The sequence below is a fragment of the Jatropha curcas genome, chromosome 3 (genome assembly GCF_041381405.1).
Source record: "Jatropha curcas cultivar XTBG-Jc1 chromosome 3, XTBG_Jcur_1.0, whole genome shotgun sequence".
In the NCBI taxonomy this organism is placed as follows: domain Eukaryota; kingdom Viridiplantae; phylum Streptophyta; class Magnoliopsida; order Malpighiales; family Euphorbiaceae; genus Jatropha; species Jatropha curcas.
In genome coordinates this window covers 15,238,578-15,310,666 of record NC_143153.1, presented here as the reverse complement: position 1 = coordinate 15,310,666, position 72,089 = coordinate 15,238,578, and the positions used below count along the sequence as shown (strand labels likewise).

The 72,089-nt window shown below is 39.7% G+C and overlaps 2 non-coding genes and 1 pseudogene across 2 annotated transcripts; 2 read left to right on the top strand and 1 right to left on the bottom strand.

Moving 5' to 3' along the window:
- Positions 1–12,856: 12,856 nt before the first annotated feature.
- On the top strand, positions 12,857–12,963 carry LOC149497613 (small nucleolar RNA R71). The gene has a single exon (XR_016320299.1). It is a non-coding gene; the product is annotated as a small nucleolar RNA R71 (small nucleolar RNA).
- Positions 12,964–37,064: 24,101 nt separating this feature from the next.
- Positions 37,065–69,142, top strand: LOC149497612 (uncharacterized; annotated as a pseudogene).
- On the bottom strand, positions 37,623–37,729 carry LOC119370284 (small nucleolar RNA R71). The gene has a single exon (XR_005177840.1). It is a non-coding gene; the product is annotated as a small nucleolar RNA R71 (small nucleolar RNA).
- Positions 69,143–72,089: the final 2,947 nt, after the last annotated feature.

Sequence of the window (72,089 nt, the reverse complement as noted above, 5' to 3'; positions counted from 1 at the left end):
TGTGTATATACCTCAAAGCAGGACTTTTCAGTTTGGAGGCCTTAGAGGTCCTAGGGTTATAACTGCTTTTGTTGACGCGTGTTTTTTTTTAAGCCCCGCCTGATCCGATGAGGACACGAGGATAGGGATTGTCTTAATCTTATCTAGAAGTCTTTTTTAATCCAAGGATTTAAATGACAAAAAAAAATATAATAATATAATAAACCAAAAAAAAAAAAAACTTTTCACAATTTTAGAACCCTAAAAACACTTTCTCTGCGGTCATATTTTTCTTCAAACACTCTTGTGAGTTGATTTGAAGAAAAATTGTCATTAAACATCAATTTTAGGTAGATCAAATCATAAAAAGAGAGAAAATAATAAAAAATAAAAAAAATAAAAAAGAGCAATTAAATCCTTGGAAATAAGCTTCTGGAGATCTTAATTATCATTTGTTAAGATATTGATCCATTCACAATTCTCAAATCTGAGGATTAGGTAATTTCTTTGACATTTTTGTATTTTTACATATTTTTGTGTTTTTTACATATTTTGTGGTTTTATTAATTTAATCTTCTTTAAATTGTGTTCTGTTCATATTTGATTGTGTTATATGCCCTTAAATCACATTTAAATGAGAAATGATGTAAACAAATAACTTAAAATTGAAATCTGGGTTGAAATTGAGTGACGCATTACTGTTCTTGGAAGAACAGTTGCGTCACGCAGCTGTCCAGCACGCAGCTGTTCATCGATGAACAGTACTGTTCATCCAATAATTTTTTCAGAAAATTAAAAAAAAAATAAATTTTGTATAAAAATAAAATCTAACTTCTTCAATAAATCTGAGAATGCCCAAATATGAATAAATTACAGTTGAATTATGTGTTTATTTATTTTATGTGTTTATTTATTTGAACTTTACAATTTATGTTTAAATAAAAAATGAAATTAAATCTGTAGATTCATTAATAATTTGCATATTCAGAAAATAAAAATAATTATAATGCTTAGAGTTAAGTTTGCAAATTTATTTATGTTTAAGATTAATTTACATGTTTATTAATAATAATTTGCATGTTTAGAGTTAAATAATAATTATGCGTGATTTTGATTTTTAATTTTTGTATTTAATTTTGAATCGATTTATATAATTTTTGGATTCGGTTTGTCGCCCGCCTTGAACCATAAGGCAAGAGCGGGTCTTTTATTTATTTGATTTATTCTTCAGTTTGTCGCCCGCCTTGAACCATAAGGCAAGAGCGGGTCATTTATTTATTTTATTTTTATATTCTTGACTCGGTTTGTCGCCCGCCTTGAACCATAAGGCAAGAGCGGGTCTTTTTTATTTATTTGGTTTAATTGCTTTAATTTGAATAATTGTTATGTGATAACTAGATTTGTTTGGGACGATTAAATAATTTTCCAAATAGGAACTCGGTCCGATTTATTTGGATTGGGTTTAAGTAAATAAATAATTTGGCTTTTCTAACTAAAATAAATTAGAAATCGTAGGTTAATAGAGGCCGGTTTTTCCGGGCGTCGGCTACCAACGGGCCGGCGTACCCAATTCCCTTACCCAGAATCGCATTGGTGCGCCTAACCAATCTTTTAAAATAATTTGGGCCTTAAAACAAAATTGGGTTTAAAATGGAGTCATTTTTATAAATACGGTCCCATTGCCTAAATAATGGGTGGCGAATATAAGACCGATTTATCGGCCTCGTATCCAAAATAAAAACATTTTATCAAAAAACCACAAAAATGATGTTTTCGGGTCCTCCGGGGGGATTTCGGCGAAAACAGATTGGCGACTCTGCTGGGGATACATAACCACTAGTCCCCGATTATTTTTAATTAGATGGTTGTGATTAGGAATTAACTCTAAAAACCTATGTTTTCTAAAAAATTAGGAAATAAAATTGGTTAGAAAGCCGTTGGAAAATTATTTAATCGTCCATATATGTTTAATTGCTTTCCTTTTCTTTTATAGGATTTTTGCATTCATTCGCATTTCTCTCTTCTCACCTCATTCTACCCATGCTACCCTTCGGTACTGGTGTTAAGTTTGACTGTGGATCTAGCCTAAACCATGCGATTTAGGTGCATCCATCCGAGAATTAACATTACTACCAACTGCAAGCCTAGTACCTTAAAGGTGCGTCAAAAGGAGTAGGCCCAACAAAGCCCGAATCCTGTTTGCGGAACCCAGACTTTGTTAAGCCCAATAAGACTGAAGCCCATGCATGTAGTTAAAAAACCTTAGATACTTCCCCTAAGGTTCACCTGATTCTGTTTGCTGTTGTTATGCCGCATTCATTTCTGAGAGCTTATATCGTCAATCTCAAAACCCCCTGTTGGTTGTCGAGATTAGACCAATTCCTAGGAAACAGATGTCGGAATTTATACCAATGGAATCCGTGTGTGGGAGAAATAAGGTTGGAAGGCACGCATTTCCCAACTCCCGTTCCCTATGTGTTATAAATTGTACATATGTTGTGACATTCATGCACCATGTAACATTTTTCTTTTCAGCCATGCATAATAAGAGCTAATGTTCGGTATGGACATTTGACCTTGATCTTGAGACTGGACCTCAAATTCATTTTGAATAATATAATGTGATCACTTATAAGTGAATCAATACCCAAAAGAAAAGGGAGTTATAAGGGGGTTGCGATCCCTTTGTATTGTTACATTTCTTGCATTATCTGAAAATAAGTGAGAGATTCTAAAATTTTGTAAACAAAATAGAATGACATCCTGCTTGGGACCTTATGTTCCAAGGCAAAAAGTAAGGACGCAAAAACAAAAAAATATAATAAAAAAGTGTTCCGCTTGGAAATTCTTTCACTCCAAGGCAAAAATTAGGAACTTGAGAGAAAATAGCCGACTTAAAATCCAAAAGGGACAGTCGACGACAGATAATTCCAGAAATGTGTAAGTATAGAATAAGTTATTGCCATATTATTCATACCGAATTTTGGGTCCAGTCGTTGAAATCAAGATCTTATTTCCATACTGATCATTAGCACATTAGAACTGCATTCCTCATTCTACGTGCTCACATTTTCTCATGCATACATACAAAACCCCCCTTTTAACTCAGGTCTTTTTTCAGTCAGAATTGATCCACCTCGAGAAATTGCTTCGAGAGTTTGGCACCGACGCCCTGGTCAACGTTTGGTCAGAGTATCCCCAATCCCCGAGCCTACTCCAGTCGGTTCTATGAATTATTCAAGTTCAGATCTAGCGAAAATGGGTGACAACACTCCGAATGAGATTGGGTTTTCTGAAGCTCAGATAAGAACTATTGCACAGATTGTAGCCGCTGCTCTTGCCCAAGATAGGGCCCAAAATCAAACTCCTCCCGCTTCAAGCAGTCAACCAGCGGTTGAAGAAAGACAAGTTCCAGAACCTGTGTCAGACAATCAGGCTACTGTAGGAAACACTGTCCCTATTGAAAATGATGTAATCAAGCAACTTGCAGAATTAAAAGACAAAATTGAAAAAATGTCTGTAATAAAAGAAAAGGATCCGGTCACCAATTTTCACATAACTGAGTATGTTTTGCACCCAACCAGCTCCACTTCATTTAAAACATTAAAACATACCATATTTGAAGGAGACAACGATCCCCGTTCTCATCTATCGAAATTCCTCCGAGTTTCTCAGATGAACCGGTACAATGAGGAAGACGTTTTGTGAGCATTCCCGCAACATTACATAAAGATTATTGGAGGTGGTACGATGGTCTGGATGAGGAGATTCAGAAGAATTGAATCAAACTACAGACTGCTTTTCTTAAGCATTTCAAGACTGATGAGAGTGATGAATTTGGTTTGCGTGATTTGGAGAGCCTAAGACAAGGGAAAGATGAAAGCTTTTCTGATTATTATAGGAGTTGGAGAACCAAGCTATATAGGGTCCAAACAAGGCCGGAGGACTAAGAGCTAATCAGAATCTTCAGTAGGAGCTTGTTACCCTTCTTTAAAGAGAGAATGCTGACCCAACCCCTTAATGATTTTGCTCTAGTTTAAAGGGCAGGATTGAACATAGAGGAATTATATAAGGAAGAAAAGAAGAAGAACAGAGGGTTTGGCAACTATCGAACCTCCTATAATGACAGAAATGTCAGAAGCAACAACCAGAATCAGTCAGGGGACAGCAACACGGTGGGGGCCGTTAGTGAGAGGACGAGAAGAGAATTCACTGATTTGGGCAAGCCCTTAAGCACAGTCATGAGATCCTGCATCAGGAATGGCGTATTGTCTAAGCTACCAATTAATCCGTCTAAACCTATTCGGGGTAGGTTTATGGATCAAAACTGTGAATACCATCAGTGCAAAGGCCATTCTACTAATAATTGCTTCCAGCTCAGGGTCGCTATACAAGATTTGATAGATAGTGGGAAGATCACTAAGCCTAATGAGCGTAATAAGCCGAGCACATGGAATAATCCTCTACCGCAGTATCAATATAACTATCCACCTCATGAGTCTTTAACAGGTGGATCAATTAATGCAGTTGGAAGCAATTTGCCTGAGGAGCTGATACTGGCAGAGGCGGGGTTGGAAGAGAGGATGTGTGCTAAGCGTTCGGGATGACTGAAATGGAAGATGTAGAGGAAGCTGAGAGGAAGATGCTGAAGATGTCAACGCACAAAGGTGAAAGAAAAAGCTGCTCCAGAGACCGAGGATGCTCCCGGTACCCACAAAGTAGCTATATTGAACAAGCTCTTAACCTTATTTTGTTTGTTTTTCTGAGTGTTGCTTTGGGAACAATTTGGATGAATTTCATTTACCATTTTAATCAATGAAAGTGCATTTTGATTACTTATTTTCTTGTTTCTCCTGATTGTTATGTTCATGGCATTGATTATACCACACGCATAATTGGCATAAATGCATTGCATCATTTTTCATTTAACCCAAGCACCATCGAAGATCTCAAAATAATTGAAATCGGATCAGACTTTAAACTTGAGTTTAGAAACGATCTCCAAGAATGTCGTAAGCGGAATTCAGAAGTCTTCGTCTATAGTTATGCTGATATACCGGGGGTCAATAAGCCAATTACAGAGCATGTCATCCCTACTAATCCAAATATGCAGCCAATGAAGCGGAAAAGAAGACCGGTCAGACAAAAGTGGCAAGACAAGATCAAGATTAAAAGTTCAGAAGTAGCCAGATGCAAGTTTCTTGAAGGTGGTGCATTACCCTGAGTGGTTAGTAAACATAGTCCCTATGCTCAAGAAAGATGGGAGACTAACAGCCTGTGTCTACTACAACCTCGCCCAAAGACGGCTTCCCTCTTCCATATATAGATGTTCTGATCAACAGTGCTACAAGAATGGGATGTTATTCCTTTACAGACAAAAAAAAAAGAACAAAAAAAAAAAAACAAAAGTGAGTTTTTCAAAAAAAAAGGGGGGGCCAAAGGCGAGTCTTCCATTTTATTCACTGACTGCCAAATAGGGGGCTAGATTTATTAAGCAGAACATTTTCTGTCACTATGGTGCTCCTCACCACACAGTTACAGACAATGGTCTTCACATCCAAGCAGACGTCATCCTGGAGGGAAATTCAGACCCAACTGGCATGGACGGTTCAGAATTCAGAAACTGTTGGATGAGGGTGCTGCTGAATCGGCCATTACAGAAGCAAAGCCTTTTAATCGGATCGTTAATCAAGACCAGATGAAAAAGTTCTATATCTGAGATGATGATTTCGAAAAAAAAAAAAAAAAGAGGTGGCTAGGTTGAAAACCCGGAAGGGCGACCTAGGCAAGAAATGCACTCGCTAGGTTGAAAACCCATAATGGGCGGCTTAGGCAAAAGTTAGAGTAAAAAAAAAAAAAAGAAAAAATATAAAAATATAAAAAAAAGAAAGAAATTTTGAGATTAACGCATGGTGCTTAGTTTAAATGCGAAATCTATGCCATGCATTCGTGAGATACTTGCGACCGGTTGCTCAACGCCATCAACCTGACTAAAAGGAGAATAGGCGAATGAGTAGTTAGAATGAACAACCATTGTATTAAAGTAGTTTCCCTCTACTTCTGTACGATGTTGAAAGAAGTAAGAGCAACAAAAAGCTTGTTTTTCAGATTTAGAGCAACAAAGAGCTTGTTTTTCAGATTTCTCTTCCCTTTTTGTTTCTGGGGCATGATCGTTGATTACGAGACCTTCCTCTCTGCCTATATGGTCAGCATTTGCTCATTTGTTCCGAAGATGTTTGGCTGTTGGTCCTGCCTAAGTGATTGGATTCTTTTAGACGGCGATCAGGAGGTCAAATGCTATTTTCTCGGTGATTTCCTTAGAAGGATCAATAAAAAAAAAAAAAACCCTAACACTTAAATAGGTTCATGCATACATGAGAGAATTGCATATTTTGTTTTGAATATGGCAGGTGATAACCCACTTAAATAACCCACTTTGATGTGCTTTCATTTTTTATCCAAGGGCAGGAGACCCAAATGCTAATCCAGCAAATAATTTCGAAAGAAAAGACTTGTTGTTGCCTTTTGTTGTCTTTAAGTGCAGGAAACAGGAACCAATAAAGAGAGAACTGCCGGAACTATTCAAAAAAAAAAAAAAATCAATTTGGGGTTGGTGTGCGGCTCGCCACACAAGGGGCAAAATCACCAAATCTATCAAATTACCCTCTAGCAAGTAAGTTTTCTTTCAACACCGCATCAGGAAAGGTATACCTGAAAATTTGCTAAAATTTCAAAAATTTTGCAATGAATGAAATCATTGAACCATAAGGCAAGAGCGAGTCTTTTTTATTTATTTGGTTTAATTGCTTTAATTTGAATAATTGTTATGTGATAACTAGATTTGTTTGGGACGATTAAATAATTTTCCAAATAGGAACTCGGTCCGATTTATTTGGGTTAGGTTTAAGTAAATAAATAATTTGGCTTTTCTAACTAAAATAAATTAGAAATCGTAGGTTAATGAGGTCGATTTTTCTGGGCGTCGGCTTTCAACGGGCCGGCGTACCCAATTCCCTTACCCAGAATCGCATTGGTGTGCCTGACCAGTCTTTTAAAATAATTTGGGCCTTAAAACAAAATTGGGTTTAAAATGGAGTCATGTTTATAAATATGGTCCCATTGCCTAAATAATGGGTGGCGACTCAAAATTGTTTATAAGACCAATTTATCGGCCTCGCATCCAAAATAAAAACATTTTATCAAAAAACCACAAAAATGATGTTTTCGGGTCCTCCGGGGGGATTTCGGCGAAAACAGCTTTCTCTCGTCAATTCATGCCACCTATCTGAATCAAAAGAATCTGTAGGGAGTTGTGTAACTGCAATCTCAGTGGGAAAGCAAAAAATGTGACTAAGTTCATCTATTAATAGTTCAAAATCTTTCCCAAGCAATCGAAATTGAATAAAATTCCGAACACATCCAACTGGTAATCTAATAATTGAGGCATATGAACTTAAAAATTCCAATGTCAAGGGAGCATACACAGGATCTTTCATGGCAATAAAATTTTCCCACCCCACTTACCGAAGTGGCTCTATTACAGTATCCCTAAGGTATCCTCATCTATAAATTTATTTGGCAAAATAGGGCGTGATGAGAGTTTGTGATACCTGTCTAGTTGCTCAAGAGAGCTCGTCTCGAATGGAGGCAATGGTGGACTGTCAGAGGGTGGAGATGCAGTGGAGGATCGAGAAGAGCGGCGTCCAGCTGCTACAAATGAAGCAGGTCTGCTACATTTGTACCTGGGAGGCATGATTATGAAAAATATTGAAGAAAATCAGAGAGAAATGAGAGAAAATGAAGGAAAATGAGAGAAAATGAGAGAAAATGAGAGGGAAGGGCTGCTGGCGGCTAGGGTGTGCAACTGGAAATGAAACAGAGCTAGGGCATGCTTTTTAAATAGAATAGCGCGCATGGCCGTGCGGTTCAGCACGGTCTAAATCGTGCTCTCCCCTGGAAGTCTATTTGATAGCGCGCACGAGCGTGCGGATGACACGGGCTGGGGCGTGCGGATGACACGGACTGGGGCGTGCAAGCCTCTAGAAGTCTAAGTGCATGCGGGCACGGGCGTGCGCGCGTCCCTCCTGCAGGTTAAAACCTGACTTACTTGGCACGGGCATACGGCGCAACACGGCTGAGGGTGTGCAAGCCTCTGGAAGTCCAGGTGACAGCAGGCACGGCCGTGTTGGATGGCACGGTCCAGGGCGTGCTACCCTCTGTTTCTCTTTTTTTTTTATATGGTCGTGCTTAATTGACATACCTAGGGCATGCTGCCTTTTGAATTCTTTGTTATTCCTGTAATTTGGATAAAACACACAACAAACACATAAAACAAAATAATAAAAATGGGTTGTCTCCCATAAGCACTTTTGTTTAATGTCATTAAGTTCGACGTATTGAACCTGATTCAAGCTAATCAAGACTGATAGCAGTTTTAACGGGATCGAAATTTCCACCTTGGTAAACCTTTAAACGGTGAGCATTAACCTTGAAACGTCGGTCACCATCCATTATCTCAACTACTCCATGCGGGAAAATTTCCTTAATTGTGAATGGGCTAGACCCTCTTGAGCGCAGTTTTCTAAGAAAAAGGCGGAGTCTAGAGTTGTAGAGTAGTACCTATTGGCCTACCCTTAGATTCCACAGAATGATACGCTTATCATGCCACTATTTTGTGCGATCTTTATAGATTTTGGCATTTTCATAAGCATGGAGCCTCATTTCATCCATCATGTTTAATTGAAGCAACCTCTTTTGACAAGCTTCCTTAGTATCAAAGTTAAGGAATTGGATTGCCCAATATGCCTTATGCTCTAACTCGACAGGGAGGTGACAAGCCTTACCGTATACCATTCGATATGGGGACATGCCAATTGGTGTTTTGAATGCAGTTCTGTAGGCCCAAAGAGCATCATCGAGCTTCTTGGACCAGTCCCTCCTTGATTGGCCAACTGTTGTCTCTAAAATCTTTTTAATTTCCCGGTTCATGACTTCTACTTGCCCACTCGTTTGAGGGTGATATGGGGTACCTACACGGTGAGTAACACCATATCTGGAAAGTAGAGAGTCAAGGTACTTATTGCAGAAGTGCTTACCTCCATCTGTGATTATCGCTCTCGGAGTACCATGTCGTGTGAAGATATATTTCTTGATGAAGCTCATCACACTTTTGGCATCATTATTGGGAAGGGCAACAGCTTCTGCCCATTTTGACACATAGTCCACCGCCACTAGGATGTATTAGTTTGAGTATGATGATGGAAAAGGTCCCATGAAGTCCAGACCCCAAACATCGAAGATTTCGACTTCAAGAATGCTATTCAAGGGCATCTCATGTCTCTTCGAAATGTTATCTAACCTTTGACAACGACCACAAAGCCGAACATAGTTAAAAACATCTTTAAATAGATTAGGCCAATACAAACCACTTTTCAATATACGCATTGCTGTCTTGTTTGCTCCAAAATGCCCTCCACATTCCATTGAATGGCAAAATTTAAGGACACTTTCCATTTCACTTTCCGGTATACACTGTCGGAATAGTTGATCACTACAATATTTGAACAAAAAGGGCTCCTCCCAATAGTAGTATTTGATATCATGAAAGAACTTTTTCTTTTGTTGATAAGAAAAGTTGGGAGGAGGGATTTTGCAAACAAGATAGTTAACTATGTCAGCATACCAGGGGGCTTGAGTATTTGTCATCATCAAAAGTTTCTCATGGGGAAAGCTTTCATTGATTTGTAGCTTGGTTGTATCCTCTTCCCCCAACTCTAGCCTGGAAAGGTGGTCAGCTACAAGATTCTCGGTTCCCTTTTTGTCGCGAATTTCTAGATCAAATTCCTGCAATAAGAGAACCCAACGAATTAGTCTCGGTTTTTCATCTTTCTTTTCTAGCAAATATTTGATAGCTGAGTGGTCTGTGTAGACTATTGTTTTGGCTCCAATTAAATAGGCCCTAAATTTGTCAAAAGCAAAAACAATAGCTAACAATTCTTTTTCAGTAGTTGCATAATTCAATTGTGCATCATTCAATGTACGAGTAGCATAATAGATAACATGCAACTTCTTATCCTTTCTTTGCCCAAGAACGGCTCTAACAGCATGATCACTAGCATCACACATAAGTTCAAAAGGAAGAGTCCAGTCTGATGTAGTGATGATAGGTGCTGAGATCAACTCCTTCTTTAACTTGTTAAAAGCATCTAAACACTCTTTGTCAAAATGAAAAGGAACATCTTTAACTAATAAATTACAAAGAGGTTTTGTAATTTTCGAGAAGTCTTTGATAAACCTTCTGTAGAATCCTGCATGACCAAGAAAACTCCTTATCCCTTTCACTAAGTTAGGAGGAGGTAGTTTTTCAATTACCTAGATTTTGGCTTTGTCTACTTCAATTCCCTTTTGAGAGATCTTATGCCCTAAGACAATACCTTCACTAACCATAAAGTGACATTTTTCCCAATTCAACACAAGGTTAGTATCTTCACATCGTTGCATTACTAAGGATAAATTATGAAGACATGCATCGAAAGAAGAACCAAATACAGAGAAGTCATCCATAAATATCTCAATAGATTTCTCAACCTTATTAGAAAATATGGACATCATGCATCTTTGGAAGGTTACAGGGGCATTGCATAGTCCAAAAGGCATTCTCCTATAGGCAAAAGTGCCATAAGGACAAGTGAAAGTAGTTTTCTCTTGATCCTCAGGGGCAATAGGTATTTGAAAGTATCCTGAATAGCCATCTAAGAAACAATAAAAGGGATAACCTGCAAGTCTTTCAAGCATTTGATCAATGAAGGGTAAGGAAAAGTGGTCCTTACGTGTTGCTTTGTTCAATTTTCTATAGTCTCTGCACACACGCCAACCTGTGACTGTTCTAGTGGGAATTAATTCATTGTTTTCATTAAAGATAACAGTCATACCTCCCTTCTTTGGCACAACTTGGACAGGACTCACCCAACTACTATCTGAAATTGGATAGATGATTCCGGCGTCCAGAAGTTTTATGATTTCAGCCTTGACTACCTCCTTCATGTTTGGATTCAATCGTCTTTTATGCTTGATTGAGGGTTTGTAGTTTTCTTCCATCAGGATCTTATGCATGCATACACTCGGGCTTATCCCTTGTAGATCAGAAATTGACCATCCTATTGTCTCTTTTATGATTTCGAAGAACCTGCAACAACCCTTTCTCTTGATCAAGCGTTAAGTGAGAGGAAATAATAACAAGAAAAGAGTTGTCCTCACCTAGAAATGCGTACTTCAAATGAGGAGGAAGCTGCTTCAATTCTTGTTTGGGTGGTGTATCTTCTTTTTCTTTTTCTTCTATATTATTATTTTCTACGCTATATAAAGTGTTTTTTACACATGTATCAATTACATCTATTCTAAAACAATCATCGCAGTCCATAGGAAGTTTACAAGATTTTAACACATCAAAAACAACTTCTTCTTGACCTACTCTCAATGTCAGTTTCCCATCATGTACATCAATTAGAGCTCTTGCAGTTGCAAGAAAAGGTCTTCCAAGGATCAATGATCCTTCTCTTCCTTCATCAATGTCAAGGATGACAAAATCAATGGGAAAGATAAATTTTCCAACCTTGACTAGTACGTCTTCTACAATTCCCTTGGGGTATTTGATCGATCGATCGGCCAATTGTAGAGACATCCTTGTTGGCTTGAGCTCTCCCATACCTAGCATTTTAAAAACTTCATAAGACATAAGATTTATGCTAGCTCCTAAGTTAGCTAAAGCCTTTTCAAAACTTAAATTGACAATATTGCAAGGAATAGAAAAACTCCCTGGATCCTTAAGTTTTGGTGGCAATTTATTTTGAATGATTGCACTGCATTCCTCAGTCAGTTTCACCATTCCTTGATCATCAATCTTTCTTTTCTTGCTCAAGATCTCTTTTAAAAATTTTGCATAACTGGGCATTTGAGCAAGAGCTTTAGCAAAAGGAATGTTTATTTGAAGCTTTTTGAAGATGTCAAGGAATTTCATGAAGCTTTGGTCATCCTGCGTCTTTTTCAACCTTTGCGAAAATGGAACAGGTGGAAAATAAGGTTTTACCTCTTCCTTTTCCACTAGATCGATGATAGGTGCCTTTTTCTCTTCTTCTTTCTCTTTCTCCTTTCTGGGTTTGTCCTCCAACTCTCTACCTGCTCTTTAGGATTTTTCTCAGTGTTACTAGGTAACGTACCTTGAGGTCTAGCTGCCATCATGTTTGCAAACTGTCCCATTTGGATCTCCAAATTTCTTATCACAGCTTGTTGGATTTTGTTGTGTTCTCTTGTTTCATTCATGAAATCCATGTGCGATTTTGAAAGGGCAGTAAGGAGATCATCATGAGACTTTTTCTCCGGGGGAAATAAACCTGGTGGTGCATTTAAAGTGTTGTTAGAATTACCATATGAAAGATTTGGATGATTTCTCAACCTGTTGTCGTAAGGGTTCGAGTATGGGTAATTCCTCCTTCCTTGGTTCATCACATAGTTTACTTGCTCCAAAGTTTGTGGATTTGCAGAATCCAATATGCATTCTCCAACTCCATGTGGTTCATTGCACCTGTCACAAGTTTGGATGATGGAGTTCACAGATTTAGTGGTTAGTAAGTCTAACTTTCTTACCATGTTGTCTACCTTTGCATTTAGCGCTGTGATGGCATCGATTTCATAGATTCCTGCAGTTTTCCTCCTTTCTGAACTGCTTTGATAATGGCTATTGCTTGCCATTTCTTCTATTAAATCATATGCCTCATCGATTTCCTTTCTTTCGAAAGATCCTCCTGCAGCTGCATCCAAAGTAATCTTAATATTAGGTGACAATGAATTATAAAAAGTTTGGACTTGTAACCATTTGGGCAAACTATGGTGAGGACATTTTCTCAACAAATATTTAAATCTTTCCCAAGCTTCATACAAGCTTTCTTGATCATGATGAACAAAAGTCATGATCTCATTTCTTAATTTAGTTGTTTTAGAAGATGGAAAGAATTTAGCCAAAAATTTCTAGGCTAACTCTTCCCAATTTGTAAAACTTCCAGCAGGACAAGATTGTAACCATGATCGTGCTTTGTCCCTTAGAGTAAAAGGAAAGAGTCTTAATCTATTGACATCTTCAGAAACACCATTTTGTTTGAAAGTGTCACAAATTTCCAGGAAATTAGTGATGTGAGCATTAGGATCTTCACTAGGGAGTCCTCCATATTGAATAGAAGTGGAAAGCAATTGAATAATTGCTGGTTTGATTTCAAAGTTATTAGCTTCTACTCTTGGTCTAGTAATGCTAGAGGTGGCTCCATTAAGAGAAGGCGTGGTGTACTCTCGCAAGGTGCAGACATTTTGTTGTTGTCTGATCTGGGGATTTGCAGCAAGAGGTATGTTCGGAAGTTGAGGATTAATGCTGTCCATGTTTGATTGTTGTTCGGATCTGTTTTCTTGTGCTCTCCCTGTTGTGTTGTTTCTTATGCAGGTTTTCTCAATTTCTGGATCAAAGATCAGGGGTTCTGTTCTTCCTGATCGTCTTTGCATAAAACCTGAGATGTTTTATAGAAAAATTAAATGAATAAAAACCAATGAATAAATAAGTGTCTAAATTAATAGCAAGATAACTCGTATTGATAGTGGTATTGCCAATCCCCGGCAACGGTGCCAAAAACTTGACAGCTTATTTCGCAAGTGTACGAATCGCTACAAGTGATATATGATAAGTAAAATATCATTCCGAGGAGGATTGTAATCGAATTACCAAAATTATGTTATCTTGTTATTATTTAAACGATAATAGAAAGAATTGTTTTATAAATGTAAGATAAACAAGAATCAAGTAAACAAAAATTCATTAAAAGAAATCAAGGAGTTGAAACTACTAGGGGTTTTGATTTCACTTAACTCTATCCAGTTTATTTCATTAGTTTATTGATCAATTTAATTATTCAAGTAGGGGAAACAACTCTGAATTTACTAACAAGATCTTCTGATGTATTGCTAGCTATTTTAATTCCATTTAATTACCTATTTTCCAATAGCGCAATCAAATATGAATTAAATCATTATGTCATGTAGTTGTTTATGAATTTACAATTTAAGGTTGATAAATCATAAAAACCCCCCATGAGTCAAACCATATAGCCTCCGCATCAAGTTATTATTCTCATGTGTTTTATTAACTTTTTCATAACAAAGATTCTTCTTCCGATAGTGATAATTGAAATAAATCGATCTAGGGGAAAATTATGCCTAGAAGCATTAAGGTCATTAATAAATCATAACTTGAATAAGGAAAAATAACTCTAATTGCATAAATTGGAAAAGAGATTAAGCTACATCAAACCCCCTAGTATAAGAGTTTAGTTACACATATTACTTAAATAAAACTCAACAATACTTGATAAATATTCTATAATCAATAAGGATAATGAAAGAAATAAACAAGATTAAGAGTTTAGAGATAAGAACTAGTGATAAGTTACTTGGATGGCTTCCTTGAAACTTTGCACAACTCTTGAATACTTAACTTCTAAAAATAAACTATATACAAAGCTATGAGAGAAAGAAAGAGTGGAGTGTAGTGTAATGTGTGGGATGCCTTTGGAATGGCCTCTTCCCCTCTTTATATAGACTTCTTGGGGGAACAATCCATATGCTTTAATGAGTAAAGTCCAACTTTGTGAGGTGGAAAAGTTATAAATCAAGCCATAAATTACTCTCAATTATGGCTTTCCAAGTGCATATGGTTGAAGTTTGACTGGCATGTGAAGAGAGTATCCAAAGTATCCTGTGAAAATGGTAGGAATTAGTTGGCAACTTTTGACTCCAATTCAAGATTTCTTGATTGGCACGGGCGTGCTGCCTGGCACGGTCTGGGGCGTGCCAGGCTCTGGAAGTCTGGGACTCTCAGCACGGGCCGTGTTGTTCAGCACGGTCTGGGGAGGGTCCAGAGCACGGGCGTGCGCACTGGCACGGCCAAGGGCGTGCGCTCTTCTGGAACTCTGGAACATGTGTAGCACGGGCTTGCTTCAGCTGCACGGGCCAAGTTTCTATCTCCAGTGCGCGCACCAGCGTGCGCCTTGGCACGGCCTAGGGCGTCCATCTCTCTGGAAGTCTCTGGCGGTTGTGGCACGGGCATGCAGCTCAGCATGGGCTGGGGCGTGCGCGCCTCTATATCTTTGCTTGTTTTGCCTTGCATTTGGCACGGTCGTGCTGATTAGCATAGGCTGGAGCGTGCTAAATATATTTTGCCTTATTTTTTTTTCTTTTCTTGCAAAATCCTACAATTTTCCTTCAAATCAAGTGAGTTGTGTTTCAAGGAAGCTTTTAAATAAAAACATAACAATATTACATAAAACTGATTTAGATAAATTAAAAATACTAGAAATCTTAGTGAAAATTACAATAAAAACACTATATAAATTAACACTATCAGAATGAATAGTAAGCAAAGTATAAAGGAAAGCATATCTTGAACTTGACACAACTTAAGTAAGAAGGTCTGCAATTTGCTCTTTGGACGAGATATAACGGATCTGAAGATGTTTCTTGGCAACAAGGTCTCGAACAAAATGAAATTCAAGCTTGATACGCTTGGTTCCGTAGTGAAAGACATGATTAGTAGACAAGTAGATATCCCTGACTGTAATATCCCCAATTTGACAGTATCGAATATTCTTATTACTATGGTAATTATTTCCATTCGGAAGGATAGAATAATTGGAATTACCTTAATCTAGTAACATAAGAATGTTAATTTTAAGTTACAATGCAAATTGAAGTTTAATTATGCTAAGAGAATTAAATTGGAATAAGGTTAAGTAAGCCTAAGCTATGATGATGAGAAGCTAACATATGAAACTCCTCTAGCTAGCGTCTTGATTTAACATCCAAATAATTGATATTAGGCATTTAAAGTATATATAACTAAGGACCTAATTGGTATGATTAAATAATTAATATTTAATTAAGGATTAAAGACTTAACATGATGGTAAAAACAGGAGGGAATGGAAATTTGGGCAAAGGACAAAGGGCAAAGGACCTCATCTTTCCTTCTTTATATTTGGTCGAACATACTAAGAAAGAAAGGAAAGCACTTTAAGTTTTAGTTAAAGAAGGAGGAGTCGGTTCAAGGTGAAAAGCAAACAAGGAGGTGCAAACAAGGAGTTTTTCATGAATTTAATTAAAGAGCCATGGTTATGATAAGTGTAACTTAATTAAGGACTTTGAGAAGAATGGTTAAACAAAGGGATTAAATATGATTTTAAGCATTTAAACATAGTTTGGATGTTCTTAAGCAAAGTATGCTTTTAATTGAATTCTAGGGTTCTTGATTATGAACTTGTGAATTTGGAGTTTTTATAATTAAGTAAATCTAATTAGAATTTGAGATTATGATAATTTGTTTAAATTGGTTTAATGGTGAGTTATATTTGGAATTGAAGTGAAGAAATCTTTTTGGTTTGGTGTTGTTGATGGTTCGGCCAAGTTGAGATATTTTGAAGGGATAATGTCTAATGGCTGAGTGTGTAGTTTAACAATAATATATGATGAGCTAATGAAGAATATGGAATTAAAATTTCATGATTGATCGAAGGAGATAACAAAGATTAACTTATTGAAAGGTTATTAAAAGTAAGCTGCCTGGAAATTCAGTCACAAAGATTGACTTAGTTAAATAGGTAAATGAACTTGAAAAATTATGAAATTTTACAGAGCACTATGTCAGGATGTTAGGAAGGATGGGATAAAAGCACAAGTACAATGGATGAAGGAAAATGGAGTTATGGTTAAATAGATGCAAGCTCCTTCGTTGAAAGCCTGACGAAAATTTAGGTACTATGATTAGGCTATTTGACTATGCAAATGAACTCCAAAAATTATGAAATTATATATGAAAGTATCCTAAATGTGAGGAAGATGCTGTAAAAATTTTAGGATAAACAAATTTAAGAAACTAGAGATATAGCCAAAGGAAGACCGACTGCTCATGTGATCAAAACCTTGTATTCTATTAGTTAGTAATGAATTGAGCATACTTTTAATATGTTATTAAGTCCCATTATTTTAGTTATTATTTTTATGATTCTAGGATGAGATTAAGTATTAGAAATAAAATAGTTCATGCTTAAAATAAAGATAAATGGTACTTGGTCAAGCATAGAGAAATTGAAGGAAAAACATGAATACTACATTCTAATGCTTAAATTTGCATCCTTATGATAATATGTGTAGGTCTAATGTGTAGTATGGAGTTAATATGAATATTAATTTCATGCTACAGCTTCTAAAAGGAGATAATTAAAAGACAAGTTATTGGTTAAAAGTTAGTGCATTATATCTATAACTTATACTATTTAAGTGATAAGTAAAATAGTTTTAAAAAATATTTTATGAAAAGTTACAAGGTAAAGAAAGCAAATGTTTATATCAAATGAAATTTTACAATAGAAAAAGTTGATTTATTTATCAAATATTTATATCAAATGAAATTGAATTCAAATGTGATTATTGCAATTGTGAATTGATTATAAAGAAAGCAAATGCTAAAGTTATAGTTAAATGTTTACACAAAATAATAAAGAGCGAATGTTAAATGTTTTATAATAGTTGGAAATGAATTTTAAAGTACTCATTTGAATGGAAAATGGAGGATGATTTTGAAAGAATGGATATAGAAATGTTTTAACAAAATGAAATGCTGCTCATTAAGGCTAATGATTAATTTATAATGGAGAAGTTTTAAGAGTCTCACAGCTAAATGCATGACATGGTTATTACCTGATATCACTTCATTTGTTGAAGTTGATATTATGCATGGTTATTACCCTGCTAATATCACTTCATTTCTTGAAGTTAATGTTGTGATTGATATGGATATGCAATAAATGATATTGCAAATGATATTGTTCTCTCTTAAATGAGGTTGAGATTGTCCCTCTTCTATTGATATTCATATCACAGATTAAGGTTGAGATAGTTTTGTCTTTATGAGCTTATAAGACAGTGATGGCCCTTCCGATTGAGTCTGCATAAGTTGTGGAGACAAAACTATTGATTGATGATTGTATTGAGATGCCATAATATCTTAATATAAATTGATTATTGTTGGTTTGCAAATGAATTTAATTTAGTTGATATGACTACTTGTTACTTCTATTTAACCGGTTTGTTTTCAGTAAGCAAACGACAAGAGTTGACTTATGAGAGGTAATATTGAAGTTATTTTTCACATTTAAACAACTTAAATATCCAATGGCACTACTAAGTCTTATGCTTAGCGATAGTTATTTCTATACTATCGCAGGAAGAAGGAAAGGAGTAAGTAGGAGATTGAACCTGCAGAATGCTAAGTCCCTTCTGCAGCATATGGAAGGTGAGCTACTGAAGTAGCTATTACCTTATTGGCAACCTTATTGGAATTTTTGTATGATGTATAAGACAGAAACTGGTCACTATTACATATATATATATATATATATATATATATATATATATTAAGCAGATTAATGCGACTGAAAGTTATATAAGTTTATAATCACTGATATACATTATAAAGCATTCGAATGGCGTAATTACCTTTAAACTAATTTATTATTTTTAATATTAACTCTAAAGGAACAATCCAGTATGTAATCTTCTTTCTAATGGGCTTATGAGTAAGGGTTTCACCAATATATTTGAATATGTAAATGTGTAATTTATAAGAGAACTTTAGTTAAGACATTTTAAATGATGAAACATTTATGTCTTATGTATAAAAGGAATTTATTTAGTTTGGAATTTTATCAGTACGATTTCTATGATATTTAAAATGATTTTAAAATAGCCTTAAAATTTTTACAATATATGTATTTTGAATATTAAAGTTAAGTCCCTTGTAGTATGTTTATTGAGTCCTTATGTAAAATAAGTGCTTAATAAGCATATTATGGGCGACATGTCATGTCTTACAGTAGAGTAAGGTGTGACACGAACGTTATCACACCATAGAAGAGGACATTTAAGTGAAGAAAAACCAATATATGTAACCAAATAAGCTCAGTAATAGCTGCGCCAACAACTCTATATTCAGCCTCTATAGAAGATTTAGTTTACTATGGCTTGCTTCTTGGTTGACCAACTAATCAAATTGTTCCCCAAAAAAATAGTATAGCCGGATATAGATTTACGGTAGATGGGATTAGATGCCCAATCGGCATCTGTATAAGCATTCAGTGCATTATGGGATGATTTTATAATATGCAAACCATGAGTATGAGTCCCTTTAAGATAGCGCCAGATTCTTTTAACAATAATCCAATGATTATCTGTAGGAGCATGAAGAAATTGAGGACAATATGAACATCATACAGCACATTGGGTTGAGTGAGAAAGAGATATTGTAACCCACCAACAATTTGCTGATATAAAGAATGATCCACTAATGGAAAACTGTCACCAAGACTGAGTTTAGTTTTAACACAGATAGGGGGTGCTGATGCTATTTGACAGGCTTTTTTGCAAGTGTACGAAATCGCAACCAAGTAATAAAGAGTGAGTAGAGTATCATCCCACGAAAATTGTACACCAAGTACCAAAATTGTGTTAATCTACTTTTATTTAAGCGATAATAAGGGGAATAGATTGAAAAATAAAAGAAAGTAATGAATAACAAATCAAACAAGAATATTTGTGAAAAGAAATCAATGATTGAAAGCTACTAGAGATTTTTACTTCACTTAATTCTATCCAATTTATTTTATTAGTTTGATAATCAATTTTAATTGTTCAAATAGGGGAAACAACCTTAAAATCACTAACAAGCTCTCCCGATGTATTGTTAGCTATTTTAACCCGGTCTAATTACTTATCTTCCAATAGCGCAATCAAACATGAATTAAATCATTAAGTTTTATGGTTTATTTAAGAATTTATAACCTAAGGTTGTTAACTTATTGTTGACGCGTGTTTTTTATGCCCCCGCCTTATTGAACAGAATGATAAGACTAAAAGTTAGTTATTTTTAAATATGTACACAGCTAGATTAGCTTTATCTCTTGTAAACCTCTTGTGCTTATCTGTTGTAACTGTAACATATGTATATATGATTATTGAGATGAATGGGAAATACACAAGTTAAACAGTCATTATTTGTGACTCTGTTTTATGGTATCAGAGCCGAAAACCCACTGGTTTTCGTTTTTCTTAGACTTTTCATATTTTTCGGTTTGGACCTAAGTTATTTGTCTCATTTTAATGGCTTCTTCATCCAATGTTCCAAATCTCACTCACTCCTCTGGAAGAACTCTTATTTCTTTCAGTGCGTCTCAATTTCCATTAAAATTGACGCAGCAGAATTATCCTGCTTGGCGTGCACAGGTTCTCCCTGTTCTTAAAGGGCATAACTTAATGGGATACGTTGATCGGTCTCTTAAGTGTCCATCTCCAATTGTTCGTACAAATGATAAAGATGAAATTAATAAAGACTATGAGTTTTGGATCTGTCAAGACCAACTAGTTTTGGCTGCCATTATTGCAGCAACAAGCTTTTCCGTTATGCATATTGTTTCTTCTGCTGAGTCCGCAGCTGATGCCTGGGAAAAGATTCAAACATCTTGTGCCAATAAGTCGGCTACAAGGATTCTCTCTCTTAGAGACAAGCTGACCAATCTCAAGAGAGAGTCTCGTCCTATTTCTGATTATTTGCAATCGGTGAAAGCTATTTCCGAAGATTTAGCACTCTCTGGGAATCCAGTTTCAGATATTGATTTGGTAATTCATGTTCTAAATGGTGTAGGATCTGAGTATCGTGATATTGCAGCGGCAGTTAGAGCTCGCGATACGGTTATCTCCTTTGAAGAACTTCAAGACAAACTCCAAGCTCATGAGTTATATCTCAAAAAGGTTGATCCCTCGTTTGATTCCTCACCCATCACAGCCAATTTTGTGCGGAAAAGAACCAACTTTCGACAAAATTCTCAAGGACAGAATCACAGAGTTTCGACTGAAAATTCTAATTCTGATGGACATCGAAATTATTCTGAAAATTCAACAAGGTATAAAAGGGGTTCTGGTGGTTCACGAGTTGTTTGCCAAATCTGTGAACGACCTGGTCATATAGCTAAACAGTGCTTTGGTGCTAAAGATTACTTCAAAGATAATTTTCCCATGCCTAGAGCTCATCATGCTGCTGCTCAAGAGCCTCAGAACTGGATTCTGGATACCGGTGCCTCTCACCATGTAACTAATGATCTGCAGAACCTGGCATTACATGCTCCATATGAAGGTTTGGATGAGCTCCATCTTACTGATGGTACTGGTTTACGCATTACACATGTTGGTTCACAGTTAATTTCTTTTCCATTCAAAAATTGCTCTCTTGATAATGTTTTGTGTGTTCCCAGTGCAAAAGAAAATTTGATTTCAGTTTCTGCTTTTTGTCTAGCTAATAATGTTTCGGTTGAATTCTTCTTTGATTGTTTTCTTGTTAAGGACCTGTTCACGGGGGAGATACTCACAAAGGGGCAAATTAAAAATTCTCTTTATCGTCTTTCGTCACTTCCCAAAAATCGGTCTCCAGTTGCTCATTCCATTGTTCGTGGGTCATCGTTTGTCTGGCATCAACGCCTCGGTCATCCTGCTGCTCGAGTTTGTCGTTATGTTTTGTCCAAATTTAATTTATCAGCGTCATCTTCTAGTTTTGATTGCAATTCATGCTTGTGTAATAAGAGTCATAGACTCGCATTTGGTGTCTCCTCACTTCGTAGTACTCGTCCTCTTGAATTATTGTATTCAGATGTTTGGGGGCCAGCTCCCGTTAAGTCAATTGATGGATTCAATTATTATTTAATTTTAGTTGATCACTACACTAAATACATATGGTTTTACCCCTTGAAAGCAAAATCTGATGTTGCAAATGTATTTTCAGTATTCCAAAGCTTAGTTGAGAATATGTTTAAAACAAAAATTATTTCTGTATATACAGATGGCGGTGGTGAGTTTATTGCTTTGAAAACCATATTTCAGAAGAGTGGAATTAGTCATCTTAAGACACCACCTCACACACCGCAGCATAATGGAGCTGCAGAGAGACGTCATCGCCACTTGGTAGAAACTGGTCTTACTTTACTCCAATCTGCAGCCTTACCATTTAAGTTTTGGACCTATGCCTTTCAAGCAGCTACTTATCTTATTAATAGACTACCAACACCGATTATTAATATGTCCTCACCATTTCACAAATTGTTTAACCAGCAACCCAATTATGCTAAGCTTAAAATTTTCGGATGCCTGTGTTATCCTTTTCTTCGGCCGTATAGTCATACTAAGTTTGAAGCAAAGTCCACACCGTGTGTGTTTATAGGCTATTCTTTGAGCCAAAGTGCTTATTTGTGTTATGAACCTCAAAGTCAGAGGGTGTATGTGTCTAGGCATGTGATTTTTGTGGAAAATCAATTTCCTGGTAAAAAGCTATGGAGAAAGGAACCAGGTGCTGCTATGTGGTATGATTTTAATGATAAAATTGGTGTCAGTGATCAACCGTTGCCCTGTTCAGTTAACGACTTAGGTACACCTGGTGGGCAACCTGAAACAGTGTCGTTTCCATCTGATGGCTTTATTATTTCTCCCTTTCATTCTCGGGTTCCATCGATTCCCCAAATTGTCGAATCCCTAACTCCTTCCGTCGATTTAATTTCTCCATCTGAGTCTACTGTTGCTTCTACAAGTTCAACAATGAGTCCTGTTTTGGTTGCTTCTGTTTCATCTGAATTGTCTCCATTGTCTGCTTCGGTTGCGTCTTCTCAGTCAGCGTCATCTTCGAGTTCAGCTCCTCCATTGCCCACTCCAGGTACTTTGTCTTCTCTTAATTCTGTTCCTACTGAAACTACTCAACTTGCTCGCACTCATCCTATGGTTACAAGGTCTCAGAATAATATTTTTAAGCCAAAAGTTATCAATTCTGTTACCAAACATCCTATGCCTCCTTCCATTGAACCAACATGTGTAACCCAGGCTTTGAAAATTCCAGAATGGAGGAAGGCCATGTCTAATGAATTTGATGCTTTAATGGCTAATGGCACTTGGGAGCTTGTTCCTTCTTGCAGTGATCAACATTTGGTGGGTTGCAAGTGGATATTTCGGGTGAAACGAAATGCAGATGGCTCCATTGCAAAGTATAAAGCGCGTCTGGTAGCTAAAGGATATAATCAGAGACCAGGAGTAGATTTTGGAGATACTTTCAGTCCAGTATTGAAGCCAGCAACAATTCGAATAGTTCTCACCTTGGCTGTTTCGAATAACTGGAACATTTGTCAACTGGACGTTAATAATGCATTTCTTCATGGCCCATTGCAAGAGCAGGTATTTATGCAACAACCTCCTGGATTTGTGGATTCTGAAAAACCTACATATGTGTGTAAACTGGTCAAGGCACTATATGGTCTTCGCCAAGCTCCAAGAGCGTGGTATGAAGCTCTACGAGGGTGTGCGTTACAGTTTGGTTTTGAACAGTCAAAGAGTGATCATTCCCTCTTCATTTACAAAAACGACAATCTTACTTGCTTCTTTCTTGTGTATGTGGATGACTTGTTACTTACTGGCAATTGTAATAAGTTCATAAAGTTGTTCATAGCTCGGTTGTCCTCTAAGTTTTCGCTCAAAGATCCACAGCAGTTGAGTTTATTTTTGGGCATAGATATTCAGCATACAAGTGGTGGTCTATTCATGTCACAACATCATTATGTCCAAAAACTGTTAACTGTTTCGGGCATGGATGGAGCAAAATCTATTTCTACACCGTTTGCGCCATCAACATGTTTGACAAAGAATGATTCCAACTCTTTGGCAGTTAATCCCACCGAATTCAGAAAGACAGTTGGCGCACTACAGTATTTAACCTGGACTAGACCGGACATTTGCTTTTCTGTCAATCGGTTGTCCCAATTTATGCAAAGTCCGACTACTCAACATTGGGAAGCACTTAAAAGGCTGTTAAGGTATCTTAAGTGTACAATTGATTATGGCATTATGATCACACCCCAATCTTCTATTGCTTTTCATGCATTTTCTGATGCGGATTGGGCTGGTGATCCTACTGATAGACATTCTACAACAGGTTATGTTCTCTATCTTGGAACTGTTCCTATTTCTTGGATTTCCAGAAAGCAGAAATCCGTGGCTCGCTCTTCAACAGAGGCTGAGTATCGAGCAGTGGCAGCAGCTGCATCTGAAGTTGTTTGGGTAAGCTCTTTATTACATGAACTTGGGACGGTGGTGTCGACACCTGTGCTGTATTGTGATAATATATCTACCACTTATGCTTGCCAAAATCCTGTCTATCATTCGAGAATGAAACACATAGAGATTGACCTCTATTTTGTGCGGGATCTAGTTCAGAAGGGTAAACCTCGGATATCCCATGTTTCAACTAACGATCAGTTGGCTGATTTACTGACAAAGCCATTGCCAAAATTAGCATTTATCTCAAATCGATACAAGATAGGAGTACGCAATGGTACCTCCATCTTGCGGGGGAGTATTGAACAGAATGATAAGACTAAAAGTTAGTTATTTTTAAATATGTACACAGCTAGATTAGCTTTATCTCTTGTAAACCTCTTGTGCTTATCTGTTGTAACTGTAACATATGTATATATGATTATTGAGATGAATGGGAAATACACAAGTTAAACAGACATTATTTGTGACTCTGTTTTACGCCTAACCCGATGAGGATGTAAGGATGCGAAATAAGGAATCAGGGTCAACCAGAAGCATTTTTAACCAAGAATTGATTTGAACCAGTTCAAGGAGTCTGACCTGCGCTAGGGTTGCGTCACGCAGCTACGAGCTGCATGACGGCACTAGTTGTTGCGTCACGCAACTCTAACCAGGATGGCGTCACTCTGAAAAGCCCGTGTAACCATTTTTGCTTTTTGTGTGGGTACGCGGCAACTGTACGAAAAGTGAGTTGCGTCACACAGCTCTTGGGTCTGTCACGCAACTGTTAGCTGCGTGACGCAGCTCTGTTTTGTTGCCCTACCCATATAAATACAGCATTTTTATTCTTTAGACGGGACTTTTTGAACTTTTGGACTTAGAGAAATTTTTAACTAAGTTGCGGCTAGGGTTTTCTCCAAGAACTCCAGTGAATTATCTTTAAGAAGATCAAGCCATTAGAGATAAAATAGATTGAAACACAAAACAAAAAGTCACAAAAAGAGAAAAAGAGAAAAGAAAGAAAAAAAAGAGTTGTTGCTTTTAAAACTTGGCAAAGAACGCTTCTGGGATCCTAAAACATTATTCCTAAGGCACATAAATCGCATGCAATCCTCAAATCTGAGGGTTAGGTAACCATCTAACTCTTCTTGTTATTTTGGTTGTTGATTTATTAAATATTTTGTTTTGTTGGGATTTGGGTAGTTTGGTATTGGTTAAATAGTATTCTGCCTGTTATTGGACATTTCTGAAATATATTAAACAAGTTCTGGTAAAAAGAAAATGTAAAAAAGGTAGTTTGAAAGGTAGTTACGGACTAGAGCAGTTGCGTCACGCAGCTACTACCTGCGTGACGGAAATGTTCATGTCCAAAAGAAGCTGACATTACCTTGACTAGCCGCGTGACGGAACTGTTCGTGCACGTAATTTTTATTTTGTTTTCATGTTTTTACTTAATATTATGGTTTAAATAAATGATTGATGAATCTGAGAATTTTGCCAAAGTCACGAACAGATGTGTCACACAACTAGGAGTTCCGTCACGCAACTGTTCTTCATAGAACAGCTGCATGACGCAACTGTTCATGCAGCTGTTCTAGGGTTTCAGAATAATTTCATTTTTTATTTAATTTCGTGTAATTAAATAAATATTTAATTTTAATTCAAGAAATAACCAAAATGGGCAGATTATGTTTTAATCAAATCAAATAGCTTAATTTACTATTATATATGATTTTGGGATTTTTAGAATTTATTGAATTTATTTTGATTAGATTATATTTTAAATCTGGTTTGTGGCCCACCTTTAACCATAAGGCAAGAGCGGGTCTTTTAATTATTTTTGTTATGGGTTGGATGATTGATGTGGTTTGAATGGTTATGAATGCAATGAATGGATTTATTTGGGACAATTAATTAATTTTCCACATAGGAACTCGGTTTGATTTATTCGGGTTGGGTTTAATTAAATAAATTGGCTTTTCTAAATTAAAATAAATTAGAAATTGTAGGTTAAAAAGAGGCCGATTTTCTGGGCGTCGGCTTCCAACGGGCCAACATACCCAATTCCCTTACCTAGAATCGCACATGGTGCGCCTGACCAGTTTTTCAAATAATTGGCCTTAAATAAAATTAGGTTAAATGAAGTCACTTTTATAAAATAAAATTGGAAACGGTCGCATTGCCGAAATAATGGGTGGCGACTCAAAAATTTTATAAGATCGATTTATCAGCATTCCATTCCTAAAAGGTTTTGTCACCATTTCCTTAATAAAAATCACATTTCCAATAATTCCATATAATAATTCAAAAGCAAAAGTTTTCGGGGTCCTCCGGGGTGGATCTTTGGGGCGAAAACAGATTGGCGACTCTGCTGGGGATCTGTATCCACTAATCCCCGGTTATTTTTAATAACTAAGTGGTTGCAATTAGGAATTGACTCTAAAACCTACTTTTTCCAATAAAATTGATTAGAAAGCTATTGGAAAATTCTTTAATCGCCCATATGTGCTTAATTGCTTTCCTTTTTCTTTCTAGAATTTTTGCATTTATACCGCATTTCTCTCTTCTTACCACTTTCTACCCATATTATCCTTCGGTATTGTTGTTAACTTTGACGGTGGATCCAGCCTAAACCTCGCGTTTTAGGTACATCCATCCGAGAATTAACAATACTACCAACCGTAAGCCTAGTACCTTAAAGATGCGTCAAAAGGAGTAAGCCCAAAAAAGCCCGAATCCTGTTTGCGGAACCCAGACTTTGTAAGCCTAATAAGACTAAAGCCAGTGCATATAGTTGAAAGCCTTAGTTACTTCCCCTAAGGTACACCAGATTCTGTTTGCTGTTATTATGCCGCATTCATTTCCGAGAGTTTGTATCGTCAATCTCAAAACCCCCTGTTGGTTGTCGAGATTAGACCAATTCCTAGGAAATAGACTTCGGAATTTATACCAACGAAACTCGTGTGTGGGAGAAATAAGGTTGGAAGGCATGCATTTCCCAACTCCCGTTCCCCTGTATGTTATAAACTGTACATATGTTGTGACATTCATGCACCATGTAACATTTTTCTTTTCAGCCATGCATCAATAGGAGCTAATGTTCGGTATGGACGTTTGAACTCGGTCTTTAGACTGGACCTCAAATTCGTTTTGAATAATATAATACAATCACTTATAGCGAATTTATACCCAAAAGAAAAGGGAGATATAAGGGGGTTACGATTCCTTTGTATTTCCACATTTCTCGCATTATCTGAGAATAAGTGAGAGATTATAGAATTTGTAACAAAATAAAATGAGATCCTGCTTGGGACCATATGTTCCAAGGCAAAAAGTAAGGATATAAAAATATATAATAAAATAAAAATAACACAAAAAATGTTCCGCTCGGAAATTCTTTCATTCCGAGGCAAAAGTTAAGGACTTGAGAGAAAATAGTCGACCGTAAATCCAAAAGGAACGGTCGACGACAAATAATGCCAGAAATATTTAAATACAAAATAAGTTATTGCCATATTATTCACACCGAATTTTTGGGTTCAGTCGTTGAAATCGAGATCTTATTTCCATACCGATCGTTAGCACATTAGAATTGCATTCCTGATCCTATGTGCTTCCATTTTCTCATGCATACATGCAGGACATGCTTTAACTCAGGCATTTTTTTATCAGAATTGATTCTTCCTGGGAAATTGCTTCGAGAGCTTGGCACCGATGCCTAGGTCAACGCTTAGTCAGAATGTCCCTAATCCCAGAGCTTATTCCAGTCAGTTCTGTGAATTATTCAAGTTTGTCGGATTCAGATTCTGATTCAGATCTAGTAGAAATGACTGATGACATGGCGAATGAGACAGGGTTCTCTCAAGCCCAGATAAGGACTATTACTCAGATAATAGCTGCTGCTCTCACCCAGGATAGGGCGCAAAACTAGACTCCTCCTACATCAAGTAACCAGCCTGTGGTTGAGGGGAGATAAATCCCAGAACCTGCCTCAGATACTCAGGCCTCTGCCGCTGATACTGCCCCAGTAGAGACTGATCTAATCAAGCAACTTGCTGAGCTAAAAGACAAAGTTGAGAAAATGTCTGTAGCAAAGGAAAGGGACCCGATTACCAACTTCCATGTAACTGAATATGCCTTGCACCCAATCAGCTCCACTTTGTTCAAAACTTTTAAGCACACTGTGTTTGAGGAAGATAATGACCCGCGGTCCCATCTGTCTGAATTCCTCCGGGTTTCTCAAATGAATCGATACAATGAAGAGGATGTCTTACGGGCATTCCCACAAACACTGCACAAGAGTTATCGGAGGTGGTATGATGGTCTAGATATGGAGACACAGAAGAATTGGGTCAAGTTGCAGACCGCTTTTCTGAAGCACTTTAAGACTTATGATAGTGATGAATTCGGCTTGAGTGATTTGGAGAGTTTGAGACAAGAAAAGGATGAAACTTTCTCAGACTATTATAGGAGGTGGAGAACAAAGCTATTTATGGTCCAGACAAGGCCGAAGGACCAAGAACTGATCAGAATTTTCTGTAGAAGTCTGTTACCCTTCATCAAAGAGAGAATGTTGGCCCAACCTCTCACTAATTTTGCTCTAGTTCAAAGGGCTGATTTGAACATAAAAGAGCTGTATAAGGATGAGAAAAAGAAGAATAGAGGGTTTGGCAACTATCGGACCTCCTATAATGACAGAAATGCCGAAAGAAGCAACCCGAACCAGTCAGGAAGCAGTAACACAGTGGGGGCTGTCAATGAAAGAGTGAGAAGAGAATTCACCGGTCTGGGTAGACCTTTGAGTAGGGTCATGAGATCCTGCATTAAGAACGAAGTGCTTTCCAAGCTGCCAATTAATCCGGCCAAACCTATTCGGGGTAGGTATATGGATCAAAACTGCGACTAACACCAGTGTAAGGGGCACACTACTGATGAGTGTTTCAAGTTGAGGCACGACATTCAAGATTTGATAGACAGTGGAAAGATAACCAAACCCTCTGAGAGGAACAAGCCGAGTACCAAGAACAATCCACTACCTCAATACCAGTACAACTATCCACCCCACAAGTCTCAGTCGGGTGGATCAGTTAATGCAATCGGAAGTGGTCTACCGGAGGAACTGGTATTAGCAGAAGCTGAATGGGAAGAAAGAATGTGTGCAATGCTGAACATATGGGACAATTGCAGCAGCGAGGAAGACGAAGAGAAGAGGCCTGTGAAAAATAGAAATTGAAAAGAGTATCACAATAAAGGTGGGCGAAGTACCAGAGAGTGAAGACGAGCAGATACAGCTCGCAATCCAAAAAAGTCTAGCTGATCAGGAAGAACAGTGGTATTACAACAGTGAGGAGGATGTGAATGAAGTGGGCATCCAAAGGTTAACCCGAAGTGGGCGAGTGTATAATCCTAATAGCAGTGCTCAGTCTAAAGGGAAAGAAGTTGCCACTGATGGAATAAGAAAGAAGACAACAGACAAGGGCGAAGAACAGCCTAAAGAAAAGAAGAAAGAAGAGGAAGTGGGGAAAATGCAAAAGAAGACTGTTGAAATGGGTGAGAGTAGCCAAAACAGAACACCTAGCAGAGTAACGGCCAATTCAGTGTTGAGCGAGTTGCAAAGGACAAAGGCTGATATTTCATTGTGGGATTTGCTAATAGCCTCCAAGGAGCATAGGGAGTCTCTATTGGAAGCCATGACATTTGTGAGAGTGCCTGCCCGGATCCAGAGTGTAGACATGATCAATGTATTGCAACGCAGGATCGGTGAGATTACCTTCTTCGACTCTGACCTTCCTCCGGAAGGAAGGAACCACTTCAAGCCCCTATACATTCAGATTGCTGTCAACGGGCGTGAAACCCGCAATGTAATGGTGGACAAGGGATCGGCTTTGTGTGTGTGCCCATTGAAAATGCTGTCAAAATTCAAGATAGAGGAGTCAGAACTTGAACCATCTAACATGGTGGTCAAAGCATATGATAATACCATGCACAATGCAAAAGGAACTTTCAGAGCGAAGATCTCGACAGGGGATATAGAGAGTTGGGTGGATGTGGTCGTTCTGGATATTCTGGCTAGTTATGCTTTATTATTGGGAAGACCATGGCTTCACCCTCTAGGTGCAATCCCTTCCACCTTGCACAGAAAAGTGAAGGTTCCCTGGGGTACTGAGGTGGTGACCATTAATGCGCAAGAGGATTTGAATGTGGCGGCGGTGGAAGGTCTTGAGTTGACTGTCCCTTTGTCTTGTTTCCAAGTGGCTATGATTGATGTGCCAATTAGTGGGAGTAAGAGTGCAATAAACAGAATGAACCCTTTTTCTAGAAAAATGATGAAAAAGATGCAGTGGCAATATGGCAAAGGGCTAGGCCGGGACTTACAAGGAAGGTTTGAACCTCTGTCGTCAGCGCATGGACAACAAGACTGACGTGGGCTGGGGTATTCAGAAGCAGAAAAAAGAGAAATATGAGATCCAGTCTCCGGTTAGAGAACCAGGTCTGAATCAGATTTTCTTCGTCCCAGAGGCTTCAGGGGAATTTCAGAGTAGGGGAAAGACCTATCCTGGCCTCGAAATCTTCATGACAGACTTTGAGGAGCAATTGATCAAGTCTCCTGAACCTTCCTTCGAACAGTTAGTTGAAGGCACACAATTTATGGTGGGTATGGTTCAAGTGGGCAGTGACACTGAATGGTCACAGAAGATGTCTGAATTTGAAGATTTCCTGGGGATTGGGGATGAAGCTTCCAGAATGGTGCAAGAGCAGAAAGCTAAGGCAAGGATCCTCCAGTCGGTACTAGCAGCTGAAAATGTCGAAGAAGCAGAGGGGAAGGTGATGAAGATGGCAAATCTTGAAGAGGAGAAAGCGAAAGCTACCCCGGAAGCAGAGGAAGCACCAGATGCTGATGAAGTAATCCAAGCAATAAAGAACAATTGTGATGAATGGATCGAATAGGCTATTAATCCTATCTTGTGTTTTTCTGATTATTGTTTTGAGAACAATTTGGATGGTATCCCTTTATTGTTTCAATCAATGGAAGTAAATTTTGATTATTTGTTTTCTTTTTTTCCTAATTGTCATGTTCATGGCATTGATAATACCATGCGCATATTTGACATAAATGCATTGCATCATTTTGCATTTAACTTAAGCACCACTGAAGATCCTAAAATAATCAAAATCGGATCGGACTTTAAGCCTGAACTTAGACAGGATCTTCAAGAATGTCTTAAAAGAAATTCAGAGGTATTTGCCTGGAGCTACGCTGACATGCCAGGAATCAACAGATCAATTGCAGAACACTTCATTCCTACTGACCCCAAGTATTAAGCCAGTGAAGCAGAAGAGGAGATGGGTCAGACCAGAATGGCAGGATAAGATCAAGGCCGAAGTCCAGAAACAGTTGGATGCAGGATTCTTAGAAGTAGTACACTATCCGGAATGGCTGGCAAATATAGTCCCTGTGCTGAAGAGAGATGGGAGGATAAGAGTTTGTGTTGATTATAGGGACCTAAATAAAGCCTCACCTAAAGATGACTTTCCACTTCCGCACATAGATGTTTTGATTGACAGTGCTGCCGGGATAGGATGTTATTCTATCATGGACGGATTCTCCGGATACAACCAGGATGGTCTTAGTTGACAAGCACAAGACTGCCTTCACCATAGATTTTGGGACTTTTTGCTTCAGAGTGATGCCATTTGGACTGAAGAATGCTAGGGCGACATATCAGAGGATGGCTACAACATTATTTTATGATATGATCCATAAAGGATTGGAAGTATATATAGATGATATGGTGATCATGACAAGAACACAGGAAGAGCACGCAGAGATGCTAGAAAAGTTCTTTGCACGGGTTAAGCAATACAACCTAAGACTCAATCCCAAAAAGTGCGTATTCGGAGTAACAAAAGGGAAGTTGTTGGGTTTTGTTGTAGGACCTAACGGGATTGAGGTTGACCCCGACAAAATAAAAGCCATTCAGGATATGGAACCGCCAAGAACGGAACGTCAGGTGAGAAGCTTCTTGGGTAAAATTCAGTACATCAGCAGGTTTATTTCGAGGTTATCCATCACTTGTGCTCCAATCTTCAAGCTACTTAAGAAGAGTCAGCCAGTTAAATGGAATGAGGACTGCCAGAAAGCCTTTGATCACATAAAGAAGTATTTGATGAATCCACCAGTGCTGAGTTCGCCTAGACCAGGAGAACCTCTGATCCTGTATTTGTCTATAAAGGATGCAGGAGTTGGAGCAATGTTGGCACAGCCGGACGCTGCTGGAGTAGAAAAGGCCATCTACTACATCAGCAAGAAACTACTGCCTATCGAGGAGAAGTACAATTTGGTGGAGAAAACGTGTATGGCAGTAGTGTGGTCGATAAAGAAGTTGAGGCCTTACTTTGATTCCTTCAGGGTCACTTTCATTTCCAAAATTGATCCTATGAAGTATCTGCAGAGAACGCCTACTCTAGAAGGACGGCTGTCCAAATGGCTAATTCAGATGTCTAGTGTGGATGCAGAGTTCGTAATGAAGAAAACGGTCAAAGGATGGGTTGTGGCAGAGTTCCTAGCTGAAAACCCCATTGTAGATGATGAGTCATGGGAATTGGAGTTTCCAGATGAACACTTGCTGTGTGTTGAAACAGGGGCTTGGAAGTTGTACTTTGATGGATCAGCCAACAGAAATGGAGCCGGAGCCGGAGTCGGTATTGTAATAGAAGCACCTAATGGCGAGGTCACAATGATGTGCAAGAGATTATTATTTCCGGTCACCAACAACATGGTCGAATATGAAGCGTGCATCATGGGAATGGAAGCTCTTCTTGCATCCGGTGCTAAGGAAGTCGAGGTGATAGGAGATTCATTATTGGTTATCGAGCATGCTAACGAGAGATGGAAAGTGGAAGAAGAAAGATTGAAGCCCTATGTCGAATACTTGTTGAAGAAGGCAGCACTCTTTGATAAGATCACCTTCACTCATATAGGAAGAACCTATAACAGAATTCCGGATGCCTTGGCAAACTTAGCATCAGCTTGGCAGGATTTGAGTAAAGTTCCAAAGAAGCCATTTATCATTACTGTGGCAAATATCCCGTGCTATGAAGAACATTTTGTAAATCAGGTCGAGTCGGAGGAAGAACCCTGGTTTACGGATATTCTGCGGTATATGAAAGACAGTACTTTTTCTGATGATGCTACAAAAGAAGACCGTTCAGTCTTAAGAAAAATGGCTCTGAATTACGTCCTGGCTGACGGGGAACTTTATAGAAGAGCTTGGGACGGGATGTTGCTAAGATGCGTAAGTAAGAAAGAAGGAGAAGGAATAATGAAAAAAATCCATGAGGGAGTTTGCGGTACTCATTTGAGCGGCATGAGCTTAGCCAGAAAAATCATGAGGCAAGGTTATTTTTGGATGCAGATGGAAGGTGACTGTGTCAATTATGTACGGCATTATAAAGCCTGCCAATACCATGATAATAAAAACCATTTACCTGCTGTTGAACTCCATCCGACAGCTCCCTTTTGGCCTTTTTCCGCATGGGGTATAGATATCATCGGCAAGATCACACCAGCAGCATCGAACGGTCATCAGTATATATTGGTTACAGTGGACTACTTCTCTAGATGGATCGAGGCTCAATCCTACAAAACTTTGACCGCTAAGCATGTGGCTAGATTCATTGAACAGAACATTTTCTGTCGCTATGGTGTCCCCCATCACATAGTTACAGACAATGGTTCTCATTTTCAAGCAGATGTTGGTTAGTTGCTATATAGGTATAAGGTTGAGCATCACCATTCTTCTCCTTATCGCCCTCAAGCTAATGGTGCAGTAGAAGCTGCGAATAAGGAGATTAAAAGAATCTTGTCCAAGATGTGCGAGAAGTATAGAAGCTGGGCTGAGAAACTTCCTTTCGCGCTCTGGGGGCATTGTACTACCTTCAAGTCAGTGAATGGAGCTTCTCCCTTTGAACTTGTATACGGGATGGAGGCAGTGTTACCGATAGAGCTCAAAAAGAAGTCTCTCAGAGTTCTTGTGGAAGCTGGTCTAACCGAGAAAGAATGGGTCAAGAAAAGGTATGAGGATCTAGCGCTTTTGGATGGAAGAAGATTGAATGCTCGATTCCAGGATCAGATGAGAAAGAGAAGGATTGCTCGTTTCTACAACAAACGGGTACATCTAAGGGCTCTAAAGAATGGAGATTTGGTACTGATCAGATTGTTGGATCATGAAGCCCATAATCATCCTGGTGGGAAATTCAAACCCAACTGGCATGGACCATTCAGAATTCAGAAGCTATTAGCTAAAGGTGCCGCTGAATTAATCACCATGGAAGGGAAGCCTGTCAATCGGATTGTCAATCAGGACCAAATGAAAAGATTCTATGTCTAAAATGATGATTTCGATTTAAAAAAAAAAAAAAAGAAGCTAAGTTGAAAACCCGAAAGGGCGGCTTAGGCAAGAAATGAGCTCGCTAGGTTGAAAACCCAAAAGGGTGGCCTAGGCAAAAGTTAGAGCATAATAAATAATGATAAAAATAAAAAGATTTTTGGGATTAACGCGTGGTGCTTAGTTTAAATGTGAAATCTATGCCATGCGTTCGTGACAAATTTGTGAGTGGTTGCTCAATGCCATCAACTTGACTAGAAGGAGAATAAGTGAATGAATAGTTAGAATAAATGACCATTGTATTAAAATAAGTCTTCTTTACTTCTGCATAATGTTGAAAAGAAGTAAGATTAATAAAGGGTTTGAATTTCAAAATTTTTCTCCTTTTGTTTCGGGGACATGGTTAAAGAATGCAAGACCTTCCTCTCTGTTTATCTGATCAAGATTGACTCACCTATTTCGAAAATGTTCTGGCTGTTGGTCCTGCCTAAGTGATGAATTCTTTTAAAACATTGATCAGGAGAACGAATACCATTTTCTCAGTGATTTCCTTGGAAAGATCAATAAAACCATGGATAAAAACCTTAGTACTCAGTAGGTTCATGCATACATAAAGAAGTTACATATGTTGTCTTTATTTGATCTTTGCAGGTAATAAAATAGTCACCCCATTCTTTTTGTCTCCTAATGTAAGTGATATGTGCATAAATTGTCACTTTTATTCTTAATATTTTTGGTATTTTTGAGTTGTTGTCAAGCTTAAATCAGTTGGTTGAACAATTTTTATCAATTAGACATGATCTAAGTTATTTTGAGGTATACCATTTAATTGAGGAATTTTCAACATTGTTAATATTTTGACCATTGTTTGCTTCTTCAGGCATAACTGAATGTATAGATGTTCAAATTGATTGATTTATGATTCGTTGGAATGATAGAAAGGAGCTCTACAAAATTTTAAGAGGAGGCAAGATTCAATTCAGCCTTGAAATTCATCAAAAAGAGCTCTAATTCTAGAACAGATGTCATGAATGAACATGCATGAACGGGTTTTATTGTTTAAGACATATCTGGAGCTCCAAGAGTCAAAATTAGTTCATCCCAGGCCCATTTGAATCTTAGAAGACGGACCTATAGTTGCTGTGAAGACAACTAAATGAAGTGAGGTCGTTTTGATTGTCAAAAATGCCATAAAAGATCACGTTTTGAGCAGAAATATCTGCTTCAACCTGATTTGGTTTTTAGGACGTATCTTCTGCTGTGAGTGTCCGTTTTGGGCGAGCCTTAGTTCGTTAGAAAGGTGAGAAGGAGATCTGAAAGTTTGTTGAAGAAGTCAAAATCAGATTCGAAAAGAAAGTTACTGCAAAATGGGAGAGAAATCAAAACAATAAAGATTTCTGTTGACTGTTTATTTTTTCCCATGTGATTAGAGATTCTTTGGGTCTTTTGAGAGGCTATATATAGTTGCAATTCTGGAGCAGCAGAGGCACGTTCTTTCTTCCCACATGGATCACCATCTCATTTGAGAGTTTGTTTTGTTTTCTTTTGTTTTAGTGATTGAAAGGCATGAATATGAGTGACTAATTTTTTTAGTTCAATTCAAGGCATTCAAATTCCATATGTATATTTGTAAGACTTGTTCTTTATTTAAATGATTGTTCTTTGAATATCTATTGTTTCTTATAATTAATGTGTTAATTCTATTGGGTGATTTGCTAAAAAGGCCTATTAGTTAATTATTTAATAGGATTAAGTGCTATTTCATCTTCATAATCCGTAATTGTTGTGAAAGATTGAGTGTTAGTAGCAATTAGATTTTACTGATTATGTTTCAAGTTTTCAGTAATAATCTAAAGAAACAATAGGGTTGAATTAAATAATTTATGCTTTTTAAATTATTGTTCAAATTTAACTACTTCCTATCCTTACTGCTTTTATTAGATCGAAAAGGATTGCTTAATACCTGCTCATTTAATAATTAGAGTTAATAAGGGTGTTGGGCTCAAATTAACTGTAATAGGGAAGTCAGGGAATTTATCATGCTTGTTGGTAAGTTTCAGTTAAGTATTCAAAGAGTAATTCATTCAAAATTTGTCTGTGATCATTTATACATTGGATTATAAATTGCCTTGAATTGAATGTTTATTAGATTGAGTTTCAATTTAATTTTAATAGTTAGTTTTATTTTGATTTCTAAGTGAATTTTCAAAAGCCAAACCCCCTTTTTCTCTTTACAAAATATCACAAAATTTAAGATTTCAGTCTCTAGGGTTCGACCTGAATTTACCACTTATGCAATTAAAATTCAGTAATTAATTTTCAGTAGAATCGACAACCATCAAATTTTTGGCGCCGCTGTCGGGGACTGAAAGATTATTATATTTTGTGTTTTTATTTTGTTAAAATAGTTTTCTTACCTTTGTGTAGTGTTGTGGTTTCAAGTTTGTGGTAAAATTTGTAGAATTGAAGGAGAATTGAAGTCATTTGGTTTATGACAAGAAGTTCTCAATCTGGTGAAATTATTTTTGATCCTGAAGTAGAAAAAACAACTAAACGTTTGAGAAAATTAGCTAAAAAAGCTAAACAAGCTAATTTGAGTCAAGCCTCATCTGAACGGACGATTACTGATAGTTCAAACAATTCTCCGAGGGAATCAATTTCAGATTCAGATTCTGAAATTAATACCATGGCTACCAGAACCTTGAAAGAATTGGCTACACCTGACCTAAATCAGCAACCTTTGTGCATTCAATTTCCTACTTTAGATGTTGCTTTTGAATTAAAATCTGGACTAATCCATTTGTTGCCTAAGTTCCATGGTCTTTCAGGTGAAGATCCACATAAGCATTTAAAAGAGTTTCACGTGGTGTGTTCTAGTATGAAACCTCAGGGAGTTTCAGAGGAGCAAATTAAGCTTTGAGCTTTTCCTTTCTCATTGGAAGATAAAGCTAAGGATTGGTTGTATTACCTTCCTTCTGGATCTATCAACTCATGGAATGAGATGAAGCGAATGTTTCTAGAGAAGTACTTTCCTGCTTCAAGGGCTACCAACATAAGAAAAGAAATCTGTGGCATTCGACAATACAATGAAGAGAGTTTGTATGAGTATTGGGAACAGTTCAAAAAGCTTTGTGCAAGCTGCCCTCACCATCAAATTAGTGAGCAACTTTTGATCCAATATTTGTATGAAGGACTTCTACCAATGGACCGTAGCATGATAGATGCTGCTAGTGGAGGGGCTTTGGTTGACAAAACACCGGAAGATGCAAGGAGGTGTGAACCCCTCCCCGAAAATATCACTAATGCAAATGCATATGACTGGATGTGACTAAGGGAAGAAATGCACGTGAATGTATGAGTCGCCACCTTGTTTAATTATTTTAGGGTAAACTAGGAAAAACCCTAAGTGACTCCAATTTTAATTAACCTAGTTACTAGATTAATTAGCCCAATGTCTAAGGCATGGTCTTCGAACCCGAGGTGGATCCCGAGACTATGTCATGCTGATGAAACTAACCTAAGAATGAATGTTTTTGCACGGAAGATGAAATAATTTAGACCAATGAAAAAGACGTTTATGTGATTCGACTTGCCGCCCGGGGTTAGATCCCGAACGTGCCTACGTACTTCCGTTTTGAATGGAAGATCAAAGTCAACGTAGTTCGATAGGCCTCTTCTAGAGGGCTTTTGATGGGATGCTTTATGCATGAGTGTGTGTATGCTTTGTGCATTTTTGTTTAGGCATTTTGCCACAGAATTTGATTTGTTTCAGGCACTTGGTGCCAAAAATGTTGATTTGAGGCTTTTTGCCAAAAGAAAGGATTTGGGCTTATTCTTGCCAAAAGGTAAGTTGGGCTTATTTGTTTGCCAAAGATTAATTGGGCTTATTATTGCCAAAAAATTGATTGCTTAGGCGATTGTCGCCAAAATTGAATGGTTTAAGGCTTTTTAGCCAAAATGAATTGATTTTAGGCAATTGTTGCCAAAAGTTGAATTAAGGCTTTTAGCCAAAATGAATGGATTTAGGCAATTGTTGCCAAAGGTTGATTTAAGGCTTTTAGCCAAAAGAATTTAATTTAAGCGATTTGTCGCTATAAAAATAGTTAATTTTCACTTATAGACAATTTGTTTGTCTAAAGCGATTAATTAAAGGCTTCTAGCCAAATTTCTTTGATTTATGCGATTTGTCGCTATGCAAGATTAACTTTTCACTTATAAGCAATTTATGGGCTTTAAAGTGATCAATTAAATTGAAATATAGGCAATTTATTGCCATAAAAAAAAACGTGTTTAAGTAGGACCTTTTAGTCACAATCATTGATTAACTGGACTTAGGCCAAGAACTGTTCGAAATAAAGGCAATTTCACCATAGTTATTGATTAACTAGGCTTCTATAGCCAATATTGTCGGATTTAAGCTTTTAATACCATGATTATTAATTAACCGGGCATCTAAGCTTAATTTTATTTAATTGAGGCAATTTGTTTGCCTAGTGGATGATATGAATGCATTCATGCAGTTATAGAATTAGGAGGAGTAGAAGAGAAGCATGCATGTAATGCTAAAGTTAGATAGACAAAGTTTAGTTTGTGTACCTGATTTAGTCGACGGCCACTTCTTAACTCCAGGTTAAGCTCCTCGTTAAGGGAAATATTAATTAAATTGGAAATTTAATGACCACCTAATAGAGCAAGAAAGCAAATGAAAGCTAACTAAAATAAAATAAAAATGCAGAAAGCGATAAAAGAATCGCAAAGAGCGCAAAGGGAGAAGAGAGGTCCGTCAACACAGACTGTGTGTCTCAATGGAGCCCCCAGGGCCTCTTTTTATAGAAAAAAAACGTGCCCCTGGGCGCGTCTGCCCGCCCTCGAGGGCGGGCATGTCCGCCCTGCCTGGGCGGTCATGTCCGCCCACTCTGGGCGGGCATGTCCGCCCTGCCTGGGCGGTCATGTCCGCCCGCTCTGGGCGGGCATGTCCGCCCGGCCTGGGCGGTCATGTCCGCCCGCTCTGGGCGGGCATGTCCGCCCGGCCTGGGCGGTCATGTCCGCCCGATCTGGGCGGGCATGTCCGCCCGGCCTGGGCGGTCACGTCCGCCCGATCTGGGCGGGCATGTCCGCCCGGCCTGGGCGGTCACGTCCGCCCGCTCTGGGCGGGCATGTCCGCCCGGCCTGGGCGGTCATGTCCGCCCGCTCTGGGCGGGCATGTCCGCCCGGCCTGGGCGGGCATGTCCGCCCGGCCGGGGCGGGCATGTCCGCCCACTCTGGGCGGGCATGTCCGGCCGGCCTGGGCGGGTATGTCCGCCCACTCTGGGCGGGCATGTCCGCCCTCTCTGGGCGGGCATGTCCGCCCAGGTTGGGCGGGCGTGTCTTTTTTTTCGCTCCGGAGGCTTTTCCGGGAGTTCCGGAGTTCCAAAAAATATTCCAAGACCAGTTCCGTGATCCTCGTAATTTTTTGGACATTTCAAGTACCATATTGGCACACTTCTGGTGAACTTTCTTAATGACCTCCGGTCCAACCGGACTGTTTACAGTCCGAAAGAATTGGTTCTTTGAGCCTCAAAATTTAGGTGTTCACAGTTGCCCCCCCACCGGCAACCGTAAAAGATGTTTTACGGGTGTTGGTGGTTGTCTGAAAACTAAATTTTGTAGGCGAAAATTAGACGCGTCAAAAGGACCCGCCTTTTGGCTATTTGCTTATAAATAGCTCAAAAACTCATTATTTCATTCACTTTTCACTCTCCAAATCAAAAGCGTTCTTTCAAATTCTCTCAACTTCCTCATCATGGCTTCCCCAAACTATAGCAGCGACGAGGACTTGCTAGAGTCTCTAGGAATCCCTGTGGACGATGTCAATCTTGCGGCGGACGCTGACACTCACGCTTCCATGACCGGCATCTTTGCCCAGGTAAGCTCCCTTCGCTTCTGTACTTTTGGGCCTTAGGCCAAGTGTGAATTTTTTGGGCCTTAGGCCAAATTATGATTTTCGGGCCTTAGGCCAAATCGTGACTTTTTGGGCCTTAGGCCAAATTCTGATTGAATCTTACCACTTTTATTAGTATGCTTGCTGGGGAAGAATTAGGATATCTTTTAGTTAGGAACCAAAGGATAACCTTAAACTGTTTCACTTCTAGGATGCATACATTAGGCTGGACGTGGGTGAGTCCTCTATTGCTGAGATCCCATTTGACATACTTGATCATAATAACCCGGTCGGAGCCATCGTTGGCCCCTCTCACTTGGACTTCTTAAGAAACCTCGAGCTGGGTAGGCAGAACTACAGGAGCTTACTGGGTGCGTTGGCTGAGAGGTGGTGGGATACCACCAACACTTTCCACTTCTCTTGGGGCGAGATGACGATGACCCCAACTGACTTTTCATTGATTTCTGGGATTCCTTTTGGTACTCGGCCGATCGAGCTGTATGACGATTGGAGGACTACGGTTACCCCTGACCGAATGACGGAGCTAATAGGGATTGACCTCCCCCGGATTGTTAGACCCAACCATTCCTCCCCCGATCTGAGTGTTTCGAGGCGCTGGTTATCCTCCCAGGCCCCTGGCATTTATGCCCGACATAGGCAGGGAGAGCTAACGGCTACCCAGGTAGCCAGATTCACTCTGTTGCTGTTGTTTGCTTCATCTTTCTGGTCTAACAGAAAAGAGGGGTTTAATCCCTCTATACTGAGGAGTTTGGAGGACTTGGCCCACCTCACTGAGTATGACTGGGCCGGTGCTATTCTGAGTCGCATGTACGATGATATGTGCGGTCTGAGTCGAGGTCACTGCAGGCTCAGTGGGACCTACTATTTCTGGGAGGTAATGTAAAGAATATATTTTCATTCTATGCCCTCTCTCTTTTCTTCTTTTTCTCTCTTTTTTGTTGCTTTTTATTATTAATCCTCTCCTTCCTTGTGCAGGCTTGGGCCTTTGAGTATTTTCCTTATATCCGCCCTGAGCTAGCCCATACTGATCTTGGGCTAGGGTTGGTACCTTTAGCTTGGAGATGGTACCGAGCTAATCAACAGCCTGTTCTACGCCGGAAGCCCTTAGGGGATCTGCGGTGCTTCTTCGATACTTGTACCATAGGGCAGGCGAGTGCATTCATGCTTTTCTCTTGGTTATGTGAAAAATAAAAAAGATTTATTAACACATTTGCTTTTCTTACATAGGTTGAAGTAGGGGCGATGGGCACCCGACTCCAACACTGGATTGAGGTGGAGCCTCGTTTCAGGCGATCAGAAGCTCTGTCTCGGCGGCGGTTTGTGTTATCACATCCTGTTCTGAGACGTTACTACCTGGGTGAGCGAGTGGACTTCCAGGTTAGGGGCTGCCGCTCTGTTCCTCTTCCTCCCCCTGAGGACATGCGAGCGGGCAAACAAATGATTCTTACAGATGTCCATACTGAGGGTATCCCGCACATGGATTTGATCCAGGGTGGAGATTATGACGAATTCTGCCAGGTGTTTCTGATGCGGCCCATCGGCTCCAGGTTTGACAGTCTCCCGAGGCCGACTCCTTCCCAGCCGCTTGGCACCCGTTCCTCTCGGGCTTCAGGTTCTTCGGCCAGGACTCCAAGGAGGAGGCCTGTGACCCAGCCTTCTTCTTCTACTCCGGTGGAAGGTCCGTCTCGAGTTGGCCCTAGCCATTCAGTTGGTGCCTTCAGGATTCCCCAGGCTATTTCAGAGGCTACTAGGCCTGTCCATCCGGGCTTGGCCAATTTGCACCTTCCATACAACATTTCCTATTATACTCCTGAGGGTACTTCATTTCTTAGGGAGGTATCCCTGGACCGTGTGAATCGCCTGGCTCTTCCTCCTGATGACATTAATGAGGTAATGACTGGTAAATCTCTCGTAAAAAGGATTCATAAGAGATTTATATATTGACTTTGTATTTTTGTGTGATTTCCAGGTTCCTGATGGTTTGATCCGTCAGATGATGGAGCTAATCCTTGGAATGCAGGAGGAGCTAACTTCAGCTTGGACACTGCAGGCTTTTGATGACCAGAGGAGGAGGAGGTCTCGCCGCTGATAGCCGCTAGATTTCTTCGCTTTCCTTTACTTTCTCTCCCTTTTCATTTTCTTGTACTGAATCTTGGCCTGTATTTCTATACTCAACTTATTTGTACCTGCATTTGATTAATACCGACAGTATGCATGCATTATATATGAGCAGAAAAGAAAAAAAAAAAGTGCACACTTTGCCCTTTTTTTTTTTTTTTTTTTTTTTTTTTTTTAAATTTCCGTGTCATGCCTGCCTGGGCTGGGCGGGCATGTCCGCCCACTCTGGGCGGGCATGTCCGCCCAAGCTGGGCGGGCATGTCTGCCCACTCTGGGCGGGCATGTCCGCCCTGTCTGGGCGGGCATGTCCGCCCAAGCTGGGCGGGCATGTCCGCCCACTCTGGGCGGGCATGTCCGCCCTAACTGGGCGGGCATGTCCGCCCACTCTGGGCGGGCATGTCCGCCCAAGATGGGCGGGCATGTCCGCCCTATCTGGGCGGGCATGTCCACCCACGCTGGGCGGGCATGTCCACCCACGCTGAGAGCAGGCAGCCGCCCTTAGGCGCGACTTTCTCTATAAAAAAGCTGCTTTCAACCCCTTTTTTTTTCGTTCTGACTCTCGAACACTGTGCCTAACCAGCTATTTAGGTCAGTTTTCTCTCTCCCCTCTTTTTTCCTTATTTCTATTTATTTTATTTATCATTTATTTTTATTTTATTTTAATAAAAACAGGATAAATAAAAATAAACAAACATGAATCCCTTTTACAACCATAGTATGCATAGCTGGACCAGGAGTCTCTCCAAAGTTGAAAAGATCAATTTGGGGAGGTACGGAATTTCTCCTGTTATCACTCTTAGGGGCGTAGTAGTTGACTGGGACTTTTTGCGAGCTTGTATTAGATTCTGGGATCCTGAGGCTCATGTTTTTCGGTTTGGGGCTATGATGGAGGAAATGTGTCCTCTCTTTGAGGAATTTTGTGCGATTATAGGGTGTGATCCCAATGCTCCCTTGGTTAGACACGAGGTGAAAGTTGGGTATGTTAAGTCATTTGAGAACTTGTTTCGGTTTAGCCGGCCTCAGGCTAGGGCTATGATTGTGGATGATCAGAAGGCGATTCTGCTGCCCCTGATTGATGAATTTTCAGAGAGTTGCTTGGACGACCCTGACCGGATGAGGCTGAGGATGCGGGCCCTGGTTTTTTGCTTATTGGCTGGTTTCTTATTCAACCGGGACCCGGGTTTTGGAGACTTGCGGCTTTGCCCTATGGTTTGGCAAATGGAGGATATGGGTTGCATTGGCAGTGTTGTGCTGGCTGAGACCATTAGAAGTCTCGACAGAGCCGCTTTAGGGTTCGATGATTGGACTGTTTCCCCCATCATTCTCCAGGTATTTTTCTATTATCCTACCTCATTCTTCTTCTTCTTTTTTTTTGTTATAACGGAAAAGATCCATTATTCAGGTTTGGTTGAAGGATCACCTTCAAGTAGTGGCTGCTCCTACCTCCCTTCCTTACAATCCTTCCCAATATCGCATGCGAAAAATCTTGATCTCGCATCCTTCTATTGAAACATGGACTTCGTGGTTGGTTGAATTAGGTCCAAATGAGATACTGTGGTTCATCCCTTGGTACAACATCAGCCGCTTCATTCAGGTCAGCTTCCGCCATTCTCGGGTTTACCTCCTAGGCCTCACACATTGTACTTGGTACTGCGCTTCGCGCGCTCTGAGGCAGATGGGGATAGATCAGACTGTCCCTATTATGGATGACATTTCAGCTGATTCTGCGATTACTGCTGGTGTTACCCGAGCTGTTCTTAAAGCTTGGGTTAGAGATCACCGTATGGTTAGACCTTTACCTGATCCTACCAGCGTTCAGACTTCTCTCGAGTACCGGGCCTGGTTCATTACCGCTGTCTGGCCGATTGAAAAACCAAGGAGGACTGCACTGCTGAGTGTTCTCGAAGGTTGGGTTCAGGCTGATGTTGAAGAGGAACTTGGGACAGGTGAGGAGATTGTGCTGGCTCCTCGGACAGGCAAGGCTGATTCGGTAGAAGACTCAGAGGATGCCGCTCCACGGAGGCGGCGGGATACCTAGACTTCTATAGACTTATGATTTTTTCTTGCCCCCTTTTTTTTTGTTGGGACTTGGACTTTGGGTTTTTTTCTGGATGTATGCTTTGCCTTTTTTTTTTTGGCTTTTTACTTGAGACTTTGGTTTGGACTCTTTTGCTTTCTGCTGAATTTGAACTGCTTGCTTGAATTATGAATGTCATTTGTCTTTCAAGCTTTCCAAGCATTTTCCAACTTTATTTATTTATTTAAAGCTCTAATTTTTGCCTAAGCCGCCCTTTCGGGTTTTCAACTTAGCGAGCCACCCATTTTTGCCTAAGTTGCCCTTTTCGGGTTTTCAGCTTAGCGGGTTTTTCTTTCTCTCTCTTTTTTTTCCTTTTTTTTTTTGTTTTTGTTATTGGCAAAGAAGAAAGAATTATGAAATGACTTTTTTATTAATGTTTAGACCGCGCCTAATGAAGGCTGCCTACATATCTCCGATATATAATTTCTTTTTTTTTTCCAAAGAGAATCAGGTCTAATGTAGTTCCTTTTACATTATGCAAATGATTACAATTACACAAAATACCTTTTCAACTGATCTAAATTACACGGATTTGTGAATTCCAAACCATCCAAATCAGTCAAGATGACGGCTCCGCCAGGTAGTATCTTCTTCAACACATAGGGTCCAGCCCAATGAGGACGAAACTTCCCACGTGGGTCTATGATTGACTGTCTAATTTCCTTTAGGACCAAACAACCCTCTTCCAGTTTTCGGTCTTTGACCTTTTTATTGAAATGCCGGGCCATTCTTCTTTGATACACTTGAGTTTGGTGGATTGCTCGTAGTCGCTTTTCATCCATGCCCAAGAGTTGCAAATGATAATTCTCAACCCACTCTGCTTCGCGGATCTGGCTTTCCCGGATGATCCTCGCTGACTGAACTTCCAGCTCAATAGGTAACACGGCTTCCATGCCATATACTAAGGAATACGGAGTTGCCCCAGTAGGCGTTCTGATTGAAGTCCTATATCCCCATAAGGCATTTGGTAACTGTTCATGCCAAGCTCTATGCTTTTGAACTGTTTTCTGTAAAATGACTTTTATAGCCTTATTTGCAGCCTCCACAGCCCCATTTGTTTGTGGCCGATAGGGCGAAGACTTGTGGTGCTGAATCCTCTTTTGCTTCAGTAGCTCCACAAATTCACTTTGAAAGTGAGGTCCGTTATCAGTGATGATCTCGAATGGTGTTCCATACCGACAAAGGATGTTGGTACGAACGAATTGTGCTACTTTCTTGGCGTTCAAGACTGAATATGAGGCTGCCTCAATCCACTTAGTGAAATAATCAACAGCAACCAGGATGAATTGATGGCCATTGGAAGCCTTTGGATGGATCTTTCCGATCACGTCTATGCCCCAAGCTGCGAAAGGCCATGGTGAAGCGATGGGATTCAAATTGACCGGAGGCTGTCTTTGCAGCTTAGCAAAAATCTGACACTCATGGCACTTCTGCGTGTGCCTCACGCAATCTGCATTCATTGTCGACCAGTAATAACCCAGGTTCATAATTTTTCGAGCCAAGGCTATCCCGTGCATGTGTGGACCGGACTCCCCATTATGTAAGGAATCCATGATGGCTTGAGCTTCTCCCTCATCAACGCACCTTAGGTGCATGCCATTCCAACTTTTTTTATACAGAATTCCCTCAGTAAAGAAATATCCAGACGCTAACTGTCTTAATGTCCGTTGATCAGTTTTAGTGGATCCCTCCGGATAGGCTTCACCCTGAAGATAATTCTGTATATCCCAGTACCAAGGCTTGTCATCCACCAAATTCATAACGTGTGCTGGCTGTTTCTGCAGCCGGACTGTCAGAGGTCGAATGACTTGGTCTCCCTCTACATTAACCATGGAGGCCAAAGTAGCTAGGGCATCGGCAAATTGATTCTTGGCTCGCGGCAGGTAGTGGAACGATAACTCCTCAAACTGCTGAGCCAATTCGTCCAAACGTTGTAGGTAAGGAACCAAACGTTCTTCTTTAATCTTCCATTTCCTTAGGGCTTGGGAGACTATTAGGTTGGAATCTCCGAAAACCCTGAGGAATTTTATTTCCTTTTCAAGGGCCGCTTCTAACCCCTTGATGCAAGCTTCATATTCGGCTTCGTTGTTGGTGCAAGCGAAATCTAGTTTAACTGCAATTGGGATGTATTCTCCACAAGGAGTTTTGAATACAACTCCAACCCCATTTCCATGATAGTTCGAAGCTCCATCGAAGTACATCTCCCAGGCTTCACTTTCCAGGCTTAACAAGTCCTCATCGGGAAATTCCACCTCCGGCATTTGGTCTTCGACCGGTAATTCCGCTAATTGATCAGCTAAGGCTCCGCCCTTCACTGCCTTTCTTTGTACAAATTTCAAGTCATAGGCTGCGAGCACTGACACCCACTTAGCCATCTTACAGTCTAGAACCGGCCTCTCCATAAGGAATTTCAAGGGGTTTGATTCAGAAATAACGTGCGTAGTGTAAGATGAGAGGTAATGCTGCAGCTTTGTACATGCCCAGACCAGAGCCAAACACAGCTTCTCTATTTTATTATATTTCAATTCGTATTCTAGCATCCTCTTGCTGAGGTAATACACGGCATTTTCTACCCTTGTATCATCTGCTTGCTGAGCTAACATTGCGCCCATAGCTTCTTCTGTCACTGATAGGTACAATAGCAAAGGCTTTCCTAGCCTTGGTGGTTGTAAAACTGGTGGGGATAACAGGTATTGCTTGACTTGGTCAAAAGCTGCCTGACAATTCTCATTCCATTTGACTGCCACCCCTTTCCTAAGTAGCTTGAAAATTGGGCCACAGGTATCGGCCAACTGATTGATGAAACGACTGATGTACTATAGCCTTCCCAAGAAACCTCGGACTTCTTTTTCGGTTTTTGGTGCTGGCATTTCCAGAATAGCTTTGGCCTTCGAAGGGTCAATCTCTATGCCCTTCCGACTAATCATATGCCCCAGAAATACTCCGGATGTGGCTCCAAATAGACATTTTGCCGGGTTGAGCTTCAAATTATACTTTCGAAGTCTAAGGAAGAACTTCTCGAGTGCGGTTGTATGTTCTTCGGTTGTTTTTGACTTAACCACCATATCATCCACATACACTTCCACCTCCTTATGAATCATGTCGTGAAAGATGGTCGTTGCCATTCTTTGATAGGTTGCCCCGGCATTTTTGAGCCCGAAAGGCATGACCCTATAGCAGTAGGTTCCCCATTCTGTGATGAATGCCGTCTTTTCTTTGTCTGGCAAATGCATCATTATCTGGTTGTACCCGACAGCAAGATCGGTCAAAGAGACCATCTCGTGTCCAGCCATTCGGTCCACTAACAAGTCGATGTGCGGCAGAGGGAAATCGTCCTTCGGACATGCTTTATTCAAATCCCGGTAGTCCACACACATTCGCACTTTTCCATCCTTCTTCGGCACCGGCACAATGTTTGCTAACCATGTCGGGTAGGCGATGGGTTCTATGAACTTATTCTCTAGCTGCTTGGCAACTTCCTCCTTGATTTTCAAGGACCATTCTGTTTTCAGCCTCCTTAGCTTCTGTTTTACTGGCTTAGCCTCTGGATATACTGGAATCTTGTGCACCACTATTGCTGGGTCAATTCCGGTGATGTCACTTGCTTTCCACATGAAGCAATCAGCAAATTTCTTCAAACATTCACTGACCTGTTCCCTGTTCATGCAATCAGATGCAATGTATGTATGTTCGTTTTCTTCTTTGCCAATTATTATTTTTTCCTTTTCATTTTTTATTTCATTTATTTGATTGTTTTTGCTTGGAAATGCTTGGAAAGATGGACACACAGGGTAATCAAGAATTTGCAAGCCTTTATTAATTATGACAGAATCGTCTTCAAAAGTTACATCAAATTTGAAATCTGGATCTTCTAGATCCGACTCAGAACTAGACTCTGACTCGGTTTCAGATTCGGACCCAATACAAAACTTGTTTACAGAATGAGGTACTAGGTTTGACTCGGGAGGGGGTTTGTCAGCAGTGCACTCCTCCTTGGCGTACCAATTGTCAAGAGGTCCTTCGCTTGGCTTGATCAGGTTGAGCAGGTCTTGATTCCCATCATTTCCTGTGATGACTGCAACCTCATCAAAGAGACTAGGCTGCATGAAGTCTTCGATTTCCGGTTTAGTGATGGTTTCGGGCCCGTTGCCCCAGACGTCGGCGAACACTTCTAACCCAGGCAGCATCTTCTTAGCAGTCGGGCAGGGGAATGGCTCCGGGAAGCCACAATAAGGAATTGTTTCTCCCGGTTTACAGAAATAGCCATTCAAAGTCAGATGATATGGCCGCATTTGTATGCCTCCCTTCTTCCTTCGCCTTATCCTTTCAGCGTGGTCTTCCTCGGTAGGCTCATAACCCAGCCCATAAGTTCCTTCATTTACCGGACACTCCCAGGCCTGCAGTGCGGGGTATGTTTTTCCTGACCTTGCCATAATCATTCCTGGCAGGTAGGACATTTTCAGCATCAGAGGCACTATGCAGTTTATCTGTACTGTCCCGAAATCAAAGAGAATTCGAGAATTGGCAGGCTTCCCCTCTATGCATTGCACGGTGTCATACTGAAATCCTGAAAGAGGCAGGTTGGCAGTTTCAGGACTGACTTGAAAGAGAGGCTGACCCTTTGGCTTTTTCAGCTGATTGTAGTCATCCCCTTGGACGGTGATAACTTTGTCTTCATAGGGAAACTTGACCTTTTGGTGCAAGGATGAGGGTATTGCCTTGGTGTGGTGTATCCATGGTCTACCTAGAAGCAGATTAAAGCTGGTTGGTACATCAATTACCTGAAACGGAACTTCCATCACAGTTGGCCCAACTGTTAATTTCAGTGTGGCAACCCCCAATACCTCCCTCCGGGTACTGTCGTATGCTTTCACTATTTGATCTGATGGAGTGAAGTCTGTTTCCTCCAACCCTAAGCAGCTGGCTACCCTTAGTGGACAGACATTCAGAGCTGACCCATTGTCAATGAGAACCATGGGCACCGTTTTGTCTCTGGTCTGAACCGTGACATACAGGGCATTATTATGACTGCCTCCCTCTTTAGGCAGGTCCTCATCAGAAAACCCGATGCTTTGTACTTTGGATGACTGGGTGAGGGTGGAGACTAGTACTTCAGGGCTAACCTCCACTGACGTTTGTAATTGGCTCAAAGCCTTGCAAAGAGCTTGGCGATGAGGAAAGGATGCTGCCAACAGTTCCCAGATTGATACCCTAGCTTGTGTCTTTTTCAATTGTAAGAGTACCGGGTCCTCTTTTGGCTCCTCTGCCCTCTGGTAGGGCTTGTTGTGGATCTTATCCAAAACCAGTGGCTCATACTGTCTCCCGCTCCTGGTAATAGCATCGACCTCTTCACTTAGGTCATTCAAATCCAGGACACATATGTTATTCATCTCTAGGAACAGTTCGAAAGGATCGATCAGTTTTTGGTCATCTATAATAGCATTTACCCCATGATTTGGTAAGGGGTTAGTACTAATGTTTGGTTTACTTCTCGGGATGATTGAGCCATTGTCCACCAGATCTTGTATACGGTTCCTAAGCGTCCAACACGCTTCAGTCTTATGCCCGTACCCCTGATGGTATTCACAGTATTCATCTGTTTTGTAATTCTTTGGTAAAGGATTTGGTGGGGGCCTTGCTTCCAAAGGCTTGATGTAATTTGCTTTGACAGCTTCCCGGAAAACCAAAAGGATTGGCATCCCGAGATCAGTGTATGTTCTTCTTGACTGGCTGCCATTTCTCATGTTCCCTACACGTAACGGGTTAGTGGGGGTAATGCTTGCCACTTCGTGGACTTTGCCAGCTTGGCTGGGCTTCTTGTATTTAGAGGTTCCTGCGTCGTCTTTCAATTGCCCCATTTGGATCAGGTCTTCTACTTTTGTAGCAGTAGCAATGAGTGACTGAAACGTTGGCAAGTACTGGGTTTGTAACCGCTGTTGGTAGACAGGCTGTAGATTCTTTATTATTATGTCTACCTGTTCTTGTTCTGAAGGCCGGTTAATCATTTGGGCGGCCTTGGCCCTCCACCTCGTAAGGAACGAGGAAAAAGGTTCATTGTTTTTCTGCTTAGTAGTCTCTAATTCTCTTCGGGTAACATCCACCTCCATGTTGTAGTGATACTGGGAATTAAATGCATTACAGATATCCTCCCAGGTCTTCATCTTAGACCGATCTAAGCTGACAAACCATCTCAATGCAGCACCGGTGAGAGATTGTTGGAACAACTGAGCAAGGAGCTCACTGCTCAATCCAAATGGGTTAAGGGCACCCACATACATCTTCAGGTGAGTTTTAGGACAAGTGGTTCCATCAAACTTGTCCATGTTGGGCATTTTGAACTTAGTTGGTAATCTGGCTTCAGGGAACAAAGACAAGGAGTCCATGTCCACCACTTCCTTATGGGTCTTGAGGGCAGTGATTGACCTTTCTAAAAGCTCTAGCTTCTCTCTCATTCTCTGAGCTTCCAGCTCAGAAGCAGTTTTGGAGGGTACGTCATCCAAGTTCAAGGCAGGGTTTGTAGGTTCAGCAGCAGCAGGACCCTGATTGGAAGCGGCAGGCCCACTTCCTCCGGCCGAGGCCCCATTTCCGTTACCATTACCATTCCCCAATTCAGCTATCAGGGCAGCCCTTTGAGCGGCCAATGCCTCATTCATTCTGGCCTCCATTCTAGCCTCCAGTTGTTCAATGAGGTTTTGGATGTCAGACAGTGATGCCATTGGTGAAGGTAAAGTTGCAGGAGTCGTAGGTGTAACCGGTGTAGCTGGTGAAGCTGGTGAAGTTGGTGAGAGTACCGTTGGCGTGGCTAGCACTTGAACAGGGGGCACCTGAAAGTATAAGGGTAGTTGGATTAGGTATGGTGTCTGGTGTATCAGATAGCTGATATGAGGTGGATTGACTCTTTGTCCAACTGTGCATGACTGAAAGTAAAAGGGAGTTTTTTCCCGCTCTTTTTTTTTTGTTTACCCCATGTTTATGATATGTCGTGAATGCGCATAACAACACGTCATAATCGGTTTAATGGTGTGATTCTCATCATTGGGTGCATACAGTCCTAAGGGATAGGTTCTATAGGCTATGACACAAGTAGAGAATCGGCTTATTAAGGGACCCTTGAGCCTTGAGCATGGATATACCTAACCACATGTGAAACAAAGAGTTTCGCGTGGGTCCAACAGTACGCATGCCCATGGGCCACCCCCAAAAGGATTAGGGATGGTTTGCGGCAACAGGGAGGACGCTTTGGCTGTCCGTCGACATAATCAAAGAGACCTGCCGATCAGCGCTACTTGCTATCCAGACTCAGAAGTTTGAACAGAGAGAGAAGAAATTCATTTGAAATTCGTTTTTTATGCAATGGAGAAAAAGATTCTCAATCGTGCAAATAAATAAACAAATTTAAATGCTTTAAAGTAAAATTCAATTAAGTCCACATTTCTCATTAAGCCTTCTTAAAGAAAGGACACTTAATTCCTTGCTAGGGTACCCTGCAAAATAAAGCGTAATAAAATAATACCCTAAAGAAGGGCAGGTTAGTTTACACAGCAATTGTAGTCCTCTCATGTAGAAAGATTACATGTTCTTCCCCAGTGAAGTCGCCAAACTGTGAACCCCTCCCCGAAAATATCACTAATGCAAATGCATATGACTGGATGTGACTAAGGGAAGAAATGCACGTGAATGTATGAGTCGCCACCTTGTTTAATTATTTTAGGGTAAACTAGGAAAAACCCTAAGTGACTCCAATTTTAATTAACCTAGTTACTAGATTAATTAGCCCAATGTCTAAGGCATGGTCTTCGAACCCGAGGTGGATCCCGAGACTATGTCATGCTGATGAAACTAACCTAAGAATGAATGTTTTTGCACGGAAGATGAAATAATTTAGACCAATGAAAAAGACGTTTATGTGATTCGACTTGCCGCCCGGGGTTAGATCCCGAACGTGCCTACGTACTTCCGTTTTGAATGGAAGATCAAAGTCAACGTAGTTCGATAGGCCTCTTCTAGAGGGCTTTTGATGGGATGCTTTATGCATGAGTGTGTGTATGCTTTGTGCATTTTTGTTTAGGCATTTTGCCACAGAATTTGATTTGTTTCAGGCACTTGGTGCCAAAAATGTTGATTTGAGGCTTTTTGCCAAAAGAAAGGATTTGGGCTTATTCTTGCCAAAAGGTAAGTTGGGCTTATTTGTTTGCCAAAGATTAATTGGGCTTATTATTGCCAAAAAATTGATTGCTTAGGCGATTGTCGCCAAAATTGAATGGTTTAAGGCTTTTTAGCCAAAATGAATTGATTTTAGGCAATTGTTGCCAAAAGTTGAATTAAGGCTTTTAGCCAAAATGAATGGATTTAGGCAATTGTTGCCAAAGGTTGATTTAAGGCTTTTAGCCAAAAGAATTTAATTTAAGCGATTTGTCGCTATAAAAATAGTTAATTTTCACTTATAGACAATTTGTTTGTCTAAAGCGATTAATTAAAGGCTTCTAGCCAAATTTCTTTGATTTATGCGATTTGTCGCTATGCAAGATTAACTTTTCACTTATAAGCAATTTATGGGCTTTAAAGTGATCAATTAAATTGAAATATAGGCAATTTATTGCCATAAAAAAAAACGTGTTTAAGTAGGACCTTTTAGTCACAATCATTGATTAACTGGACTTAGGCCAAGAACTGTTCGAAATAAAGGCAATTTCACCATAGTTATTGATTAACTAGGCTTCTATAGCCAATATTGTCGGATTTAAGCTTTTAATACCATGATTATTAATTAACCGGGCATCTAAGCTTAATTTTATTTAATTGAGGCAATTTGTTTGCCTAGTGGATGATATGAATGCATTCATGCAGTTATAGAATTAGGAGGAGTAGAAGAGAAGCATGCATGTAATGCTAAAGTTAGATAGACAAAGTTTAGTTTGTGTACCTGATTTAGTCGACGGCCACTTCTTAACTCCAGGTTAAGCTCCTCGTTAAGGGAAATATTAATTAAATTGGAAATTTAATGACCACCTAATAGAGCAAGAAAGCAAATGAAAGCTAACTAAAATAAAATAAAAATGCAGAAAGCGATAAAAGAATCGCAAAGAGCGCAAAGGGAGAAGAGAGGTCCGTCAACACAGACTGTGTGTCTCAATGGAGCCCCCAGGGCCTCTTTTTATAGAAAAAAAACGTGCCCCTGGGCGCGTCTGCCCGCCCTCGAGGGCGGGCATGTCCGCCCTGCCTGGGCGGTCATGTCCGCCCACTCTGGGCGGGCATGTCCGCCCTGCCTGGGCGGTCATGTCCGCCCGCTCTGGGCGGGCATGTCCGCCCGGCCTGGGCGGTCATGTCCGCCCGCTCTGGGCGGGCATGTCCGCCCGGCCTGGGCGGTCATGTCCGCCCGATCTGGGCGGGCATGTCCGCCCGGCCTGGGCGGTCACGTCCGCCCGCTCTGGGCGGGCATGTCCGCCCGGCCTGGGCGGTCATGTCCGCCCGCTCTGGGCGGGCATGTCCGCCCGGCCTGGGCGGGCATGTCCGCCCGGCCGGGGCGGGCATGTCCGCCCACTCTGGGCGGGCATGTCCGGCCGGCCTGGGCGGGTATGTCCGCCCACTCTGGGCGGGCATGTCCGCCCTCTCTGGGCGGGCATGTCCGCCCAGGTTGGGCGGGCGTGTCTTTTTTTTCGCTCCGGAGGCTTTTCCGGGAGTTCCGGACTTCCAAAAAATATTCCAAGACCAGTTCCGTGATCCTCGTAATTTTTTGGACATTTCAAGTACCATATTGGCACACTTCTGGTGAACTTTCTTAATGACCTCCGGTCCAACCGGACTGTTTACAGTCCGAAAGAATTGGTTCTTTGAGCCTCAAAATTTAGGTGTTCACAGGAGGCTGATTGCTAACATGGCAGCAAATTCTCAACAGTTTGGAATGAGAATGGATCACACACCTAAAAAGGTTAATGAGGTAAGTACATCTAATCTTGAGAGACAAATTTCTGATTTAACTTATTTGGTTAGACAAATTGCTGTAGGAAATATGCAAGCTGTTAAAACATGTGGAATTTGCATGGTTCCTGGTCATGCTACTGATATGTGTCCTACACTTCAAGAGGATGAACTAGTGCAGCAAGCCAATGTAGTAGGAAATTTTGGGCAGCAACAACGCAGGTATGATCCCTATTCTAATTCTTACAATCCGGGATGGCGAGACCATCCGAATTTGAGTTATGGGAATCAGTCAATGCAAAATCGCTACCAGCAGTAAAGACCACAAGTGAATCAACCATCTTCTTCCTCTCAAAATCAAGGTATGCACTTGATGATATTGTTAAAGCTTTGGCTACTAATACACAACCGTTTCAGTAGGAAACTAGGACTAGTATTCATAATATAGAGAAGCAGATTGGTCAGTTAGCTTCATCTGTGAGCAAACTTGAAGCTCAAAATTCTGGTAAACTTCCATCGCAATCTGTGATTACTCCTAAAGAAAATGTTAGTGCTATACTTTTGCGAAGTGGGAGAGAAGTTAATAATCAGGTTGTAAAAGAGTCAACAAAGAAGCACAAGCAAGGTTCAAAGGATTCTGATATTCCTGAAGTTGAGGTAAATTCTAAACTTAATGATGCTAATAATTTTGTTGTTCCTCCTCCATTTCCTAGTAGGTTGGCCAAGACAAGGAAGGAAGAACACGAGAAAGAGATTTTGGAGATGTTAGGGAAGGTAGAGGTTAATATACCGTTACTTGATGCAATCAAGCAAATTCCCAGGTATGCTAAATTCCTTAAGGAATTATGTACTACAAAGTGAAAGTTTAGAAATAATAAAAAAGTTACCTTTGGGGAAAATGTGTCGGCATTCATTCAAAGAAAATTACCTCCAAAGTGTAAGGATCCAGGTTCGTTTTCTATCCCATGTAGAATAGGTGATTCTAAAATTGAGAAAGCAATGGCAGATTTGGGAGCATCTATTAATGTCATGTCGCATTTTGTTTTTCAAACTTTGAATTTAAATGCTTTGAAGGAAACTAGTGTTATTATTCAATTGGCTGATCGTTCTAATGCGTACCCGATGGGTGTAATTGAGGATGTTTTGGTGCAGGTTGGGCAATTAATTTTTCCAGCAGATTTTTATATTTTGGATATGGGGGAAAGTGTTTCCACATCAAATTCTGCATTGATTTTATTTGGTAGACCTTTCTTAAAAACTGCCAAGACTAAAATTGATGTGGATGCTGGCACTTTAACCATGGAATTTGATGAGGAAGTAGTTAAATTTAATATTTTTGATGCTATGAAACATCCTGTTGATGAGCATTCTATTTTTTCTATTGATGTAATTGATACATTTGTGCAGGATATCTTTGAGTTAAGCAATGAGGATGAGTTAGAAGTGGTGATTAGTCAAGGAATTCATGAAGATAATACCAATCAGCCAATAAGTGCAAAGGTTCAAGATGCAGTAATGGCATTACAGTCATTACCAGTAGTTCCAAAAAGGTATGGAGTTTCTAAGATTGATTTACCTCCTCACACAAAACTATTGCCTTCTATTTTAGATGCACCAGTTCTTGAACTCAAACCGTTGCCTGAGCATTTGAAGTATATTTACTTGGGAGATAAAGAGACACTTCCGGTTATCATTTCAAGTAAGTTAACAAAGACTCAAGAAGAAAGATTGATAAGAGTTTTGAGGATGCACAAAGAAGCTATTGGTTGGACATTAGCTGATATCAAAGGCATAAGTCCATCGGTGTGTATGCATAGGATTTTGTTAGAAGATGATGCTAAACCAAGTAGAGAGGCTCAAAGGAGGTTGAACCCACAAATGATGGAAGTTGTGAAGAAGGAAATCTTGAAGCTATTGGATGCTGGGGTGATTTACCCAATTTCAGACAGTAAATGGGTAAGTCCGGTTCAAGTTGTGCCAAAGAAATCAGGTGTCACTGTTGTAGCAAATCAAGATAATGAGCTTGTTCCAACAAGGATTCAAAGTGGATGGCGTATGTGCATAGATTACCGCAAGTTAAATTCTTCAACAAGGAAGGACCACTTTCTTTTACCATTCATTGATCAGATGCTTGAGCGGTTAGCAGGTAAGTTGTATTTTTGTTTTCATGATGGTTTTTCGGGATATAATCAAGTTGTGATAGCACCAGAGGACCAAGAGAAGACTACCTTCACTTGTCCTTTTGGAACTTTTGCGTTTAGAAGAATGCCATTCGGACTTTGTAATGCACCTGCAACATTTTAGAGATATATGGTTACCATATTCTCAGATTTTATTGATAATTGCATTGAGGTGTTCATGGATGATTTTACTGTGTATGGAGATTCATTTGATGCATGTTTGCATAATTTATCTTCTGTTCTTGAGAGATGCATTGAAAAAAATCTTTTTTGAATTATGAAAAGTGTCATTTTATGGTAGAACAAGGAATTGTTTTGGGGCATGTTGTTTCTAATAGGGGTATTGAGGTAGATAAGTCAAAGATTGATTTAATTGTGAATTTACCTTACCGCACAACTGTGAGGGAATCGCGCTCTTTTCTTGGTCATGCAGGTTTTTACCGAAGGTTTATCAAGGATTTTTCTAAGATAGCAATACCTTTATCTAGGCTCTTGCAACAAGATGTTAAATTTGAGTTTGGTGAAGAATGCAAGGAGGCTTTTGACAAGCTAAAGTTAATATTATCATCACCTCCTATTATTCAGGCTCCTAACTGGACTAAACCATTTGAAATAATGTGTGATGCAAGTAATTATACAGTGGGAGCTGTCTTAGGGCAGCGTGTGGAAAAGCTCTTTCATGTGATCTATTATGCATCCAGGACATTAAATTTAGCACAGTGCAATTATTCCATGACTGAAAAAGAGTTTTTAGCTATTGTTTTTGCTTTAGATAAATTTTGGTCATATTTGCTTGGTTCTAAAGTGATTGTGTTTTCTGATCATGCAACTTTAAAGTTTCTCTTAGCAAAGAAGGAAGCAAAGCCAAGGTTAATTAGATGGATTCTTCTTTTGCAAGAATTTGATCTTCAAATTAAAGATAAGAAAGGTGCAGAAAATTTGGTAGCAGATCATTTAAGCAGGTTAGTAACACAAGAGGATCCAATTCCTTTGCAGGAATTATTTCCTGATGAGCAGCTTTTTGAACTACAAGGTATGATCCCTTGGTATGCTGATTTGGTAAATTATTTAGTTACTAAAACCATGCCTTCTGATTTAAATAGAGCTAAAAAGGAAAAATTGAAAAGTGAGTCTAGGTATTATGTTTGGGATGAACCATATTTATGGAAATTTTGTTCTGACCAAATTATTAGGAGGTGTGTTCCTGATAATGAGATTAAGTCAATTCTGGTTTTTTGTCATTCATTTGCATGTGGAGGCCATTTTGGACCTAAGAGAACAGGTAGGAAGATATTGGATTGCGGTTTTTATTGGCCTACCATATTTCGTGATGCTTATATTTTCTACAAAAATTGTGAACAATGTCAAAGAACAGGAAGTATATCTCGTAGAAATGAAATGATTCAAACTCCAATACTTGTATGTGAGATTTTTGATGTGTGGGGTATTGATTTCATGGGTCCATTTCCTTCTTCTTTTGGTTTTAGTTATATATTGCTTGCTGTAGATTATGTTTCTAAATGGGTGGAAGCTAAAGCCACCAGAACTGATGATTCTAAAGCTGTTGTAGATTTTATCAAGTCAAACATTTTTAGCAGATTTGGAATTCCAAGAGCTTTAATTAGTGACAGAGGCACTCATTTTTGTAATAGAGCTGTGGAGGCATTATTAAAGAAATATGGTGTTTTTCATAAAGTGTGACGCGGAACCCAATGGAAATATATTCCATGAACTCTATGACAAGTTTTGGAGGAGATCAAAGATCAAACTAAACCCTCCCCTATGGCACCCCACGTTTATAAAGAAACGGAAACACCAATAATAGAGTAGAAGAATAAGATAAATGCCACAAAAGAATTGATAAGTTTACCTTAATTCTTGATGTAATTAGAAGAATGCAATCTCACACCCTCTAAAAACATGAACACGCCAAAGGCATGGAAGAAGAAAATCTCTCTTTTAATTTGATTGAATGATTATCTATAATTACAAAATAACAAGCTATTTATACTAATCTAAGAGGTCCAGATCCTTAAAGGATTTAGAGTTGGCTAAGGAGTAGAATTTAGCAAATCTAAACCAACTAAGGATAAGACTAACAAAATCATAACAACTTAAGGATTTGGATATCTATTCCAAATCCACTAAAGATTAACTAAATCTAAACAAAATAAGGCTAACTAATCAAAGGTGGCCGAAATATTGGAGGCCCAACCCATTAACAAAGCAAAAAACTCAAAAATAACTAACTAATATTTGAGAGGCAGACAGTTGCACGGTCTAGGGCGTGCCAAGGCGCACGGGCGTGCGCGCATTGTATGACTTCCTTCGCGAGAGGCAGAGAAGTGCACGGCCTGGGGCGTGCTGATTGGCACGGGTGTGCGCGCATGCATGAGTTTCCCTTGCGAGAGGCAGTAGAGTGCACGGTCTGGGGCGTGCTATCTTGCACGAGCGTGCTTCTACAAGCCTTCAAGTCAAATTTACTGTAGCAGACATGTCCAACTCAACTTGTGCTTCCATTAATGTGAGAAACTTAGGTGTTTCTTCAAGTTCTTCATAGCACTTGTTGAAAGCAAGGTCATGGAGCTCTTGTGTGATTTGTTCTTGAATGTATAAGGACATGGTTGCTCCATACTTCTTTGCACTACTCCTTATAATTGGTCCACTAGGAAGTGCTAATGGATTGCCATTGTTGTGGTCCTTGTTCCCTTGAGCTCTATAGGTGGTTGGTGGTAGTGGATCCGTATCATCCCCCCCTTCTTTAAAAAGATTTGTCCTCAAATCTGCATCCATGTCAAAGGGAGACAAATCACTAATATTAAAAGTTGCTGAAACACCATACTCACCTGGCAAGTCTATTTTGTAGGCATTGTCATTGATGCGCTCTAAGACTTGGAATGGACCATCTCCACGTGCATCTAGCTTACTTTTCCTTTGGTTGGGAAATCTTTCCTTGCAAAAGTGTACCCAAACCCAATCACCTGGCATAAGCACAAGTTTCTTCCTGCCCTTGTTTGCTTTGTTAGCATATTGCTTGTTCCTTTTTTTTATGTTGGCTCTAGCCTTCTCATGTAAAGACTTCACCAATTCTGCCTTTCTATCACCATCTAAATTAGAAAGTTCATTCAAAGGTAAAGGAACAAGATCTAATACAGCTAGTGGATTAAAGCCATAAACAAGTTCAAATGGACTAAAACCTGAGGTAGAATGTATGCTACGATTATATGCAAACTCAATGAATGGCAAACAATCTTCCCAAGTTTTTAAGTTCTTACCCACAATGGCACGAAGCAATGTTCCTAAAGTCCTATTCACAACTTCAGTTTGTCCATCTGTTTGTAGATGACAAGTTGTAGAATAAAGCAATTTAGTTCCAAGCTTACCCCACAAAACTCTCCAAAAATGTGAAAGGAACTTTGCATCCCTATCTGAAACTATAGTTCTTGGTACCCCATGTAATCCTACTACTTCTCTAAAGAATAGATCAGCAATATTAATGGCATCATCAGTTTTATGACAAGGAATAAAATGAGCCATCTTGCTAAACCTATCAACAACAACAAATATGCTATCTTTACCACGCTTAGTCCTGGGTAATCCAAGTACAAAGTCCATAGATATATCAATCCAAGGAGAACTAGGAACAGGTTAAGGCATGTATAATCCATGAGGCATAGACTTAGATTTGGCCTGTTTACAAGCAATACAAGAATTACAAACTCTTTCTACATCTTTAATCATATGAGGCCAATAAAAGTGTTCATTCAACATATCATAAGTCTTATGTACCCCAAAGTGTCCCATCAATCCCCCACTATGAGATTCAAGCACAAGCAATTCACGCATAGAACATTTAGGCACACAAAGTTTGATGCCCTTAAACAAATATCCATCATGTCTATAGAACTTATCAAATGCTCCATGCTCACATGCTACATATATGTTGCTAAAGTTAGAATCATTCACATATAAGTCTTTAACATACTCAAATCCAAGCAATTTAGAACTAAGAGCAGTAATTAGAGTATACTTCTTGACAATACATCAGCAACAATATTATCCTTTCCATGCTTGTATTTAATCACATATGGAAATTGTTCAATGAATTCAACCCACTTACCATGCCTTTTATTAAGCTTACCTTGACCCTTCAAGTGTTTGAGGGCCTCATGGTCTGTATGTATGACAAACTCCTTAGGTAGTAAGTAGTGTTGCCAAACATGTAGAGTTCTTACCAAGGCATACAACTCTTTGTCATAGGTTGAATAATTGAGTTGTGCTCCATTCAACTTCTCACTAAAGTAGGCAATTGGTTTCTTTTCTTGCATTAGGACAGCCCCAATTCCCACTCCAGAAGCATCACACTCAATCTGAAAAGTATTCTCAAAATTAGGCAAAGAAAGTATAGGTGCAGAAGTTAACTTCCCTTTTAGTGTTTCGAATGCCCTTTGTTGTTCTTCTCCCCACTTGAACCCAACTTCCTTTTTGATAATTTTTGTTAGTGGTGCTGCAATTGAAGAGAAATCTTTAACAAACCTTCTATAAAAACTTGCCAACCCATGAAAACTCCTAACTTCAGAAACTGATTTGGGAGTTGGCCACTCTTTGATAGCTTTTACTTTCTCCTCATCTACTTCAATACCCTGTGCATTCACAATAAAACCAAGAAATACAAGTCTATCTATACAAAATGTGCATTTGTTAAGTTTAGCATAAAACATTTCAGTCCTTAAAGTTTGTAATACTATCCTAACATGCTCAACATGTTCATTAAGAGACTTGCTATAGATGAGTATATCATCAAAGTATTGTGAATACTCAAATTTTGAGGCTCAGAAGGCCAGTTTTCCCGAACGCGGCGGTGGCGGCTGCCCTTAAAGGCGGCGACAGCGGCTGCAGTCACCTGTGAATACCCATTTTTGAGGCTCAAAGAGCCAGTTTTTTCGGACTGCAAACAGTCCGACCGGACCGAAGGCCATTTCAGAAAGTTCACCGGAAATATGCCAATATGGTACTTGAAATGTCCGGAAAATTATGGGGATCACAGAACTGGTCCCAGAATATTTTTTGGAGGTCCAGAACTCCCGAAAAAGCTCCCGGAGTGTTAAAGTAGCAAAACCACCAGGCACGGCGGTCCCGCCGCTGGCTTCCGGTGGCCCGAGCTGCCGAGCACCGGCGGCCCAGCCGCCGGCCACCGGCGGTCCGAACCGCCTAGCCCCGGCGGTCCAGCCGCCGGCCACCAGCGGCCCAGCCGCCGGAAGCCAGCGGCCCGAGCCGCCGAGCCCCGGCGGCCCAACCGCCGGCTATCGGCGGCCCGAGCCGCCGAGCCCTGGCGGCCCAACCGCCGGCCGCCGGCGGCCCGAGCCGCCGATCACAGGCGGCCCAGCCGCTGAGTCCCGGCGGCCCAGCCGCCGATCACCGGCGGCCCGAGCCGCTGAGCCCCGGCGGCCCGGCCGCCGAAACAGTTTTTTTTATTATAAATAGTGGCCCCAGGCCTTCTGTTTTCCACACTCAGTCTGTGTTGACGGACGCTCCTTCTCCCTTACGCTCCTTGCGATTCTTTACTGCTTTTCTGCATTTTTTATTTAGCTTTATTATTTTCTTGCTTTGTTATTTGGTCATTTAAAATTAAATTAATTAATATTCCCTTAACGAGGAGCTTAACCTGGAGTTAAGAAGTGGCCGTCGATTAAATCAGGTACATGAACTAAACTCTGCCTATTTAATTTTAGCATTTCATACATTCTTCTCTTCTACTCCTAATAATTCTATAACTGCATAAATGCATTCATGACATCTTTAGGCAAATAAACTGCCTCAAATAAATAAGTTTAGGCTAAATGCCCGGTTAATAAATAATCGTGGTATTAAAGCCTAAATCCGACAATATTGGCTTAAAATACCTAGTTAATTAATAGCTATGGTATAATCGCCTGTATTTCGAACAATCTGGCTTAAGTCCAATTAATCAATAATTGTGGCTAAAAAGCCTTAATCAATCACGTTTTGGCAACAAATTGCCTACAATTAAATCAATCACATTTTGGCAACAAATTGCCCACGGTTCAATCAATTTTTGGCAAACAAATTGCCTATATTAACCACTTTTTAGCTACAAATCGCTTAAATCAAAAGCTTTGGCAAAATGCCTTAGAACTAATCAATCTTTTGGCTAAAAGCCTTCAAACAATCATTTTGGCGACAATCGCCTAGATCACATCAACTTTTGGCAAAATTTGCCTAAATCAATTCATTTTGGCTAAAAGCCTTCAAATAATCAATTTTTGGCGACAAACGCCCAAATCAATCAAACTTTTGGCAACAAATTGCCTAAATCAAGCTTTTGGCTAGAAGCCTTCAAATACCAACTTTTGGCACAAATGCCTTAATCATTTTGGCGACAATCGCCCAACAAAACATCTTTTGGCAATAATAAGCCCAAACATCAATTTTTGGCAAACTAATTGCCTAAATCAATCCTTTTGGCTAAAAGCCATCAAAATCAACATTTTTGGCATCAAATGCCTAAAATCAAATCAATCAATTCTTTGGCAAAATGCCTAAACAAAATGCACAAAGCATACACACACTCATGCATTAAGCATACCCATTCAAAGCCCTTCAAAGAAGGCCTATCGAACTACGTTGACTTTGATCTTCCATTCAAACGGAAGTACGTAGGCACGTTAGGGATTTAACCCCGAGCGGCAAGTCGAAATCACATAAACATTTTTCATTGGTCCAATTGCATCATTTACCCTGCAAAGCATTTCATTGTTTTGGTTAGTTCATCAGCATGACATAGTCTCGGGATCCACCTCGGGTTTGTAGACCATGCCTTACATTGGGTTAATTAATCTAATAATTAGGTTAATTAAAAATTGGAGTCACTTAGGGTTTTTTCCTAGTTTACCCTAAAATAATTAAACAAGGTGGCGACTCACACACTCACGCGCATTTCTGTCCTTAATCATATGCATTCATATGCATTTGATGTTTTGGGGAGGGGTTCACAAGTATACAACCACAAACTTTCCTAAGAAGGCACGCAATACATGGTTCATAAGCCTCATAAATGTACTAGGTGCATTAGATAGTCCAAAAGGCATAACTAACCATTCATACAAACCATACTTAGTTTTAAAAGCAGTTTTCCATTCATCACCTGGTTGCATTCTAATTTGATGGTATCCACTCATTAAATCAATTTTAGTAAAGTAAGTTGCCCCATGCAATTCATCTAACATATCATCAAGTCTAGGGATAGGGTGTCTATACTTTACAGTGATTTTGTTGACCGCTCTACAATCAACACACATGCGCCAAGTTTCATCCTTTTTAGGGACTAGAAGCACGGGAACGGCACACGGGCTCATGCTTTCTCTTACCAAACCTTTCTCCTTAAGTTCGTCAACTTGCCTTTGTAACTCCTTTGTCTCCATTGGATTGCTTCTATAGGCAAGCCTATTTGGAATGTTAGATCCAGGGATAAAGTCAATTTGATGTTCTATTCCTCTTAAAGGTGGTAAACCACTTAGTAATTCATTAGGAAAGACATCATCAAATTCCTGTAACATAGAAACAAACATAGAAGGCAAACTTTCAAGGTTAGTGTTAGTTTCAGCAAATAAAACCTCTTTGTACCTTAGAAGCAATATGGGCTTCTCCAAGGCAATAGCACACTTAACCTCTCTAACTCTTGCATAAAAAGTCTGTTTCTTTTTCTCCTCTCTCTGTTTTTCTCTCACAATTGGGCCATTGATTTGTTTTGTTATTTTTGTGGCCTCTTTTCCCTCATTCTTACTATCTTCTCTCTTTTGTTCTCTCGAAACCTCACTCTCTTTTTTTCTCAAGGTCGAAACCTCTCTCTCTCTCTCAACTATCTTTCTTTGATCTTCATATACTTCTTGAGGTGATAATGGTACAAGAACCACCTTTTTCCCTTTATGAATCAAAGAGTATCGATTGTGGAATCCATCATGAAGTGCTCTTCTATCATATTGCCATGGTCTTTCCAACAATAGATGTCCAGCTTGCATAGGTACTATATCACACAAAATTTCATCTTCATACCATCCAATAGAAAATGGCACAAGTACCTGTTTAGTCACTTTTACTTCCCCACAATCATTCAACCATTGCAACCTATAAGGCTTAGGATGCTTGAGACAAGTTAAGTTCAGTTTGTTTACCATGTTTACATTAGCAACATTAGTGCAACTACCCCCATCAATAATAAGAGTACACACTTTTCCACTAATCAAACGTCTAGTGTGAAATATGTTCTCACGTTGCTCAAGGCTTTCTTCTTTAACATGCATGTTCAAGGCACGTCTAGCAACTAAAGCTTCTCCATGTTCAGGAAGTATTAAATTTTTTGAATCATCATCATTATCATCAATTAAATTAGGCATATCATCATAATCACTACATTCAGATTCAGAACTAACATTCCCATCATCTTTAGCAATCATAACTCTTTTATCAGGACATTGAGATGCATAATGCCCTTTCCCCAAACATTTAAAACATTTAATTTCTCTAGAAGGGGTTGTAGAGTTAGAAGTACCTTTGTTGCTTTTGAATGGAGTTTGGACAGTCTCTTTACCTTTTGAAGTTGAATCTGTCCTTTGAGAATTAGAACCCTTAAATTCCCTCTTCTCACCTTCTTTGGGCCATTTAGATCCCCATGTGTTGTTGGAATACTTGTTAGTGTTGGATCTTCCCTTTTTCTGTCTTTCAAGTTTCATGGCCATATCTATCAGATCCTCTAAGGTATCATATCTATACATCTCTAAAGCATCAGCAATGTCTTTGTTTAGACCTCCAAGGAAACGTGACATGGTGATTTTCTCATCTTCCTCAATCTTGGCTCTAGCCATGCAAATCTCCATCTCCTTGTAGTATTCTTCAACACTCCTTCCTCCTTGCACCATTCTAGCTAATTTATTGTGTAAATCCCTAAAGTAATGAGTAGGGACAAATTTTTGGTGCATTAGCTCTTTCATGAGCTCCCATGGTGGTACGGGTCGTAATCCCTTCCTTCTTCTTTTCAATAGCAATTGTTCCCACCAAAACATAGCATAACCTTTGAATTCAACAGCAGCAAGATGAGATTTCTTTTCTTGAGAATAGTTATGGCATTCAAAGATTTGTTCTACTTTTCTCTCCCATTCAAGATATTCTTCAGCATTGTTGTTGCCTTTGAATTCTGGAATCCTCATCTTTATTGATCCCAAGTCCCCATCAAGTTTATTAGGATTGGTCTCTTCACTCTCTTCATCATGGTCTTGAAATCTAGTTTGTGGACGAGTTCTAGTTGTATTAGAGCTTTGTGAAGCTTTTATCTCTTGCAACTCTTTCCTCATGTCTTGGACAAGATTATTGAAGGTTCTAAACTGTCCTTGAATTGCTTCCATGAAAAGTTTCAATTGAGGATCTTTAATTGGAATTCCATCATTACCATCTCCAGATTTGCATGTACTCATGGTTAGTATTCAAAAGAAAACACAAAAGATTTGGATTGTTGATAAATCACTCCCTCACGTGTTTACACTCTTGTAATCACTCCTTGCAATTCTTCCAATTGAACTTCAGAATCTTAGTTCAACCCACCAACTCAAAAATCACGTTTAGAAACAAGGAATAAAACTTAACAATGAAAAGCAAGCACAATTCTAGAAAGAAGACTCAAAACGAGATGGATAGTAGCACAAGAACATAAACAATGCACTACCTTAATTATCAATTAGAGTGTAGTAAACAAGCAAATACACCCTAACAATGTAATAGAAGCAAAAGAAAGTTCACACAAAAAACAAAGAAACTAGAATTTAAAAGACAATTTCAGGATATAATATATGAATTTAGTTTACTACAAAGCAAACTAAATATGGACCTATTTAATTCTACCCAAAACAAAGCAAGCATTCAAAGAAAATCAAAAGAAAACAATTTGTTTAATAGGGTCAGAACCGTGCATGGGCGTGCTAGATGGAGCACGGGCGTGCGTAAATTGGCCTAGTCCAACAAGTGGAAGTCAGAAACATGCACGGGTATGCTTGAGGTGAAGCACAGGCGTGCTGCCTTGTTTCCCTTTTCAATGCTACCCAATTTAAGTAGGATTCTTAGATTTGACAAGGATTGTGGTAGATTTGCTTAATCTCAAAAGATATGGTCAACCAATTCTTGTTATCTTATCCACAAGTAGTTAAGATTAGGTTTTATCACAAGATTATAGTGGATAAACTGAATCCCATAAAATATGGTCAAATCCCTTAGGATTAGATACAATCCCACAAAATATGGTCAAATCTTCTAAGGATTAGGAATAATCCCACAAAAAATGGTCAAATCCCACAAAATAAGGTAAAATCCCCTTTGAATTAGGATCAAATCCCTTGGATTCAGGAACAAAATCAAGATCCACACAACAAATTTCAAGGGTGGACGAAAATTTTTTTTTCTATACTTTTTTTTTTTTTTTTTGGAAGAAGAAAACAATCACAAGAACAAGAAGAACAAGAAAACAAATAAACAAAAACCCTAGAGCTAAGATAAATAAGAATTTACCTTAATCTTTGGCTCTGATACCAAACTGACGTGGAACCCAATGGAAATATATTCCATGAACTCTATGACAAGTTTTGGAGGAGATCAAAGATCAAACTAAACCCTCCTCTATGGCACCCCACGTTTATAAAGAAACGGAAACACCAATAATAGAGTAGAAGAATAAGATAAACGCCACAAAACAATTGATAAGTTTACCTTAATTCTTGATGTAATTAGAAGAATGCAATCTCACACCCTCTAAAAACATGAACACGCCAAAGGCATGGAAGAAGAAAATCTCTCTTTTAATTTGATTGAATGATTATCTATAATTACAAAATAAAAAGCTATTTATATTAATCTAAGAGGTACAAATCCTTAAAGGATTTAGAGTTGGCTAAGGAGTAGGATTTAGCAAATCTAAACCAACTAAGGATAAGACTAACAAAATCATAACAACTTAAGGATTTGGATATCTATTCCAAATCCACTAAAGATTAACTAAATCTAAACAAAATAAGGCTAACTAATCAAGGGTGGCTGAAATATTGGAGGTCCAACCCATTAACAAAGCAAAAAAACTCAAAAATAACTAACTAATATTTGAGAGGCAGACAGTTGCACGGTCTAGGGCGTGCCAAGGCGCACGGGCGTGCCAAGGCGCACGGGCGTGCGAGCATTGTATGACTTCCTTCGCGAGAGGCAGAGAAGTGCACGGCTTGGGGCGTGCTGATTGGCACGGGTGTGCGCGCATGCATGAGTTTCCCTTGCGAGAGGCAGTAGAGTGCACGGTCCGGGGCGTGCTATCTTGCACGGGCATGCTTCTACAAGCCTTCAAGTCAAAGTTACTATAGAAAAGTCAAATTTACTGTAGCAGACGTGTCCAACTCAACTTGTGCTTCCATTAATGTGAGAAACTTAGGTGTTTCTTCAAGTTCTTCATAGCACTCGTTGAAAGCAAGGTCATGGAGCTCTTGTGTGATTTGTTCTTGAATGTATAAGGACATGGTTGCTCCATACTTCTTTGCACGGCTCCTTGTAATTGGTCCACTAGGAAGTGCTAATGGATTGCCATTGTTGTGGTCCTTGTTCCCTTGAGCTCTATAGGTGGTTGGTGGTAGTGGATCCATATCAAAGTGTCTACAGCTTATCATCCTCAGACTAGTGGGCAGGCTGAAGTATCTAACAGAGAAGTGAAGTCTATCCTAGAGAAGACAGTGAAGCCGAATAGAAAGGATTGGAGCCTTAAACTTGATGATGCTTTGTGGGCTTATAGGACAGCCTATAAGACACCCATAGGTATGTCCCCTTACAGGCTTGTTTTTGGTAAGATGTGTCACCTTCCAGTTGAGATAAAACATAAGGCTTATTGGGCTGTTAGACATTGTAATTTGGACCTAGATACTGCTAGTGTGGAAAGAAAGTTACAATTGCAGGAATTAGAGGAAATTCGGCTTGACGCTTATGAGAATTCTAGGATCTATAAGGAAAAGACAAAAGCATTTCATGATAAACTCATATTAAGGAAGCAGTTCGTGGTTGGGCAAAAAGTTTTATTGTATAATTCTAGATTGAAATTAATGCCAGGTAAGTTGCGTTCTCATTGGATTGGACCGTTTATTGTTACTAATGTGTTTTCTTATGGTGTTGTTGAAATTCAAAGTTTAGGAACTAGTAAGGTGTTTAAAGTCAACGGTCAGAGACTCAAGCCATTTTATGAGGGGTTTCAAGACCATTCATTGGAGGAAATCAAATTGAGTGATCCAATTTATTTGGATTGAAGAAGCTTTGCTATGACTTTGTCGAGCTAACGACGATAAACAAAAGCGCTGCTTGGGAGGCAACCCTTGGTGGCTAGCTGCCACAATAAGATTTGTTTTATTCTTCCTCTGATTTTATTTTGTTTGCCATCAAATTTTTATTTATTTATTTGTTTGTTTATTTATTTATTGGGAACAATAAATGAACTAAGTGTGGGGAAGGGAATTAGAGTTTGAAAGCTGTGATTTGGTGCTAAAATTCATTTTAAATGACAAATTAAGTGGGTGGATGGGTCAAATTTAAAGAATTTTTATCTTGACTTAGAGCAGTCCTTTGAGAAATTGAAAGACTTTCTTGATTTGTTTAGAAAAGTTAAATTGATTAGCTGGTTTCTCTTGTGCATCTAAAATAACTTGTTGACTTTATTGATTCTTTTTGGCATAAGGTCTGAGGCTTGACTTAATACTGGATAAACGAATGAATTGCATGAACATAACTCATAGCCATTGCTTTTAGAATTCTTGTATAAACTGCTTAGGCATGGAGATGAGCGTTGCGTGTGTGTTTGACAAAAAAAAAAAAGAAATAGTAATTAAATAAAGACTTGAGCAGTTGAGTTACTCTGCTGTCCGGTAATGGATAAAGAGTAGTGTTAGTCTAGCAACTTGAGTTTGTTCCTTTCTAAGTAGCCGGGTACGGGTATCACCAATATGCGTCCTCGCGCCGAACGGATTATGGCAAACTCAGGCATTCAATAAATGCTCAAGCAACTAAAAAAAATAAAATAAAAAAATGTTTAGCTTATTGAATTTTGTGTGGTTGCGATGAATTTTAGTGACCTGGCAGATTATCAAATAATTCTTCAAGCAATGGTTTAATTGATATGAAACTTAAATTGCATGCTTTAAATCACAATATTCGAGCCTTGTCTTTTATGTTAGAAAGAATTTTAAATTCAATTCTTTATTCTCTATGGACTTCAGATATGCTTATTCAATTTAACTTTACTTTGTAATTAAGATAGTTTTTCTTAAAATGTTCTTTTGAGGATTGTGAAGAGTTGGATGAATTTTCTTTTAGACCATGTTGATAAGTTGAGTTATGCTTGAGGACAAGCATGGATTAGTAAGCTTCTGTCTTTAAATAATAATTCATTTTTTATGAGCATTTCTTTATTAACCCAGGGGCAGGAGGCCCAAATAACTAACACAATAAATAATTTCGAAGGAAAAGATTTGTTGTCTTTTGATTGTCCATGTGTGTAGGAAGCAGGAATTAATAAATAAAGAACCACTGGAGTCATTAATTGAAAGAAAGGAGACACATTAACTAGGAGCTCATGGCTCTGGAATATAGGACAGTGCAAAGAAGAAATAACAACAGCATTTTATTCTAGTAGGGTCTATCATCAGAGGCCAATCTTCGCAGAACCTAGCATCATATGGGGTAAAGAACCAGTTCACATACTCGGGTGTCACAGTGTCCTGCATCACTCCTTGACCCAGGTTCCAAGTGTTTCGATTTCGCCAACGGTCAGCCAAATTGGTCAACAGACGCTGCGTCATGAGACCACTCTCAAAGTTATGAATTCTGGGAACGCGCAGTATCATTCCGTATTGACGGCTGATCTTGTCTGGGAAATAGGCCATGGAACGGTCTAGACTGGCGTACAACACGTAATTGAGGTTCATGCTTCCAGTAGTGACCAGTCTGATCCTCCACCAAGGACAAGTCCACCGAATTGTCGGGTTATCCCCAAAGTCGAAGCGTCCTCAAGTCTAAAACCAAAAGTTAGCGGGGCCATAGGTTGGAATCAAACGAGCTGAGACCAGAAGAATCAGGTTTAACTTGTCTAGAGCCCAGGCTTGCAACAACATCGGACAACCACGATGGTGAACATTAAAATTGGTGATGTGAAGGGCAATATCCCTAACCCAACACATCGTCATAGCGAACCGGGAATTCGGTGCCCGACAACGGCAGAAGCTGCAGTGGTCGCGTCTCGAAAGTCAGCGGATTCCGGCTGACCGGCACCGGCTTGCCCTCGAAGGTCGGGATATCCGGGACTGCTCCAAACGTGTTCATCTTCGGTGTGTAGGCGGAGGAAGGAATTTCGGGAAGTTGAGACATTGTTTTTGGTTGAAAGTTCAGAGAATTCTCAGATAGCTTAAGGTTTTAGATAAGTGAAAATGAAATGGTTAGAAGAAACTTACTTATAGTAAGCATTGGGCCCAAGCCCATATCGTCAAACCCAAAAGAGGGAGGGACCCATAAACACCCCTCAAGCCCACAAGGCCCGCACAGCCCATTTAAAGCCCATGATGGCCCGCTTAAGCAATTTGATGGCGGTATGCGGCTCGTAAACTTCAGCAATTTTGTCTACTCATCGCACAGGGGGCAGGAGCATCAAATTGCCCAGATTACCCTCAGGTAAGTTTTCTTTCAATCACTGCATCAGGAAAGGTATACCTGAAAATTCAGGCTCAAAATTTTTTATGCCTAAATTTTTGCAAAATTATTAAACCAAATTTTGACAATAAAAATTGAAAAGTATGCCTAAAATGTTAACATTTTTGGTCCTAGGTCGGAATTTCGGACTGGGGGCAAAAGTATAATCTTTTGCCCTGATGCAAATCTTTTAATTTATGATTAATGCATGGGGGCATGTGATGTCCCAACATTTTTCTAACAAAAGGCAAGGTCTGTTTGTACACAGATATTGCTCTTTTTCTCTTGAACAATTTTTCAGGCCAACCGGTGATGGTTTTTCGAAACCGATAGGTCCCACTGAACAGTGATGGTGTATTACGAAGCTGTTCGAATTGTTTTTCTCGATTAGTGATGGTGTATTGCGAAGCTGATCGAGTCAATCCTCTTACTGATTAGTGATGGTGTATTGCGAAGCTAATCAGGATAATTTCAACCCCCAAACAGTGATGGTGTATTACGAAGTTGTTTGAACTCTCT